Source organism: Cryptomeria japonica, chromosome 2 (genome assembly GCF_030272615.1).
Source record: "Cryptomeria japonica chromosome 2, Sugi_1.0, whole genome shotgun sequence".
Classification (NCBI taxonomy): Eukaryota; Viridiplantae; Streptophyta; class Pinopsida; order Cupressales; family Cupressaceae; genus Cryptomeria; species Cryptomeria japonica.
In genome coordinates, this window is record NC_081406.1 from 462,960,042 (window position 1) to 463,032,130 (window position 72,089).

The window sequence follows — 72,089 nt, forward strand, 5'->3', positions numbered from 1 at the left end:
AAACCATCAATTATTTCTAGTTGAACATTGTTTGACCCAAGATTGGGTTGCTCAAATGGGAATTTTTCATCTCCTTTTAGACCCATATGCTAAAGACTATAATGCAAACTATATGGAAAACCTAGGAATGATTGACACTTTGTTTTAAGGAATCTAACGAGGATTTAGAAACTTTGCTATAGTGTTTTCAGCCAATTGTCTGATGGCTTCCTTTTGAGATCCCTTTTTTTTTTTTTTTTTATAATCTCATTATCTATGATGGTCTCAATTGTTAGAGTAAAGTAATTAATTAACTTTACTCTCCTCTTAAGATTTCTCTTTATGCATACATTAGTCATTTAATAATTAATATTTAATTATTAAATGCTCTCACCTTAGGGTTAGGTTTTCCTTTCGGTGTTGATCTCCTTTATAAGGATTGATCTCTTGTATTATTTTCATATTCTAGATTCATTTTTCTCTGATAATAAATCTTTTCACTTTGTCAGAGCCAAAACCCTTGTATTCGTTCTCTCTCTTTCTCTGTGACAGGTTTCTTGCATGTAGGTTTCTTTGGGTTCTGTGGATTTGTATTTCTCAAATCCTACATGGTATCAGAGCTAGATCTGCTACAGCTTGTTCAGACTTTTGAAAGATTTTGAGATCTAGGTTTTGGTTGCATCAGAGCTGTGTTTGTCTTCTGTTTTTATTTTGGAATAGGGGGGTTTTTTTTTTCAATGCACTTTGAGCCCAAACGGACCTCACCGTTGAGCTCGCAGTGCCCAAAAACCCCTATTTTCATATAAAATTCGTCCGATTTGGACACAGTTGCTCCAGAAGGCAAAATATTTTTATGCCCCAAGGCCGTACGGCCCTAGGGCACGCAGCACGAGGCGAAAAATTTTTTAAAAAAAAAAAACATAAAAAAATGGCATATTTTTTATAATCACGGGCGCAGCCCATTTGGAGCACGCTTCGCTAGTGCGCAGCCCGACGGCCACCGCCCAGCCACCGCCGCTGGCGATAACCACCGGCCGCGGCCAAGCAGCCATCGCGCGCCGCCCACACGCTGCCCGCTCGCTGCCCGCCGTCCGTCGGATCTAGCAACGCCACCCCTACACCGCCCCCACACCGCCAGCCCCTGCGCCAGCTCTTGGTTGCCCAGCAGACTAGGGGCTTCCTTTTTTTAAGCCCTTGAGGGCTATAAGGGCCTATTTGGGCTTTTTTGGAGCTTTTTTACAAAATCGAGCATAACTCGGGCATCCGATCTTCGTTTTTCTAAAAATAATAGGCGTTGGAAATTTGACTCCGAGACCGTTCTAATGGTGTAGGAATTTTTTCCTATTTCTCCAGTTTGATTGCATTTTTTTGCAGTCAAAATCCGATGAGCCTTTTTGCACTCCGAGGGGCATAACTTGCTCATTTTTGCTTCATTTTTCGAAAGCAAATAGGCATCAGAAAGGTGGTTCTATGCTCTTTCCAGATCTATTGTCTATTTCATTAGTAAATTCTTTAGGTGCTCAATATTTTGTCTCAACCTGTTACTACTTTCTATCATTATCTGGCTTTCAATTTGTACTGGGGATTAGTTTTTTGCATTGTGGGGGGTGTTTTTTTTTTCTTGCTTTCTGTTATTTACATCAAAAAACAAAAATCTACAAACACTAAACAAAATAATCAAACCCCTTCTGCATCTTCTGTCTAGTTCTGAAAGACCACTTAATAATAACTCAAAAAAATTCAGAGTAGTTGAGGCACAGTTCATAGGATGGCAGACAGACCTATTGAATCTCTCACACCACATAATTACCACACTTGGAAGGGTTGCATGATGACTCTTCTCTAGTCCAGAGGGTTATGGTCCTATTTGGATGAGATTCAACCTCAGTTGACATGTCCCTTTGAGGTTATGCAGCATAGGAACAATATGGATTAGGCTATGGGATTGATGGTTTTACACATTTCCGACAGTCTCCAGTTTCATATTGAGGGTTGTCTCACTCCTCGAGCCATTTGGACCAAGTTTGAAGGACTGTTTGGTACTGTCAACGAGTTTAGAGCTTTGCAGCTTGAGGCAGAGTTAACTTCCTTGGTACCTGATTCGTTTCCCTCTATTGAGGACTTTCTGATGAAGTTCAAATAGCAAAGATCTATCTTGCAGGGTTGTGGTAAGACTAAGACTGATACAGAGTGCATTTTCCTGATCCTCTCCAAGCTTCGGGGTCCATTTTAGATCTTCTCTTTGACCTTCTATTCCACCATGGATGCCTTGGGTGCTCAACATGTCATGCCTTCTTTTGAGGTCTTTTGTGATCGTCTGACTCGTGAGCAAGCTAAGCTTAAGTAGTTGGATTCACTTTCAGGTTCACAGAACCAAGCATTGGTAGCCCAGTCCTCCAAAGGAAAATAGAAGCAGAAACTGAAGCCTAAGAAAGATTCAGAGGCTAGTGAGAATCCCTCCAAGCCACAACCTAATTTTGATTCAAAACCACAGTCCAATTCTAAACAGGGCAAATCTTCAAAGTCTGGTGAGTCTTCCTCCAAGACTAAGACGAAATCTGGTGATCCTTGCAGTTTTTGTGGCAAGGAAGGACATCCCATTTCCAGGTGCTGGAAATGTTTAGAGGCTTTGGAGGAAGCCATGTAGCAGCATAATATCAGTGCACCTCAGCCTCCTTCACAACCCATAGGGAAAGGTCATGCTCTTTCTGCACAAGCATTGTCCTCAGCATCCACTTGGATTCTAGATTCTGGTGCCTCTCACCATATGACACACACAGAGGATTTAGTCACCGCTCTTGCTCCTATAGGCACTAGACATATTGCAGTTGGTGACTCAGCACAACTTTCCATTTAGGGTTTCGGTACTGTTTCATTGGATGGTGGTTGTCCTAAGGATGTGCTTTTTGTTCCTGACATTTCGACAAACCTTCTATCCGTTTATCAAATTTGCCACTCTGGCTCTGGTAAGACAGTTGAGTTCTCACCTCATGATGTGGTTATTCAAGATCTTCATGATCCTGACTTGGTTGTGGCTACTGGGAGTGTGGATTCTGCATCTCACTTATATAGTTTGGATGGCTTTGAGAGTTCACACACTATTGGTTCCTCTCTTATAGCACATGCAGATTCAGTGAGCAGGCTTTGGCATGAGCATTTTGGCCATGTCAATTACAGATATCTACAGTAGATGAGTACACAGGCACTTGTGATTGGGCTTCCATAGATTTCTTGTATGGATGGTGTATGTTGTGGTTGTGTTCTTGGTAAACATCATCGAGATCCTTTTCCTAAGGGTCAAGCCTCTTGTGCTAGGGCAACCCTAGAGTTGATACATAGAGATCTTATGTCCTTTCCGAATCCTTCCTTTTCAGGGGCCTGTTATGTGCTCACTTTTATTGATGACTTCTCCAGACATACATGGGTGTACTTTCTTAAGTACAAGTCAGATGTCTTTGACTCCTTCAGGATTTTTAAGACATTTGTGGAGAAGCAATCTAGACTTTCTATCAGGAGGATACACACAAATAATGGGGGGGAGTATGTAAATCAGGCTTTCAGAGATTTTTGTACTGAGCATGGTTTATAGCATCAATTTACAGTTCCTTACACCCCTCAGCAGAATGGTGTTGCTGAGAGAAAGAACAGAACCTTACAGGAGATGGCAAATTGTATGATACAATCACGAGCTATGAGTTCTTCATTTTGGGCTGAGGCAGTCAATTGTGCCAATTATATTCAGAATCGGATGCCTCATAAGGAATTGCGACATATGACTCCTGAGGAGGCTTGGACCCATGTCATGCCTGATGTTTCTACATTTCGAGTTTTTGGTAGTGAGGCTTGGGCATTTATTCCTGATGCTCAGTGGAACGCCATGGAGACGAAGAGCCAACCACTCATATTTGTTGGCTACTATGAGGATGTTAAGGCATACAGGTTGTTTGATCCTGATTCCAGAGAGGTCCTATTTTGGCAGGATGTCTAGTTTGATGAGTGTTGTCCTCAGATGGATTCTCCATCCCCAGCTTCTCCCTCATTGCCTACTCCTTCCTCTTCATCTCTTGAGGATTACTTATCTCTTGAGGATGATGTAGATGATGATCCACCTTCTCCACCACCACCAGTTGCTCCATCTTTGCCGAAGTGGGCCCGTGATACTGTTGATGCAGCTATTTCTTTGGCAGGTGATCCTTCAGATACTCGTCGCACTCATGCTCAGACATCTGGTTCTAGTCTTTTGAGTCATGCCATTTCAGATGATCCTCAAAAGTTTTCAGAGGCGACAAGACACCTTGAGTGGGATAGGCCCATGGATGAGGAGTATTCTTCTTTGATGAAGAATCATACTTGGCATCTTTGTCCTCTTCCTAAGGGAAGAAAGTTGGTTCGGTGCAAGTGGGTGTATCGTACCAAGTATGCTGTAGATGGTTCTATTGATAAGTATAAGGCTCGTCTTGTTGTGAAGGGGTTTTCTCAAGTAGAGGGTATTGAGTACTCTGAGACCTTTGCTCCTATCGCCAAGATGAATTCTATACGCCTGGTACTTTCACTTGCAGCTTCTCAGGGATGGACAGTGTTTCAGATGGATGTGAAGAGTGCCTTCTTGCATGGAGACCTACATGAGGAGATCTATATGGAGCAGTCTCAGGGATTTGTGTAGGACACTTCTTTGGTTTGCAGACTTTGTCGTTCATTGTATGGTCTCAAACAAGCCCCTAGGGCTTGGTATGAGAAGATGGACTCTTTCCCGCTTTCCTCTCATTTCACACGCTGTCATTCCAATCACACAGTGTATATTCAGTGTCAGGAGGGTGATCTTTTGATTCTTGTGCTATATGTAGATGATCTCATTCTTACAGGTAGCTCATCCTCCATGATTCAGAGTGTTCAGAGAGCTTTGATGGAGCAGTTTGAGATGACAGATCTTGGTCTCTTGCACTTCTTTCTAGGTCTCCAGGTTATTCAGTCTTCGGATGGGATTTCCATATTTCAGGAGAAGTATGATCTTGATATGCTTCAGCGATTTGGCATGCTTGATTGCAAGTCTGCCCCCACTCCATTTCAGTCAGGTGTTGTTTTGTCTTCCACTTGCTCTACTCCTTCAGTAGACCCCACTTTATACAGGCAGTTGGTTGGCAGTTTGTTGTACTTGACACATTCTCGTCCTGATCTTTCCTTTGTGATTGGCCTTGTCTCTCAGTTCTCCCATGATCCTCATGAGAGCCATTGGCAAGCAGCCAAACATCTTTTGAGGTACATTCGGGGTACCACACATTATGGCATTCACTACACTTCAGGCTCCCCTCACATCATTGGCTTCACTGACTCTGATTGGGCTGGTGATGTCAATGATTGGAAGTCTACTTCTGGCTTCATTTTTTTCCTTGGTTCTGGTCCTATTACATGGTCTTGCAAGAAGCAGTCTGCTATTGCATTATCATCTATAGAGGCTGAGTACCGTGCAGTAGTGTTAGCAAATCAGGACGTTTTATGGCTTCGGCAGTTGATGACAGAGTTTGGGTTTCCTCCAGATTGTCCCACTCTTCTTTGGTGTGACAATCAGAGTGCCATTCACATTTCTCGCAACCCAGTGGAGCATCAGCAGACAAAGCACATTGAAATCCACATGCACTTCATCAAGCAGTTGATTCAGGATGGTTCTCTCATCTTGGAGTATATTCCTACAGAGGAGCAGGTTGCAGACATCTTCACTAAACCTTTGACATCTCCACGCTATCTTCAGTTGCGCTCCATGCTTGGGGTGAAGGAAGTTGTCCTTGGGGGGTCTCAGTGAGGCCTTCCTTCCTTCATGTTTTCTTTTTAGCATGTTTCTGTATCTCTTTTTGGAGAGGAGTTTTTTCCCACTGGATTTTCTCCTTTACTCTGCTTTATAGAGATTTTCTTGTATTAGGGTACCTGATCAGGCCTTGTTGCCAGGACCATCTTTTGCTTTGTAGTTCCTTTGCTTTCTTCTACATTATTTGTAGCTGCATTGTAGCTCATCTTAAGGGGGGGTGTTAGAGTAAAGTAATTAATTAACTTTACTCTCCTCTTAAGATTTCTCTTTATGCATACATTAGTCATTGAATAATTAATATTTAATTATTAAATGCTCTCACCTTAGGGTTAGGTTTTCCTTTCGGTGTTGATCTCCTTTATAAGGATTGATCTCATGTATTATTGTCATATTCTTGATTCATTTTTCTCTGATAATAAATCCTTTCACTTTGTCAGAGCCAAAACCCTTGTATTCGTTCTCTCTCTTTCTCTGTGATAGGTTTCTTGCATGCAGGTTTCTTTGGGTTCTGTGGATTTGTATTTCTCAAATCCTACATCAATTATATCATACTGAGCACGATCAAATTTTAGTTTCCAAGCAAGGTCGTCCAAACTATCAATTATTCCTAATTGGTCATTGTTTGGCCCAAGATCAGGCTCAAATGGAAATTCGTCATCTACTTTCATACCCATGTCTACTTTCTCAACTTCAGGGATGTAAATAAGACATCTGCAATATAAACCTCTCCAGCTTTGCAAGAATGTAGTAAATGTTTCTACTTTCTTTTTCTTTGTTGCACATAAATATATCAAGGTAACTAGAATATCTATATTGAATGCAAATTTTGATATGAATAACTCAACCAGTTCACCCCACGAAGCAATCTTAGGTGGGAGGTGTGAAAACCATTCTAATGTTGTCCCTCCAAGACTTTTGGAAAATAGCCTCATTAAGTATGTATCATCATGGGCTACCTCGATACATATCATGAAGAATTCACTAACATGATGTCAAGGATCATCTTTCCCTCTATATTTGTCGAAACTTGGAGTTTCAAAATGCATGGGAAAAGATGACATGTATAACTTTTTGTCAAAAGGATATGGACAAAGGTCCTCCATTGTATAGCTCCTTTTATCATTGATTGTTTGCATACTGGTCATCTATTTCTGAAGATTCTCCATTTGTTGAGTCAAGATCTATGTTTGCATCAATGGTGTACTGACTTGATGAGTATTTCTCACAAAAGGAACAATATTGGAGTAACTTGAGCTTTCCGAAATGTAGATTGACCATGTAGTTGTGTATCATAATTCCCACTAGGTTGTGTAAAGTATGCAAATTGTGTATTGACATTCGACTGAGTTGATCTTGTTATCCCTTGATTCACATTTTAGCCATTGTAGGTAGATCCACCTAAAACTGAAGGTTGGGTTATACTTGTTGAAGAAGGGTTTTGAGCTATTTTAGCTTGCATTGTTACACTAGACATTGTTTGAGACTTAACATTAGTACTTGCCAATGCAACTGCTGATGGTGTTGAAGTTGTAGTTGCTTGAGTATTTTGAGATACACCGTAGGTTGATGTTGCAAGTGTTGCTTGAGTCTGCGTAATAGTAGGTACTCAAGGAACAAAATTAATGCAATGTCACACCTAGCAGAAATATATCTGAAATGTTCACTCCTAGAGGTAATTTGGCCCCATTTTGGACTAATCGTGCGAGATATTTTTCTCTATCTTTATTGATGAGAGTGTTGCAAGATCTTGTTGGGTTGCTTCCAATTCTTTTTTAGTTAGATTATGTTGTATTTCATCAATGGAGGGCATCATGTTTATGTTTGTTGATAAGTTTGTGGGTCTCGAACCCAGTGTTTGTTGATTTGTGGACAAGTTCATATTCCATGTTGGGTTAACCAAAGGGTCATTATTAGGTTCCATCTGATGTTTTGTCTTTTGAGCACATGCTAATGGCATGAATGTTATTTCAACATGATCTTGACTCTTTAAGACTCTCTAAAATGCGAATGCAAGACTCAACTAAATGTAACCAGGTATGCTTCTAAGACTTTCTAAGGACTAAAATGCAGACAATGCAATCTATGAGTGAAGACTTGCTATCAAGGATTTCATAATTCAAACACAAGATCTTCAGTGTATTGCTGAAATGCTTCAAAATCTTCCTCTTCTTTGATTTGATTCTCGAGGTCTATGTCAATTTGTATTGACTTTCAAACTTCCTCATCTATGACAGCTTGGACTATGTCGTATTGGTCTTGATAAACTATCAATTTTTCAGCAAGAAAATTTAAACCATCAATTATTTGTAATTGAACGTTGTTTGACCCTAGATTGGGTTGCTCAAATAGGAATTTCTCATCTCCTTTTAGACCCATATGCTAAAGATTATAATGCAAACTATATGGAAAACATAGGAATGATTGACACTTTGTTTTAAGGAATCTAACTTGAATTTAGAAACTCTGCTATAGTCTTTTCAGCCAATTGTCTGATGGCTTCCTTTTGAGATGCCTTTTTAAAAAAAAAATCTTTTTACTCAATTTTTCATCAAGATGAACAGATTTCCAGATCTCATTATCTATGATGGTCTCAACTATATCATATTGAGCACGATCAACTTTTAGTTTCCAAGCAAGGTCGTCCAAACTATCAATTATTCCTAATTGGTCATTGTTTGGCTCAAGATCGGGTTGCTCAAATGGAAATTTGTCATCTACTTTCAGACCCATGTATTGAGGTATGTTTCTTAGACTCTATTGCAATACCTAATTCTATATGAGTGGATGCAACTTGATTGAAGACTACTCTTTTTGTGATGTGAGGACTTGTGCAAAAACTTTGTGCAGTATGATGACACTAAAGGACTTATACATTAACTAGATGTCTATGACTTAAGATCACTTGAGAAAGACATGTTTTTTATCTTTGAATTTTGCAAAAGTTTTGGTTTGATGGTGGTGTTGATGTTGACACTTGACTTTGTTGAGGGACTTGATCTTGTTGATGTTTTGACTAAACCTGGTTGAGGTTCCACTTTGTTTTTGGATTTTCTAAAATGTTTGAATTTGGTGAAATGTAGGAAAGGACACAATAGATACATCACAAAGAATAATAACATAGAAATAATACTTGTTTAAAGAACTTTTTCAAATTCTCATGAATGTTGGAGTCTTTTTCAAAACCCCATTTTGTTTTCGTTGTAATTCATCAATCGATAGAGCATCAAGAAGACTCTCCTAATAGTCAAAAGCTCACAAGTATTACCACAAACCACATCTTGATACTCCACTAGCTCAAACAACCCTATCACAACCTAGGGTGCGCCCATTTTTTTACCCTTTTTAGGAAATTAGACCAAAGAAGATTGCTCCTCCATTGGCTTGTTATCCTAGGAGATATATGGTGAGTGTCTTGGGGGGAAATTGTTCCCCACCCTTGCACTATGATAATCCAAGTGTCTAGTTAATGACATAGTTGGGCTTCTAATTTCTATTGTGTTTAGAAAGAGTTTCATTCGAGTGGTCACAATCAACATTGTTTTACACTCTGTTGAGGGAGGTCTCCCAGTTTGTAGAAGTTACACTCTACAGATTTTAACGTACCGTATAGGCACTGAGAGAGGCATAATGTTGTTGTGACAACATGTAACACTCATCGCATATGATTTTTATCACATAAACATTTATTTAGAATGGCTTGGATTACTTGGCTTTAGCTGTTGCCACTTAGGTCGTTCCCTCTCACTTGGCCTTATGGGATACTTGGGAGGCGAGCCTTCTAAAGGTGTTATCCTAATGTAGTAAATGAAATAAAGCATGAAAAAGGTGGGTATGACTTTTTGATTACCCAAAAAAGGGGAGAGAATATACCTATCACCTTGAAGATAGGAAGAACAATGATTCCTTTTAAACCTTCATTGCAATGTTTTCTAAACATTAGAGATGTTACTCCAAAAAGGCATGGGGTTCATTTTAACCATCATAGCAATGATGAAAATTGTATTGTTCTTTTTAACAACACCAAAAGAATTTTTCGACTCTAACCTTGCAGAAAAAATAATGTTAGTAGACATATGGTGGGCTATCCAGCCTAATTTTCTCAATTAAAAATCTATATATTTTCACAAATAGAGAGCAATCTTGATAAAAACTAGAACTAAATAGAGATAGAATGCAAAAAACCTATACTAGCAATTGCGAATTACTATGATAGAAATTGCAAATTGATATCTAAGCTATTGTGTAGCAATATCAGGTTAATTACTCATCAGTTAAATGCAAAAGAAATTTTTTATCTATTTTTAAATAAACAACAACAAAAGACAGAAGATAGAAATTTGATTTTGTAATGATTTTATCCAAAATCACACGAGCCATCACATTAATGTCGTCATAAAATTTGTATTTGGCAATGAATCAATGGATGCTTTTATGATATTGGGCGATCGCTTCTTTTTCTTCAATTTCTCAAAGCTCTCTATCTTCTTTTAGGAGTCTTTGGTATGCTCTTTGTTCTATCCTATCTTGTCTTTCCCTCCTTGCACTTGAGATTTCGAAGGTTACCTTTCCTACCATTGGATTAGACACATTTTATGCAAAAAATAAAAAATTCTCAGAATTGAAATATTTTTATGGGTTAGGTGTGCAAGATCAACTAATTAAGAAACAACAAATAAACAATTATTTTTCCCCTTTTTTGAGCAATTGCAGTGGATTTTGCTATCAATTGCAATGGATTTTGATGGCAATTGCGGATAAATATTTGCAATTGCAAATTTCTGTTTGATCAATTGTGGATTCTGGTTTTCTGTGCACGCACTTATTTGCAAAACCAATTAAAACAATAGAGGAAGGTTAGATCTGATTCACGTCAGGTTCACCAATTTTTCTCATGTATGAAATCATCAAATCCAAGCTAATTAGACTAAAAGGATGAATCACAAAATCCTTAACTAATTAAATCAATTTTAAACACTGTATAATGAAATAAATGATAGAAATAGAAAGATTAAACTAAATTAAAACTCCATATTCTCCACCTGTGCTTCCATTGTTCTTCTTCATAATTGTTGGTGTAGGTGGCTCTCAGGTATTGCACTGATTTCCTACATAAGATGGACAATAACTTTGAAGACTCTGATTCTAGCTTGAATTGAGAAAAAGAGCTTGAATTTATATATTTTCAACACAAAGAAGGTGATAATTTGAACTCAAGTGTTGATTGATAGACAACTAAAATTGATTGATCTGTTAACTCATTAGATTGATCTGTTAATAGAATTGATTGAGGAGTCAACTCAATTGATTAACTAGTAGACTAAATAGACTAGCTAGCTGACTGAGTTGATGAATCAGATGCCTGAATTGATTGGAGAGATAAGTAGATTAATTGATCATTCAAAAAAGGTGATTGAGAGTTAAAAAGGGTGATTGATGAGTTAGCTACGTTAACTAATTAGATAACATATTTGATCAATCAGTTCAGATTTTATCATGTGTTGTACGGATTTAAAATTGAATTTGATTTTCATTTTCAATTTGGATTTAACTTTGGACTTTCGAATGCTAAAATGCACATGAAATTAACTGAAATTCAGATTTGGTGAAAAATAAATTTGGAAGAAATGAAATTAATTGAAATGAAGTGAAATTCGAATTAGTGGAAAATGACATGAAATTAGATGGAATTAATTAGAATTATAATTTTGGGATTGGAAGAACTAATTAATTAATTAATTGAAATGAAATTATTTAATCATAGGAAATTGAATTAATTAAATCATAATGATTATTTAACTAAGGAAATTTTTGCAATTAATTAAATAATTGATATTTAATTAATAATTGAGATAGGGTTAATTGATTAAATGATGAAATGATAAGAATTCGATAATTAAAAATGTTAAATGTTCTAATTAGAATAAATATTTAACTTAATCAAATAATTAAATAATTACTTAATTAAATAGATGAATAATTAGTGTAGAATTAATGAGACATTTTTAGGTGTCTACACTAATATTATTAGATAATTGTATAAATATAATTTTTTAAATTAAATAATTAATTAAAAATATTGAAAATAAATTAAAATAAAATTTTAAAAAATGAATCTATTATTTAATAATTAAAATTTATTAAATATAAAAAAAATTATTAACAGATCTTAAGGAAAATTAATTTCTTTTAATAAAATATGTTTTTTTATATTTTATAAAATAATAGTAAATATAATAGTTTGAAATAAAATAAAATAAATTTTAATAAATGAAATAGCTTTAAAACTGATATCATTTTAGATTTTCTCAAGACTATTGAAAATACCTATAACAATTTATATAATGTATACAATAATATTATAAAAAATATATAATATTCTAAATGCGATTATTCTCAAGTAAATAAAATAATCTAAACTTGTATATGTACAGCGTGTAGAGTTCAAACTCGACGCGATGTTGCATTAATTAGATAACGAACAATGGCTATTAATAGATAACGAAAATGGCAATGAATTTATGAAATTGCCAATAAAATATTTAGTTTTCCATAAATAACAAAATATTAGCCAATAAAATTAAATAATTTTCAAATGGTAGATAAAAATCGCTAATACACTATAAGGGGCAGAAGAAGCAATAAACAGAAGAGAGAGGATAGAGCCAAAGAGAAGGGTATTATTGGTGTGCTGGATTACATAAAGAAAACCAAGGGAGGAGGAGTCTCCCTTGGAAATCAATGAAAATAACAACATGGAATGTCAGGGGTCTATCGGTCTCTAACAAAAAATGCTTGGTCAAGAGGGATTTTCAAACAATTTCAGGAGACATCATCATGTTGCAAGAGACCAAGCTCAATGAAGAAAAAGTTTTCTTTTTCAAATCTTTAAGTAGGATGTGGGATAGTGTCTTTCAAGAGGCAAAAGGCTCCATGGGTGGACTGGCGACTCTATGGAATCCAGATAAAGTGACAGTAGAATTGATTAATAAGCAAGATAATTGGATGCACTGTAAAGCAAGAAGATTGCAAGAAGATTTGGAATTCTCCCTAATCAATGTTTATGGACCGACACAGACAGAGGAAAAGAAAAGGGTTTGGAAAGAAATTACAGATCAGATCAGAATGTTCGATCCAGAGAAAACAATTGTAGCAAGATATTTTAGTGCAATCCTCAACAATGATGAAAAATGTGGAGGTTTAAGAATGAATACTCGAGTGATGGAAGATTTCAAAGATTTTGTAGAAAATAATAACCTTTTTGATGTTTTTCCTAAAACTAGAAATTTCACTTGGACCAATAGGAGGGCAAACTTTTGCAAAATTTTTGAGAGATTGGATAGAATATTTGTTGGTTCATTTTGGATAAGAGGTAGTTTTGATCTAGAATAAAAAATCTAGCCCATAACACTTTCGGACCATTACCCGATTCAGTTAACTTGCACAATACCATTGATGAAGGTGAAAGGAAACTTCAAGTTCTTAAGCATGTGGTGGAGAGATTCAAACTTTGAAGAAAACATGGAAAAATGGTGGAAAGAATGTAAAGATATTAAAGGCACTCCTAGTTTTTGTTTTGTTCAAAAGTTAAAATATCTCAAAAACAAGATCAAAATATGGAACGTGGCTTCCTTCAAGAACATCTTTGCTGAAAAAATCAGAGTGGAAGAGGAACTAAATAGGATTAATAATCTAGTGATAGAGAAGGGGATGACGAATGAAGAATTCCATGAAGAGAATTCCCTTAAAGCGGAACTAGCAGAAATACTCCTGAGAGAAGAAATGTATTGGAGGGACAAATCCAGGGAATTATGTCATAACAACAAAAAAACAAAGAAGAAGAAAGAGTCGCTGTCTGCAGATCGCTGTCTGTAGCTGCTTTGTTTTGTATGAGCTATGGATGGAAAAGCGTCAACCTCCCCTTTGCCCACAAAACACAGTGGAGAGTCAAAGAAATAGAAACAGAAGGAGAAGAAGAATTCGCAAAAGAGAGCCCTGCGCAGGAGGCAGAATCTCCACCACAGCCTGCAGATGTATCATGACAAGCATAAGTATGAGCATAGTTCCAAGCTCAAGAAAAGGTGCCTTGTATCGACGTCCTGCCTCGCCGAAATGCTGCAGCCCACACCTAATCTACGCAATGTGGCTTATTTAAGTGTAAGTCAATCTCTTAGAATGCGTCTCTGTTTTTATCACAGCTGGAAAATCCAACAAGTGGCGTGCAGAGAAATAATTGGTTGTGTTCCTAAGATGGTGTTTCACTCCTTGTGTGCAATCTTTTAGTTTGCCCTGGTTTGCCACCATATTTCTCCTCATATTTTTATTGTATGGAAAAATGCACACGGTTTAGAATGAAAAAACTTTCTTTTGCTAGAGGATGTTTCCTTGTGTCATAAGCTTTTTCCTATTTTCCTATTTGTATGGGTTCATGATTTATCATTCTTATGTATTTGCAACCTAGATTTAGATGATGTTTTAGTGTATGCGAAAACCCCTTCTATTTTTTTTTTTCCCCTCTTTCACGAGGATGTATAATTCTGGTTGTATCCAATCTTATGTATTTGCAACTTAGATTTTGTTATTGAATATAACTGAGGTCTTATTTATAAATTTGGAGTGGGTAGGGTTTTATAGTTCAAAGCAACATAAGGTAAATGGAAAAAACAAATCATCTAGTTGAATTCTTGCATGAGTGTACTCTCATACATCAAAATAGTGTCCTGTTTGGTGGTGATCTTAAAAACCCGATATCTTGTTTGGTGGTGATTTAGTATAGGATTTGTCCTCCTAATTTTCTTTTTAGATGTCTATGAAGTTATCTGATTGTCCATGAACTTGAAGTTTGGAAGATATATAACATTTTTTCAGCTTTACATAGGGTAGAATAATCCCCTACTCTAGGGGCATTTGTTGTTATATTCTTAAGTCTTAACAGCTTCAGTTGATATCATAGTTAATGAACACTCATTGTAAAAACATGTCAATAACAATGCAGTGTTTGTAGCCAAATGAAGAAATAAATCATATAAATGTAAACCAAATTCTTTGTTAATGGTGGACATTATTATAATTTCTTGGATTATATTTCATGCCTGTGTGCACTTCATGTCTTATGGTACTTATGTATACTTGCTTCATGCGTTAAGTGAATTCATGTGTATACTTCATGTGTAAACTTCATGCTTTACATGTATTCATGCCTTATGTGTATATTCTATGTTTTGCATGGATGTTTCTTGCCTTATGTAATTCATTTGTATAATTTGTACTTTACACCTTACATGTATTCATGCGTATGACTCATGCCTTATGTATTCATCCGTATGCTTCATACTTGATGTATTGGATTCATTCATAAAGTGTTTCTGTTTACCTTTCTCATGTATGCTTCCACCTCTATGTGTATTGCCACCCATGTGTTCATCCATGGATATGCTTTGTATCTTATGCAATTATTTCATGTACTTTCAGCATGCATTCTTTTTGTTTTGAACGAATTCCCCTTATCTTACATGTTTCAACGTGATTGAATATGCTTAGTTATTCCATGAGTATGCTTTATGAGTACTTATAAATGGGGTGAGTTTTTTAAATCATCTAGGCCCTTCTTTTCGCAAACATGTGTAATGCCCCTACCCTAGTCGGACTTGTAAAAATCGTTTGACCTTGGTTGACTTCCTATGTGGCATTCTTGAATGGTAGGTTAACCGTGATGCAATGTGTAGTTTAGATAATATAAATAATTGTGCATACTTATTATTGTGCTCTTGCATCGATTCTTGTGTAAATGTAATTGTTTCCTAACTCTTTTGATAAATCTCGAGCTAACGCCCTCATTGAATATGTATATGTATATGCATGCTTGCATGAATTCATGGGTGCAGGAGATTGCAGGTACAACACCGCCTAGGGCGAGGTTCATCTTCTTTGGGATTTGCAGGGTTGAGTATACCTCCTTCATCCTTAGAATTCAGATTTGGTGGTCATAAAACTCTCGTCTTGCCTTAGCCATGGTCAGGTGAGCATCATGTGTGGTTCATGGGGCTTTCGTTTCATTTGGGTTGCGTGTCGTGTGATTTGGTGGACTTCCTCGATTTGCGTTCCATGCACAGGGTAAGTGGAGTTTGTAATCCTAAGTATTTAACTCTATTTAATGAGTAGATGTACGCATTAGTAATTTAGAAATTTAAAATAGGTAGTTTTCTTTTATACGATTAATCGTTAATTTAAAGAAATTGCTTTAATTAGTATTGTAGCAAGCTTAAGGTATTTAACTTTGATTAATGTGCTCATTTATGCATTTATAGTTGAGAAATTAGAATAAATAGGACTCTTTCATTAGATTAGTTATTTATTTAAAAAGGTCGCTTTATTATGTTATAGCGAGTCAATTTAATAGTTAATTTTAATAATAACGAATTTAATGAGTTATGCGTTTTAGAAAGGAAAGAATTAAAGTCATTTGGGAAATAGAAATAAATTCATCATTTTCGCATTTTGGAATAGAAAGGATAAATTTTATTATTTAAAAGAAAATTATTATTCTTTTTACTTGCAAAATTGATATAGTATAAACGATTGATTTTTGAAATTTAAATTAATTTAAATACCTCACCCTTGTTAACAGTTCAAAATATAAATGTAGGCCTAAATTGATACTTAGAGAGATGAAAATTAGAATTAAATAAGAAATAGAAGCATGTAAATTTTAATTAGAATAAAACAAGTTAGATTTGTTGAGTAGTGGAAAATAATGATTTCCACTTTCATGTTCCTTTTATTTTCAAAAATAAAAATAAATAAATGCTTAAATTTGAAATTGAAAATTAGGGCAAAAATAGGGTTTCTCATTTTAACCTAGTTTTGGAATGTTTTTGGGGGTTCTTTCTTGAGAGCTTGTTTTGGAAAAAAAATGGAGATGGGGGGAAAATTTGGAAAATGGGAGATTGGCTTGGAGTTGCAGGTGGATCTCTTCATCAAAATTCTTGATCGGAATGCGTTATAAGGTAGGATTCGAATCTACTCCTTTATTTATTTGTTGAATACAAAAAAATGGTATTACCCACGAATGTTTTGAGGTTTAGTTTCAGCTTTCTTTTAAGCTTGGTTGTTCTAGGATCAACTCTTTGTTCTAATAGATTTTGTGGTTTTAAACTTGATGAGGAAATATTTTTCCCATAATGAAGTTTCGGGTAAAATCTGGAAAATGGATGGGTCTGTGATAAATGGTCAATGGGGATTTTATGTCATTTTAGCTATTTTATTATGTGATTTTAAAAGAAAAAAAAAATCGGCTTGAGTCGGGCTAGGCTGTTTAAAAAAAAATTTGCTTACAAAAAAGAATTAAACAAAAAAAAAAAGGGGAAAAGTTAGGGTTTCGGGGGGGGAGCCGAAGCTCAACCCATCCCCTTCCCCGCGGTGCCGCCATAGCTCGTAGTCTACCTGTGACCACATTGTGGGCCGCAGGGACCTGTGTCCACAACGTGGGCCGCAGGGAACCCGGCGTCCACACTGTGGGCCGCAGGGAGACCTGCGACCACAGTGTGGCTCGCAGGGACCTACGTCCACGCTATGGGCCGCAGGGAACCTGCGACCATAGTGTGGTTTCACAGGGATCTGCGTCCATGCTGTGGGCCGCAGGGACCCGCGTGTGGGTTCCACCCACTCCCGAGATGGGAGGTGGGGCCCACAGGTAGGGTTCCATAATAACATATGGAAATTGTTTTATGTTTTTTTTTATATACATTTTTTTTTAAAACAAAAAAAAATATATATTATAATATTATTGTTTATAAAAAAAAAAAAAAAAGGAAAATACCATGGGGTATTTGTAGAGAAAGAAAAAAAAAGGGGGAGTTTATAATGAATTTGTAGAAGATCTATGTTATATAAACTTAGATTTTAGTGGCTAAAATATATATAAATATATATATATATATAATGGAGATTGCATACTTCATTTCAAGTTGTGAATTAATTATAATTTATTGATCTTCGGTTATTAAATTTATATCAACGAACGTTTAAATTTGGTACTCATTTTAATAGGAAAGGTAATCTTTGGTAAGGAGATCCAATAATGCCTTTATTTGAAGCCTTTGAAATATAACACTATTGTTAACGCTATGAAATATAATTTAATAAGATGTTGTTTTTATTCCTTTAAAAAAAAAAAAATGTCTTTCGATTTGATTAATTAAGATCTTTCAGAAATTTTAGAAATGAAAACTAAAGTATAGGAGAGTATGAAAATATGAATCTAAATTACCTTCGTATATTTTGTTATTACTTCCTTGATATGCTAGAAGAATGGATGGGAGTTTGGTAACGTATTGAATTGGAAAGTCTGTGAGTATAAGTCCTGTATTTGCTTTGCTAAAGTAATGGCAAACCTTGATGTATTTGTCTGGAACCTGTTGTTGAAAGTGGGGCACCTGTTAAGTCTTAGGCCTCTAAATAGAGTACCATTGGGCAATGAATCCTGTATTGCCTTTTTAGTATGCTCAGTTGGTTCTGCCTCTACGTGGAAATCATTTAGGATGTGTGGGTCAAGTGGTCATTTGTATATTGGTTGTGTTTGCCTAAGTGGCAAAGATGTAAAAGACTTATAAATTATGTAATCCTAATGATATAATGCCAAAGGGGTCTTGCAGTTGAGCAGACCCGGAGATGTAGCCCTTTAGGGGTGAACTCCGAGATCATATCTGTGTTATGTGATGTTTTAGCTTCCTTTGTTTCATGCTTTAAGTTATCATGTATGGCGGATATCTTGTATAAGTGTATGGTGTGAATTTAATGAATTTAAATCAAAGTGCATAAAATTATTCATCTTGACAAATGTAGTAATCAAGTTCATAAAATATTGTAATTAAGATTATGGGAAAAGTATTTTTATAATGTGAATTAAAAGTAGTAATAGTGGAAAGAATCTTGCTGGGTTACATCATTGGATTATCTTGTTATTAAGCATGTAATGTAGTACCCCTGCCGCAATCAATTTCTAATCTTGGTTTAATCTTGGTTAGTTTATTTTAATATAATGATTATAGTCAGATGTTTGATTTAATGCATAGTTGTTGATGTGATTTTCACACTAGTTGTATGCAAGTTGTTTAGTGTTCCTATTTCGTGGTATTAATATCGGGCTAACGCTTTCATTAAGTTTATATATGTATGCATGTATGACTCTTGGTTGCAGGAGATTTTAGGTACAACGCCGCATGAGTGCGAGGTTCGTCTTCACCTCGATTTGCAGGTTTGAGTGTACCTCTTTAATCCTTAGAGTTGGATTAGGTGGTCGTAAGACCCTAGTTGACCTTAGCTGTGCTCAAGTGAGCATCATCAGTTGCCGTCGGTAATCCCTTTTTGTTCGGGTTTGTGAGTCGTGTATTTGGTTGACCTTCTCAGTTTGCGTGCTTGGTGTGTATGGTTAAATTGATTAATTAGTCCTTAAGTATTTAATTTGATTAAATATGTGTTCATGCATTAAAGATTAATGGACTAAATTAATCAGGATTTCTTTATGTGAATTATCGTTGATTTGAATTTCTCGATTTAAATTGAGAGCAAGTTCAATTAAATAGTTGATTTTGAATATTAAATGCATTTTGTTTATGCTGTTGAAAAAGAAAGTTTTGTATTTAATTGCCATAGATTTAATTGTATTCTGTTGGCTTTTGAAATTAGAAAGGGTTAATTGAATTAAATGAGAAAAATCGATTTTTAATTGGAAAGCAATTTAATTGATGTTATAGTTAGAAAAGAATTAATTTTGAGAATTATTTTTAAATAAAAATTTTAATTCCAAAAATGGAATTTTGGTCAACTCTTCCATATAACCTAAATTTTGGGAAATTTTGGGGATGGATGTTTTTGGAAAATTCTTTTGTTGGAGAAATTTTTTTGGTTGGATAAAAAAAAAAAAAAAGTTTTGGGGGTTTTGGAAGGAAGGAGTTCTTCTGGATCTTGCAGGATTGGGCTCTCCTTCAAGTTCTTCCAGGAATGCGTATGGAGGTAGGAATTACCTTCTTTGCCTCCCTTGTTGTTATGGAAATGGTCTGTTGGGTGAATAAAATTGCTTGTTGTCAAAATCCAATCTTTTTAAAATTGTTATCAGATTGAAATTTGGAATTGTGGGTTTAGAACCATGCTTTTAGCTTGTGTTCTTCAAGAAAATTACATAGTTAAATCATTGTGTTAAATGGTTCTTTTTGCCATGTCTAGTTTTTTTTAAATAAAAATAAATTTATTGGGAGCTTGATATTCCTCAATCTATCTTGGGTGTTGAAACCCATTTGTGTATGAAGAAATGAATACCCATCAAAAATGAGATAATACCAAAGCATATTTCTTTTTAACCTGAACTTGTATTAAATCAAAATTTACAACAACTCGTTTTGGCGTTTTTTTTTTTTGGAGTTTCGGACTATGCATTAAATTTAAAAAAAATATATATTTTTATTGACCTATGTGAAAAAAAATATAGAGTTTCATTGGTTGGGGTTTGGAGGGCGGGGAGCGGAGCTCCACCCGCCTCCTCCGCGCCTCCCCTGCACCTTGTTCTGCTCGCAGTGGCTGCGGCTCACTGCGATGGCCGCAGGGGCCGGCGGCCGCAAGGCACCGCGGAACCTACGTGCATCGCAGTGGCGCCGCCGCCAAGGTTCTCTGCGGCTGGGGTTTGGCTCGCCCAACCCTCGCATTGGGAGGTGGGCCCGGCCTTCGTCGCCCCCCCCATATTAAATGGTTTTTGTTAAATTAGTTTTTAAAAATGTTTTTTTTAATGTATATTTTTTTTTTATTCAAAAAAAATATATATAATATTTTTTAATATTATTTAATGGAAATTTTTAATTAAGTTTTTAATTATGAGTAATGTGGCATAAATATATATATGCTGATGATTTTTTTTGTTAGATTATTATGCAAGATTTAATTTTAATTGTGTGTATTTTGGAAGGATGAAATATTGTTATATTGGAGAACCTTTTTGAGTTAAAACATACTTTATTCACGAATATATATTGTTTGAAGATTTTAATGTTTTAAGCCATCTGGAGATGTTAGAAATGAATATTTAACCATTGGACATTAGGAATTTAAATGATATGCCTTTGGAAATTTAATTAAGTACCATTTAGGAAAATTGTTTCGTTACTGATGTTCTCGTTTGGTAAAATGAATGGTTAACTTATATTTTCCCTCTGTTTGAGAAATAGACAATGGTACGATTGCAAATTGTGATTTTGTATTCACCTTGTAATGATGTTTTCCTGCTAGTGTATTTTGGAAACATAGATCATGTAGAAAACTTGATCGACTTTAATGTTTGGATCAATTCAAAAAGATTGTATCTGTTGAATGTTACCTATGCGAGTTTAATTTCTATTTTCGCTTTTGATTATGAAACGGCAGGTCATGCTTTGTTTGTTAGGACCCTGTCGTATAGAATGATTTGGGGTACCTGTTTCAGTCCTCGGTTCCGTGTGGACTGTTGTTTTGTGGTAGTGTCGTATTTGGTCATATCCTTTGTGTGGGTGTCGAATGATGAGTCATGTTTGACCAGATGGTTGGTCCCTCCTTCTTGAACTCCATTCGTCGGACCATGTGTATTCCTTGGGTTTGAGTTCATCTGAGTGTAGTCTAGTGTCGTATGGGAAAGTGGCTTTCGATTGGGGGCCGCGCCCAAAGTGGTTGCTGGGTAACCCATCGAAAGTGAGTCTAATAAGTGATAACCTATCAGTAGATTAGAATGTAATATCTAAGTAAGATAATTGTGCCTCACACATGGGACGAGTGCTAACATAGACTTGACATGTTGTGAGAAGGCCTGAAATGGCAAACCATCATCCTTGTCTTCATGAGAGGATGTGTGGGTCCACATGAGGCTTGGATGGGCCGGAGGCTCGGATTAGGTTGCCAGGGTAACCCAATGTATGGGGCTGGGACCTATGAAGACCTACCATGGTAACCATACCAGGTTGTGTGATGACACTTGTCCCTACGTTCGCTAGTGTGTTGTCATTTTGTCCTGTTAGGAGTACCTTTGTGGGTTGTCCTTTTGTGTATGCCCTTGTGATTATCGTTTTCATGTTAGACCTTGGGTGGTGAAGACTCAGTCTTATGGATGCTCTTCTGGACCTTTGTTTTAGCTTTGATTATGTTCAGCTGGATCCTTTCCTTTTCAAGGATCGTTTATGTATTATTTGACCGATGTGGTCATTTGTATATTGTTTATAATTCGCCTTGATGGCCAGATTGTAAAGGTGTAACCTCATGTATTCTTAACTTTATTATTTATTCGAGGGGTCTTGCAGTTCAGCAGACCCGGAGATGTAGCCCTTTAGGGGTGAACTCCGAGATCATTATGGTGTTATGTGATGTTATTCTCTTATGTTCCTTTATTCAGCTTTATCATGTATGATTTGCTTACGTTAGAATGCATAAGTGGATAAGATGGAATTAACTTTAAATGGTTATATGCGGTTCTTTCTTGAATGCCATTTTGATCGAATGCATAAGTGGTTTAGATGAGATTTATCGTAGATGCATGTATGCAATCATCTTTTAAAATGCAATATATTGGAATATGAAAGAATATAACTTAGAGTAATGGAATATATTCAGTTGTTGTTAAGGAAATTAAGTATGCTTTAAAAGATCTCATATGTTTATGATGAAATTCTAGTGTGTTAGAATATTAGATGTATGGCTGGTAATTTTAAATGAAAAGCTTGAATGAAGATTATGAATAGATCTTAATGGACGAATCTTTGCTTGTGAATTATTTTTCCATCTTCTGAAAGAAATTATCCTGATTAAGAATTATCTCGTTATTACGATAATTAGCTTATTGGACTAATTGTGTGAGTTAAGTGAATTGTGGAAGTTAAGTAATCTCGTTGGGAAACTCTTTAGGTGTTAGTTGATGTCTTCCGCTATGTAATTCTAAATCTTTGATATCTTGTTGTATCTTATGTGGAGTATCTTTAAAAAAAATAAAATTATTGCCCTCTATTCTTGTGTTTTGGCTTATCCCTTTGGGGTTTCTTGGCAGGGCATTACATGTAAAATGAACGAATGTGAATGGTAAACAAAGTTAGAATTGATGTTAGAATTCTTAGATTGAAATTTAAAAAGGATGAACCTCATATGGGTATTTACCTTCTTACCTTAGTAAATGAGTATCGCCATGTTAATTATATTTCGCTTTATCAGATGAATTTACCTAGTTGTTTATGTTTTAATCTTAACAAATAATCTTTATCAGATTAATTTTATACAAAGGATGTACTCAACTAGCCTTCCATAATTATAACCCAAATAAATGAAATTCTTTATGATTGCTAAAAAAAAAGAACTAAAAAGGGAAGGATTCAATTAGTTGTTTATACATTAAATCTTAGTAAAAGTATCTCTCTCATATTAAATTCATTTAACTAAAAGGAGTGACATGCAATAAGATGGTTATATTCTAACCCTAAAGAAAGAATGCCACTATGAACTTGTATTTTAATCCTATAATGTTGAATATCATCTTGCTAACTATATTTTAATTTAAAGGAATAACTCATGTGTTCTTAATACATTTTCATCTTAATGAATTTAGTCCATCTATTAGCATTATTAAAACTCCAATGAATGAACCCTATGACTAATTACATTTTACCCTCCTTAAAAGAACTACGACTTTCTAGTTGGTGATGCTTAAACTTTAATGAGGGAACCTCATTCTATTAATGGAAGTTTAATCCTGAATGAACGAATCTCATCTTATTGGCCATACTTTTAATTATAAAGAAAGATATCAGTTGTGGGTGATTATCTTAAAAACCAAAGAATGAACTTCGTTATATTAATTGCATTGAACCTTAAGGAAGGCCTCTTAAATTAATTAGGTGTTATTGTGCATTGAGTAAATAACCTCACGATGGCCTCCTAACCACCCAAAGTAAATGAACACTTCCTAAAATTATAAGATATCAAATCATTGAACATATATATAATCATGTCTTATGCATTACCTCACAATTAGGATATCCAGATTAATGGATCATTTGACGCAAGTTGACTTAGGTGTAAGGTTCTGTAATCACGTTGGGAAACTCCTTAGGATCATTTAGTCTTCTGCTATGTTATCTAAGTTTTCAGATAACTCCAAATTATCTTAATGTTGTAACTTTTCATTAACGCTCTTAATTATTATTATTTTTTTTAAAAATATTTACACTCTATTCAAGTGTTTTTAACTTAAACCCTTAGGGGTTTCCTGGCGGGGCATTACAACATGGGTTTCATACTCCCAATAACATGGGAAGGACAACATAGGGATTACTGAAACAGGACGATACTATGAATATCTATAGGATGGAAGAATGTGTAAGAGTAATATAGGAAGGAAGAATGTGTAAGAGTACAATTGCTCAAACCATGAGGTGATAGTATAAGAACTTGATGAGTATAGAGATTTTGCCCATAAATCATCATAACAGGAGAAAGGAAACATGTTGAGAATGTAGTCAGACAAAGATAATATTAGCCATGTTCAATTTATTCATGATATATTTAATACTAATCTACCACCTAAGTTACCAATACGTCAATATCCAATCATAACAATCTATATGGTTACGGACTATACGACACGAAGGAGTGATACCAGACTTAATTAATTGAGATCTTATTCATTACCCACCTCTATTTGGTAACTATGATGTTAGTGAAATTCACGCTGCCCACTAAGATTTCTCATTGACTAAACATTTTCCAATATTAATACATACTCTTTATGGATGTTAAGATTAAGCCAAGTTATTATTATTAACTTTTCATATTGTCATCTAGATCAAACATCTTGCACATTCTCTAATTAATACAACCTCTACATTTTGGGAAATTTATCCCTCTAATTGGGGATTCAGACATATTCATCCAACAAATTATAAATCAATAAATTTAGACATATCTCATATGTGTATTCCTCTCATGAACAGTATGTAATGATAGAGTAAAATCATCATTTGTGGTTTCCTTACAATAACTCCTGCAATCAGAAGTGATACTCAAAAATAGTATTTATCATTTCGCAAACTTCTTATCACAAATTGTTATGTTCAAAATTTGTACCTCGCATGACTGAACATAATCATCTTCCATGATATCAAACCCCTTTACAAATGTTATTGCATTTTATCATCTCTCGAGCAATGGTGTTAGGCTACAACTACCATACAAAACAACAATATTCAGTGAACAAATTTCTAAGGGCCCCATTCTATAAGGCATAGGTAGCATGATAATCTCACAATTAAGGTCATTTTTCAAATCGTCATATTGCCAACCTAACCAGTTTTTGCAAACACAATGGGATGGCCTTGATCCTTTCCTCTAGAAGAGAGCAGGTTTGTCTTTAGTTAAATCATGCAAATTTCCCACTATTGGTTATAACTCACACTCAAGGTAAAAGCATATATGCCTTAATTCAAACCTACAACATGTAGTAATATCAGAGTAGAGTCATCTTGAGCACTACCATTGTGATCACCCTAATTTGAAATTGCTTGAGGAAAAGCAATCTGGGGAAGGGAAGACTGTCATGTCCCCACATTTATAGTAGAAATAATTAATATAGTTTTTGCCATAGAAAATTATATGTTAAAAACATATCAAAATTATATTATATCACAATAACATTAAAATAATATTATATATTATCAATTTACATTTTATATTGAAAGATGTTATTATATTAACAATAAATAATATTATATTATCAATTTACATTTTTTATTGAATGATTTTATTATATTAGCAATACACATTATATTATAATGGTGATTTGTATTAAAACTTATATTATTTCTGTTAACCAATTAACCTCTATATTTACCAAGGCCTGATAACCATTCTTTAAAGGGTGGTTTGAATAGTACCAAATTGGGTTTTATATGAAGCGATGCTCTTCTTGAAAAGAGCCGTTAGAAATAGAGGGACATCAACTATTCAAAAAGGGGGGTGCTGCCTATTAGGAGACCATTGTGGCTCTTCACCACATGGGGAGGTAGGCTAAATACCCCCTTGTGCAAATGGGAATAGGGAGAATACAGGAGGGGAACAAGAAAGTCAGATCTACTAGCAAGGATAGAGAAATGTACAGAAACTGCCAGCAAGGATAATAAAAGAGAAGAGGGCCTATAATGGAATATAATAGCTGATATTATATATATAAAATTTTATATGGTCTTAATTAAATTAATGGAATTAATATGATATAAAGTTCAGAAGCAAATAATGTATAATTATTAAAATAGCATTAAAATGATTATACATGAGAACACTATTAGACATAAGACACACACATATATATCTGTTAATGAATTCAGAACGAATAAGGTAATCAAATTTAGTTTGTATAAGTTGCTATAATATTGTACCATGCTAATAACATAAAATACAACAATAACAATTAATGAATAATTCTGATTTAAAGTAATACTAACAAAAATAACTGTTAACAATTTGATATAAGACACTAAGGCAATATAATATGATGAAATATAATAACTATGTCAAGTACAAATTAATTATCATAATTAGTTCAACTAAATGACAAATATGACTTCATTGGAATATCACAAAAGGTTCATTGTAAATGAGGGACTCTCTTAAGTATGCCACTCCATAGTGGATGCCTAACACCTGCCACATGGAGCCAAGATGGGTAAAGCATCTTCTCTTGGGCTTAAGAGAGAAGGCAGTTGTGATGAGGGGGAACAGTGATAGAACACCTTGCTGGGTACGCCACTCCATGATGGATGCCTAACACCTACCATATGGAGCCAAGGGGGATATGGTATTCTACCCTTGGGCCTAGGACGGATGGTTTCTAGGACACCCTATCCAACTAATGGACTAAAGGAATTGATTAGTAACTGACTTACAAACTAACTTTATATAATAATCTGATCTCATTTAGGAAATATAATAATATGATTATATCCTGAGTTACCGAGTTCGGCCCCCTAGACCCTTGGTACTGGTCCAGTACGGTCCTGGTTCGGGGTTTGGGTCTTGTTCACCTGTGGTTCAGACAAGATTTGTGGTTCATAGGCCTGGTTCGAACTAGGGAGAACCCAAGACAACCCAAGGTTGAACCCAAGAGGACCCAAGATGAACCCAGGGGTCTGACAATCCAAAAATGGACTTTTTTTTTTGCCAAATTTTTTTTTTGAAATCCACCACATAAAAAATTAAAATGACCCTATGTCTCAAGCCACACACCTATACATCTTACAACCAAGAGAGAAGTACAAGTCTTTACGAAAGAACAAGTCAGAAATCACAATTCCCGTTTGGGAGAATGCCCCTTGATCAGAATTTTGACTTCTTTGGCCTTGTTCTTGACATCTTAAAAAAGCAGAAAATTGATGCACGCCATGGAGTTCTATGTGGATTTGAAGGTTGTAATTTGGTGTTGGCAGTGGGGGAACAACCCCTCGACCCCGCCCTCTACATCGACAGGGAGCATGCCTTGGGTGCTGCCCCGGGACCCTGCGAGGGGCACTGCATATATATATATATAATTTACATGTTTTTGTACTAACGAACCCAAACCCCTTTTCAAAATTTTGCCGTACCGGCATACTAGGTTCTTCAAACCCGAACCAATAACTTAGATTATATCCCACAATTATAATTCTAACAACCATTAATATAGCAAATTTGATATCATTTAATATAGTTCATTTTTCAGTTTAAGTATTATTTCATATATGTTCTCTAATTTTGTTGTAGGAAAACAGTATACAAAGGTACACCTATAAAACACAATTACCTATTTATAGATTTGGCCAAATTTAGATTAACTTAAAGTGTAACTAATTAGGGGACATTACAGTGGTATCAGAGCATGATTCTGCCAGCCTGTTGGACAAAACAACTACTCAGTTAGGACTAATTCTTCCAGTCTCTTCTCAAATAAATAAAAAATTGAATTGGTTAGGCCAACATTGCATTCTTATGAGTGTGCCTTTAACTGCTTCGTGTCTTACGTGTTTCTTATGTGTTTTGAGCAAGCCTACTCCATGGGTGTTTTATATGTACACTTTCCTCATGTATACCTTGTGCTTGCACCATGTCTATCATGTGTCTAGCATATATGTTTTATATCTTATGTGTATTGGTGTTACTTCATGAATGAGATGTTTTCAGATGTCTATTCCATGAATACCTCTCTCTTGTATGCTTCATGATCAATGTGTCTTCAACATGTCCACTCCACAAGTACCTTTCTCATATATGCTTGTACCTTTTGTGTATTTATGTATTACTTCATGGTTTACATGTGTGATTCATGTCTTGCATGTATTCATATGTATGGTTCATGCTTTACATAGCTCGTTCATGCCTTGCGTGCATTACTTCATGCCTTGCATATAGTCATGTATGTTGCTTCTTGGCTTACATGTATCCATTATTTCATGCTTGTGTGCACTTCATGTCTTATGGTACTTATGTATACTTTCTTCATGCCTTAAGTGAATTCATGTGTATAATTCATGCATACACTTCATGCTTTACATGTATTCGTGCCTTATGTGTATATTCTATGTTTTGCATGGATGCTTCTTGCCTTATGTAATTCATTTGTATACTTTGTACTTTACACCTTACGTGTATTCGTGTGTATGACTCATGCCTTATGTATTCATCCGTATGCTTCATACTTGATGTATTGGATTCATTCATAAAGTGTTTTTGTATACCTTTCTCATGTATGCTTCCGCCTCTATGTGTATTGCCTCCCATGTGTTCATCCATGGACGTGCTTTGTATCTTATGCAATTGTTTCATGTACTTTCAGCAAGAATTCTTTTTGTTTTGAATGATTTCCCCTTATCTTACATGTTTCAACGTGATTGAATATGCTTAGTTATTCCATGAGTATGCTTTATAAGTACTTATAAATGGGGTGATTGTTTTAAATCACCTGGGCCCTTCTTTTCGCAAACATGGGTTTCATACTCCTAATAACATGGGAAGGACAACATAGGGATTACTGAAACATGACGATACTATGAAAATCTATAGGATGGAAGAATGTGTAAGTGGAATATAGGAAGGAAGAATGTGTAAGAGTACAATTTCTCAAACCATGAGGTGATAATATAAGAACTTGATGAGTATAGAGATTTTGCCAATAAATCGTCATAAGAGGAGAAAGGAAACATGTTGAGAATGCAGTCAGATAAAGATAATATTAGCCATGTTCAATTTATTCGTGATATATTTAATACCAATCTACCACCTAAGTTTACCAATACGTCAATATCCAATCATAACAATCTATATGGTTACAGACTATACGACACGAAGGAGTGATACCAAACTTAATTAATTGAGATCTTATTCATTACCCACCTCTATTTGGTAACGATGATGTCAGTGACGTTCACGTTGCCCACTGAAATTTCTCATTGACTAGACATTTTCCAATATTAATACATACTCTTTATGGATGTTAAGATTAAGCCAAGTTATTATTATTGACTTCTCATGTTGTCATCTAGATCAAACATCTTGCACATTCTCGAATTAATACAACCTCTACATTTTGAGAAATTTATCCCTGTAATTGGGGATTCAGACATATTCATCCAACAAATTATAAATCAATAAATTTAGACATATCTCATATATGTATTCCTCTCATGAATAGTATGTAATGATAGAGTAAAATCATCATTTGTGGTTTCCTTACAATAACTCCTGCAATCAGAAGTGATACTCAAAAACAGTATTTATCATTTCACAAACTGCTTATCACAAATTGTTATGTTCAAAATTTGTACCAAGCGTGACTGAACATAATCATCTACCACGATATCAAACCCCTTTACAAATGTTATAGCATTTTATCATCTCTCGAGCAATGGTGTTAGGCTACAACTACCATACAAAACAACAATATTCAGTGAACAAATTTCTAAGGGCCCCATTCTATAAGGCATAGGTAGCATGATAATCTCACAATTAAGGTCATTTTTCAAATCGTCATATTGCCAACCTAACCAGTTTTTGCAAACACAATTGGATGGCCTTGATCCTTTCCTCTAGAAGAGAGCAGGTTTGTCTTTAGTTAAATCATGCAAATTTCCCACTATTGGTTATAACTCACACTCAAGGTAAAAGCATATATGCCTTAATTCAAACCTACAATATGTAGTAATATCAGAGTAGAGTCATCTTGAGCACTACCATTGTGATCACCCTAATTTGAAATTGCTTGAGGAAAAGCAATCTAGGGAAGGGAAGACTGTCATGTCCCCACATTTATAGTAGAAATAATTAATATAGTTTTTGCCATATAAAATTATATGTTAAAAACATATCAAAATTATATTATATCACAATAACATTAAAATAATATTATATATTATCAATTTACATTTTCTTCTTTGTTTCAGTATGCTAGTGTTCTTCAGCATTTCACTTGGCAGAGATGAATATTTATGCTGATTTAAATAATAAATCATTTTTACTTTGAAAATTTTCTTCTCTTCTCATTGATCTGTGCTTTTTGAGTCATGGATACTTGAGACTTTTGTTTATTACATTACATCCGTCATTCTATGCTTTTTTATGTAGATCATTGTGGATTTCTCATTTCTCTTGTAAAAGCCTCTAAATTATTTTGATTTCTTTTCTCAAGTGCATAAAACTGCTGGTCCTTCGAATCAAACAAAGAGCATGAACGTGCAGGTAACCGATAGAGTTCTCAGCTACTCTTTCCAAGAAATTTGTACTTGTTATGTTGTCAAATATGTAGGCATCTTTCATGATTAAATTTGTATGCTGAAGTTGCTTATACTGGCAGTCACATACGTCCACTCCACCTTGTTCTACAAGAAACAGGACAAATTCTGTCAATTTAGAGGATTATGAAACAGATAACATAGACACAGAGGATGCAGATCTGATGGTAGGATTTTCTCCAATCTCCATTGTTTTTGGTTTTTGTGAAGATATAACTTCTCTTGCCCAATACTTTGTTGCATAATATTATAAGTTTGGGTATCAATGGTTGCAGAGACAAACTTATTGGCCAGCTACTATTAAAGTTGAGAATAACCCTAGCAAGGATGAGCAGTCCAGTCCAATGCAAGAGAAGAGGACAAGAGATACTATATCTTTGCCACGGCGAGAAGGACTTCGGCCTCGAAAGTCAACCATCTGACATTCTTCTCAAGATTCTGAAGACCAGGAATGCACAGAGGAGGAACATGATAGAAATAAAGGGGAGGCAGGGGCTAAAGGAGAGGAAGATGAAGTTGAGGAAGAGGGTGAGGAGGGTAAAGAACAAGAAGGAAGGAGACGGCATGCTCTCTGAAATCTCACTGAGGCGAGGAGGTTTTCTCTTGAAAAAGAAGAAAAGTAACGACTGTAGTTTCCACCATGTAAAGTACTGCATAAAGGAATGGGAATAAAAAATGCACGTGATGCAAGACGAGGTGGCTCTAGGGTGGAAAAACATTGTTGTGCACAAAGAGTTGATGATTCAGATGATTCTCTTCTTGTGGATGAGATGGATCAGGGTCCTGTTGGTTCATCATCATGGATGCATGTGGGAAATACAAACTTTGGTCAGCAATGGGTTTGTGGAGGACTTGACATGCATAACACAACTGCATGGGGTTTGAAAGTTGCAGCATTTGGATGGGGACACCAAGGTGATACGTTTGGTTATGGAGGTGTAGGTGCACAACCTGCTGAGCCTAGTTCAAAAGGTGGAGCTGACATTCAACCCTTGCAGGTTGATGAAATAGTGAGTTTTGATGATATTGGAGGTCTTTCTAACCACATTGATGCATTGAAAGAAATGGTTTTTTTCCCTCTTCTCTATCTTGATTTCTTTGCAAATTATCACATCTGTCCTCCAAGGGGAGTCTTATTGTGTGGTCCTACAGGAACTAGAAAAACATTGATTGCAAGGGCTTTAGCATGTGCAGCTTCCAAGGCAGGACAGAAAGTAAACTTTTACATGTGAAAGGGAGCTAATGTGCTCAGCAAGTGGGTTGGGGAAGCTAAGCGGCAGCTGAAATTACTATTTGAAGAAGCACAAAGGAACCAACCATCCATAATATTTTTTGATGAAATAGATGGTCTTGCCCCAGTGAGGTCTAGTAAACAAGAACAAATTCACAATTCTATTGTATCTATGCTTCTTGCTCTAATGGATGGTCTAGACTCTAGAGGTCAAGTAGTGCTTATTGGAGCAATAAATAGGATTGATGCTATTGATGGAGCTCTTCGCCAGCCTGGTCGGTTTGATCATGAATTTGTATTTTCCTTACCTGATTGTAAAGCACGAGCTGAGATATTAAAGATCCACACAAGAAAGTGGAAGAATCCTTTATCAGAGGAATTAAGAATGGAATTAGCAGTAGCTTGTATGGGGTATTGTGGTGTTGATTTACAATCTTTGTGCATAGAATCTGCAATTAATGCTTTCCGTGAGAAATATCCTCAAATATACACTAGTGATGATAAGTTTGCCATAGATTTGGATTCTATGAAAGTAGAGAAGCATGATTTGTTAGAAGCCATGTCTACTATTACTCCTGTTGCCCATAGAGGTGCAACAGTACAGTCAAGGCCATTGTCCCCAGTAATAGCTCCATGCTTACGAGGACATCTAAAAATAATCAGTGATTATATTTCTGACATCTTCTATGTAGTGGCCAACGGTGATAAAAAAGATTCGTTGAATGACAGTTCTTGCCATCTTGCCAAGTTACTTGGATTTCCTATGGTTTTTCCATTCCATTTGTTTACAGACCAAGACTTCTACTTTGTGGGAAGGAGGGTGTTGGCTTGGTATGGTTTGAAATTGCTTTCATAGATGTTTACACATCTATAACATGATTCTATTTTTTAAAACTTTTGAATTGGTTGGCTTCTAATCTAGCTACATTTCTGAATGATGCTATATTTCTACTTTTCTTGCTAGGATCACATTGGCCCTACAGTTTTACACGAATTAGAGAGGTTCCCTGTGCATTGTTTTGGGCTTCCATCACTTTTGTCTGACCCAAGTGCACGGACGCCTGAGGAAGCACTAGTACACATTGTGGGAGAAGCAAGGAGGACTACTCCTTCTATCTTGTATCTGCCTCAACTTCAACTTTGGTGGGAGACGGTGTGTATATCACTACATTAGTACACTTATACTTTTAAAGCTCTACGCCTTTGGGATTTCTTGTGATATATTTGAAATCTCTTTGTTTTTATTGCTAGAGCTTCCTAAAATGACTATATATCTGATTTTGTTTGTTTCACTGAGCTTCATAGGCCCATGATCAGCTAAGAGTTGTTCTACTATCTATACTAGAAGAATTGCCATCAGACCTTCCTTTATTACTTCTTGCAACCTCCTCTATACCCTCTGATGAATTGGATGGAGAAGCTGCATCCTTGTTTGGTCGTCGCTATATGTATGTATCAAGGACATCATTGTCTTAGTTTTTGTATTTTTTCTACTTAGTTTGTTCAAGATTATGCTAAGGCATGTGAATCCTTTTCTGTATAGCATTGAGTACCAGGTACGTCATTAGCTTCTGACTCTGTATAGATTGAATTTGTCATTGAATTGAGTGTACATGAATTCGATGGTATCTGGTACACCTTGAATGCATTGCAAATTTTATTTTGGTTTAGTATAATAGAAGGTAAAATCCTGAATGGATTACATTCTTTTGCTTTATGTGCAGTTACCAAGTAGAAAAACCAAGTTCAGATGACAGGTGTAGATTCATCTCGCAACTGGTTGATGTTGTTCTTACTATCCCTGATCAACAAGTAGTAATTACTCCTAAAAAGAATGTTTCTAATCCTGAACTTCCAAAGGTACCAAAAGCAGCAAGAGGACCAAGTGAAACTGAGCTACGTGCCAAGGTAGAAGTTGAAGAGCATGCTATTCGACGACTCTGAATGTGTTTTCGGGATGTCTGCAGCAGGTTTTGTAGTGATGCATCAATCATTATTTGATTCATTTGTTGAGGATGTGTTTACCAAGTGAAAATTAATATTGAGTGCTTATATGTATCCACATACAATGTGCAGACTTCTATATGAAAAACGGTTCAGTGTCTTCCATTACCCTGTCATGGATGAAGACGCTCCTGACTATTATGCAATAGTTCAAAATCCAATGGATATCAGTACTTTACTACAGCGAGTAGATAATTGATGTTACTTGACATGCTCAACATTCCTGCAAGATGTGGAACTAATTCCAGCCAATGCAAAAGTAAGCATGATTGGACATGCCTATGATCCTATCAGCTTTATGGGGTTGAATAAAAATTTGTTTTCCATTCATTCCTGATAATAACTATCATTAGTTTTGCATAACAGGCATATAATGGTGATGACTACAATAGAGCTCGAATTGTCAGCAGAGCATATGCACTAAGGGATGCGGTATGGTTAAATATGCTAATAATAGAGACATACAGTAATCGAAGTTCAAATGTTTTATGTCAAGTAGTAAGCATTTATTGTTCACTTTGCTAATCCTTGTCTTACGCATAATCAGATTCTTGGAATGCTTTCCCAAATGGATCCTGCACTAGTTGCCTTTTGTGATAAAATTGCTGCTCAGGGTGGGCCAACTCGTTTGTCAGATGATTCAACTACAAATTTTCCTTCGAATCCTGTTGCTCAACCAGTTCATATTACAAGAGCAAGTGAATGCTTATGCAACGTTCAGCCTGATATGAATGTATCTCAAAGTTATGAGGTCTTGAAGCGCTCAAAGCAGAATAGTGATCCTGATCAAGGTGGAATTATGCTTTGCACCATGCCACTTGTAATCCTTTTTTATTTTTGATATTTAGAATTAGAAGCACAATTGTATTGAAATTCTCAGAATGTGTTTTTTCTACAGGTAAAGTTGTGGCTAGGGATTCTGATCCATTTGCTGAGGACAGATCACAACCCATGAAGATTGATACTCCTAGGCAGAATACTCTAAAAACAAAATGCCTTCATGGTAGTGTGACACATGAGGCATTTAAAGGTGTGCAGCAATGTGAGGCAAATAATCAAGAAGAAATAATGAATCAACCGGAACGCAAATCCTCTTCCAAAGTGCCAATAAGCAATCACTTGGCAGAACTTGAAAGACTTTATGCTCTAATTTGTCGAAGGGTGATATCCTTAGCAGATGCTCTAATTTATGATTAAATTCTTGAAGGACTTCTCATTGATGAAAGAAATTTTCATAGATAGTTTTGTAACCGAATGTCCTATGAAGTGTTTTTGGGGCTCTAATTTGTCGAGGGGTGATATCATTGAAAGATGTGGACAAAACTATGATTTTTTAATTTTTGAAGGACTTCTCATCCGATGAAAGAAATTTTTTAAGAGAGTTTTGTAACGGAATGTCCTATGAACTGCTATGTTACCAGAAACGCGACGGGAGAACTTCGTTTCGTGTTTTCCCCGTCGCGAACGACGGTTTCCAGACTGCTATCTCACAGTCAGAGAAATTTAAAGGAGTGAATTTTGCAGTGAAGACCTTAATCCTGCTACAGGGGAAATAAGAGAAGATATCATTAATACTGTGATATATGCACAGGAAATCTTGGTAATACACAGGTTTCAGTGAGAATATGCTCACTTTGTAAACATATTTCTTCATGATATTGTTCTCTTTCAGGTCGAATAAATTGATTTTTTGTTGCTTTCAAATTGATATGTCAAGGACATTGATATTGGTCTTCTTAGTCTTTCTGAGTTGCATTTTCCATTTACTGTCTTCATTCAAGGAATGGATTAATCTGGTCTAAATGGAATATGGAGTAATGTATGTTCATCTTTGGATTTCTCGGAAGAATTGCAGAAAGTGTCTATTGGTGGGAGTGTTTCTATAATGTAATAATACAAAGGCGCCCCTTGGATGTGAATTTGTAGTGTCATGATGAGTCTCTGCATGGTTTGGTATTTGACTTTGTTGTCCGGATGACGCACTGATCTGAGTAGTTATTTGTTCAAAGGTCTAAGCATTCATTGGAATTCAAAGATGAATCATTTGAACACTTTATTTTCAGTTATGTTCTTTGCTTTGTTAGCTTAGGATTCTTCATGTTCTTTGATTTAAGAAGTGAGATAGTCAAGAACACTGTCAGTTTGAGAAAATCTTGCATATTATTTTATATCTGCTTGTTGTTGCTAAATAATATATCATTTTTGATAAGGGATACTTTTAGGTCTAGCAGAGCTTAAAGAGCAAAAGGTGTCAACCTTTGGATTGAGTTTTGTTCATTGGCCAAACTAACATTTAAAATCAAGAATAAGTAATCGCAAAGCTTTAGGTTTTAATGGGTGCAATTTTGGAAAAAAACGTCAGCACACTCGACTTGTGACTACACAAGACTAATGGTTGTGTAAGCAACTAGGCATTCTACTACTATTGGAATTAGTATGACCAAAAATGTTCCAAACAAATTACAATGCAATATTGAAAGAATTTTATTAAGATGTGAGTAATAATATTAAAAATCACAGCTGTGAAAAATTTAAGATCTTTTTGAAATGCTGCATGTTTGATGTTTGTGGTTTGTGATTTGAACTTCTTGATTAAAAAAACTCTGTTTAATGCCTTCAGTACATCTTTAATTAGTGAACATTGACCAGCCAAAAAAAATAGATTGGTTCAATGGTGGATAAATGAATCGCACCATTTAGATATACTTCATCAACCTAATATGGTCCTAACCACCTTGTTTGCATCTTGATCTTATGATCCTTATATTGTGAGTCATAAAGGAGAGTCCATTCACCCTTTTGCAACATTTTTGTCTTGATAAAGAGGTCTTTCCACTTAATTTAATATTTTTTCACTATCTCAATATGATGGAAGGTTTCTCTTAAGATAAAATCAAGAGCATTAAGTTGCATCATTCTCTTTTTTTGGGCTGCTAATAAGTCCATAATGAATTAAAGTTTTTACCTTACTGTATTGTGTTCAAACTCAATTGGAAGGAAATATTTTATCCCATAAACTATTTCATATGGTGTAAACAAGTTGTAGTCTTAGTAACAATCTATCAAAGAAATTGGCCTATGCCATATTTAAGTACCTTAGTAACAAACTATCAAAGCCTCTTTGATATAAAATATCACCAAGGATAGTGAAGTAGGGTGTACATTGGAGGAAAGTTTTGTGTTATTTATGTGAAAGGTTAGGTGATGAAGTTTGACCATGGTAGTAAGCGTAAATATCATGATACTAGGGTGAATAAGGACCAATAAATTGTCATATAAGTTCAAAATTAGGGACATTGTGTGGGTATTAATAATTTCTCAACAAGAACTTAGAATGTCGACTATTCTATGGCATATCCAAGACACATTCAATTATGGCTATAGTATCATCAACTAGATTGTTTTTCCAACTAGATCTGCAAGAAATTATTCTTGAAACTATTTTCCATGTATTTGTAGGTGATCAATTCACCATATTTTGTTTGATATTCATCATTAACCTTTTTTACTACTAGTTTAGAATAACCATAAACAAGGATGTGTTGGATATTCCATTGAATTGTTATATTAAGACCAACAAGAAAAGCTTCATATTCAACAAGATGGTTTGCACACAGAAAGCTAAATCTAAATGCTTTCAACATGGAATTTCCTTGAGTATAAACAAGATTCAAATGCTTGCTCCATGACTAGTACAAGAACAATCGAGACATAACTTCTATATAGAGGTCTCTTCAATAGTAAAGATAGATTCATCAAGATTATCTATAACGAATGGATGATTATCTATAAGAGGTGCCTTAAATAATTGATCCATAGAAACCTATGCTTTAATTTCTTTTTTATTTTAAAACTTACTGTCAAATTCACCTAATAATCTTACCCTCTTAGCCATATTAATTGTAAGAGAATTTTTTAATAAGAGGCATTTGAATGGATCCAATTAATAAATGAGATTTGCTTGGTGACTAAGCATGTAATGTCACAATTTTTGTGTACAAAAAGGACTACTAAACATTACCGTTCCATAGAAATATAGGAAAGCTCATTTTTCATGAGTGTTTGATTGATAATAGATTGTTTTCTCACAATCTTGTTTATCATTTTGTGCTAAGAGTGCGCCCAAGGAGACTAATATAGTTGATATGTAGAAGTATGTGATTATTTTAATAGGAGACATAAGAACCATTGGTGATGCAATATAGTCTTTGATATGATCAAAATATTCTCAGTAGGATTCATTCCATTGAAACCCGCCATTTTTCTTGAGAAGGTGGGGAAATGGTTGACATTTGTAAAAAGTTGTGCTATTAATCTTCATATGGCTAGTAGCTTTCCTTGAAGTCAATTATATTATTTTAAAATTTTAAAGGGGTGGCATATCCATGATAGTTGCAAACTTAGAAATATAAAAATCTATATATCATTGAGATATAATAAAGATCAAGAGTTTTTTTTATGTTATACCAAAAATACATTTCTTGGAATTAAGTCATATACCTATATATATATATATATATAAGGATTCAAATATAAATTCAAGGACATGAGTGGTATTCTCTTATTTTCTATTTTCCCATTTGAAATATCGTCTAAATAAACTTCCACAATTTCTATGGAGCATGTCATGAAATGTAACTATCATTGCCCTCTGATAAGTAGCTCCCACATTTATTCATCTAAAGGTGTCACTTGATAGAAAAAGATACATCAAGGGAATTATGAAAGAAATTTTGTGTTGGTCTATAATAACAATTCAAATATGATTACAACTCAAAAAACTATCCACAAGTGATAGCATTTTATAACTAGCTACGCGATCAATAATTATGCCAATGTTGGAAGGATGAAAATCATCTTTTGGGCAAGATGCAATAACATATTTGAAGGTTATACATATGCATATTCCTTTTATCTTTTTTGACATGAATTATAATGGATATCCATTCAAGATAGTCAATTGGGAGTATGAAGTTAACATTTAAAAGTTTTTGTAGTTCTACTTTGACTAGTAGGGCAATTTTTGGATGCATCTAATGTAGTTTTCCTTAATTGAAACTTAGCATTAAAAAAACCATGCATGGAGGTGAACCAAAATAGAAGGGTCCAATCCAAACATGTTAGCATAGGACCAATAAAAATATATGAAATGTGCTTTACAAAGTTGATGACACTTTGTGTTCTTTTGGAGGATTTTAAGATGTAAATATATAGATTATTTTTTATCCCCAAACTTTTAACAAAACTCTTAAGCAATTTTACTGCAGACCAACATATTAGTTTAAACAATAAACTGATTAAAACACAAACAAGCCAAATAGAAAATAGAGAATTCACCCACATAAGCACAATCACCAAAACACAAGATATTTTGACGTGGAAACTTAAATGGGAAAAACCACGATGAGTAAAACTCACAAGTCAACTATCTGCAGAATAGTAACTAGACCGGTTAAGGTTAGATCGGTTAAGGTCAGATCGGTTAAGGTCAGACCGGTTAAGGCCTTACAATTTTCTTCATCAAAATAGATCTTGTTAGGAATCCAGATCTCTGTTAGGAGATAAGTCTTGTTAAAGACTACCTTGTTAAAGGATTTCAGATTCACAACTGTGAACCACCTTGTTAGAGGATTTACAAAAGGCTTGACTGGGCCTACCTGGTTAAGGATTTCAGACTTGTCGAAGAGATTAGTAATCCACAAATGAATGATCTAGACAATAGCATATAATTCTTTATTAGATCCTTGACATCTCTTTGTTAATCCATTGGAACATTACTTCAGTCTTCTATCCTTTTCATGTTCAATCTCTATCGCACGATGCTTCTATAACAACTCCACTTCTTCAACATACATACACACATACATTCATTCCTATAAAAACCCTAGACATGATGTCCTTAAATAGGAAGCTGATTTCATGTCAGTCCAATGAGATTGGATTACAATTTCCTAGGTTCAAAGCATCTAGACACATTTGGTAACACGACATAGAAGCATCGCCAAAGTGTCAGTGGATGATAACTCATCACACTCTACCATTTTACTTCTTAAGCACAATATACCAATAAACAAAGACTGGTAAACTGGAACATAGTGTTTTGATAAAAAGTATTGACTGCCGCTAGGGGTCCTTGTTCCGCTTGAGGTCTTCATACCACTTGAGGTCTTCAGTCATGCTTTGACCGGAAATCATTTTCAGCAAAACAACGATAGTCTTCTACAAACAAATACTATTCATTCAATGACATATAATACCGGTGTGAACAATACAACACATATTACCGGTGGAGATTAACTCATACATAAAATAAGTGTGTGTCCATCAATGACAATCACAACTAAACATCATCAAAATACCAACAAATTTATGTCATTTTTATTTTCAATCAAGATTGCTAAGTGATATTTCCATTGTGGAAGTGTGAGGGGAAGATTGGATTCCTCATGTAATAAGGCCTCTAAGAATTTTTCATCACTAAACAAATCTTTATTTTCATCTTTTCTATGTTTGATAGCACATTAGAAAGGGTTTCTCTAGGGGATTTTTTAAAAAAAAGTATGACTAAGGAACTCTTCCTCTTCCCCAAAATAGATAGTGGTATCAAGATTGATTTCAAATTATTTTATATGATCTCTCATTTTAATACCATTGCAGAGTTCCAAGAATTTGATAATTATCTCATTATCTTGAAATGTTTTTAAAGGCATGAGGTTTTGCTAGTCTCAATTAATAAATGATGCATATATAAGTTTTGTGGAAGAGATTGGTGATATATAAAAAATTGAAAGAGGCAAGATGGTCCATCCCATGGTATTTTCAATATTGTCAAAGGTTTCCTTTGTATTCATAGAAGCTACACGGTGTACATTATTTTTATAATTAAGTAGCATGTATCCTAATCAATGATGGTGGACATTATATTGTACTTGAATCAATTCAAGAATATCTTACTCATGTCAGCCTAATTTTTACAATTCATGTTTTCACATATATGTGTAGACATCTAGAATTGCCTTAACGCCCGTGAATGCCACTTTTACTAATTTTTCCTCTTAACTAATTAAATAATTTTAAAAATATATAATTCATCCAGCTTTATTTTCCTATTCTAAATTTAAAAATTAAAATTCCCTCTCTTCTCATAATTAAATAATTTTTAATTATTTAATCATCTTATTTTATTGTAATATTAATTGGATATTTTTATTATTTAATTAACCCCCTCATCCCATTTAATTAAATAATCTATAATTAAATATCTCTTCCTATCAATTTCTCACAATCAAACAATTATTCCAAATTATTTAATTTACCGATTTATTTAATTGTCCATCCCATTTCAAAAATCAATTTCTTCCAAAATAGATAAAATATTTATTTTAATTATTTCTCCTACAACATATGTTTAAAATGGCTAATTATTCCCTCCCATTAACTACCACTGACTTCCACTTCAACTCATAATCACCTTTTCTTGATCGAGCCAATTAATCTACCTCACTCCCAATCAATTTAGATAATAGCCTAGTCATCTATCCCAATACATCAATCAAGCCAATTGGCTAATCAGTCAGTCTGACTCACATGAGAAATCAACTCTCAATCAAATTGTCTCAACAATCCTCAACCATTGATAATTCCATTGCTATTTTAATGTGAATTGTTGATCAATATCATGAAATCTATAAAAGAAAACCTAATTATCATTCATCAATAATCATAGTCTTCAAATTGTTTTGTTATCATGTTGTAGGAAAAGTTTGACGATTTTGAGAGCCATCACATACAACACAAAAAGAAGGAGAGCAATGGAAGTCTCTTTCATGAATTTCACATTGGGTTTACTTTGTTATTGATTTTTATATTTTACTCTTACATTGATCGTGATTGAGAATTTAGTAGTTGATTTGAGTTTGTGGTTTCTCATTTGATCTATTACATGTTTCACATTTTACATTCGTTACATTTGATGAACCTGATGTGAAATCATGCATTAATTAAATCTATTATGTGGGTTTTTAAATCTTTCAAGTTGCAAGTTTTATGTGTTGCATTCATGGAATCTTCACTAAATTTGCTTTAATTGGTAATGCAATTGCAGGTTGCTATGCCACATTCACATAAAATAGTGACGTGTACACAAAGGAAATTATCACACAGACATAAATTCACAATGTGGTGACCCCACAATACTTGGTTACACTTTTTCATACATCTTGATTTTTGTTGAAATCATACATTTTTTAAGAAAATATAGTGATTTAAGCTAGAAGAGGTCCCATTTGAAGTAATTAATTGAGGAGAGTTAGATCGAAGGCTCTTAGATCAAAATTTCTTGGATAGAGTCTCTCTACTTCTAAATCATACCCGCAATGGAGTCTTCTTCGCAACTATCAAAATGTTGATTAAAACCCACCTTTACATTAGGTTTTGGGGGTCAAATGAATTCATTTAAAAGTATTTAGTCCTTATTATAAGCTTTCCAAATAGTATAATTTTTAATATATTTAATTTCATTAATATATTTATTTTTTATTTCTTATGAATTTAGGTTTTTCATCGAAAGTTAAGGATGTGTTTCACACATGTGGAGAATTTGAAAAATAGAAAATTAAAATTGTACAAAAATATATTTTCCCTAGGTATTGATATCCTCATTTCAACAAAAAAAGAAGAAGCTAATTCAAATGCATAAAAAAAGAGTTATGCATTACAAAATATGCATCTGTCCAAATTACAATTACTCTATCTTCAAAAATTAACTAAAAAAAATTATTTAACAAAAAATTATAAAAAAATGTCCATTCACTAGATATCAGTGTGACAATTCCATATTTCAAAAGGCAAGTGGGAGCATTGGAGAAAGGTATTAACATCCATCACAAGACAAACTACATAGGATTAATTGTCACGAACCCTATTTTTCCATAATTATTTAATTAAGAAAATAATGTTTATTTTTCAAATGAAATTGAAATGAAATAGAACTGTTAATGAAATAAGAAAGGATATCGAATGTACTGATATGATTTAAATACAATTGAATGATCAGTAATAATTTTTATTGTAAATTGGGATCGTCATTGCTAATGAGCGATTGAGTGCAAAGTGAATGCAGGAACAGGTGAACAATGATGAAGGCGAGAATAGGGTTCAGGTAGAGTTGCCTTAGCTCTTGTATTTTGTTAGGATAGATGGAATCTCTCTCACACCACATTAGGATTTATATTTGCATCTTGAAAATATGGATGATTTAAATGACCTTATTTGAGTGTTTGTTCAAATTGAAATGATGAATTTGGAATGAGAAGTAGATTGATTTAAATGTTTATACATACAGTGCATTAATTGCATGATGTGAGTAGTGTTTGAATTAAATCTAAGTTGTGTGAGTGATTGTGAAATATTATGCTTTATTGTTAAAAGAGATAAAATGTGTAGATGATTCGAAAAGGAATATCGACCCTAGGTTTTATGTTCTCTTTAGATATGTATAAATGTATGAAAAAAATTTACTTATGAGTTTACTTTTGTAAATTGGACAATAGTATAAAATATATATGTATATGAGAATTTAATTTAACCATATACATGTATATCTATATAGTTATAAATATCCAATTATATACGTATTCATTCGAGATTCAAAATATATATACATTATATGTGTATATGAATTCTAATAATAATGCGATCACGAACTTGTAGATATGTATGTAACTATTGTATATGTAAATAGATTAATGAAATTAAATTATTTAATGAAAATCCGATATATATATTTAATTATAGAAAAAGGGTTTATTAATGAACATGCTATCAAATTTAATATTACATATATATATATATATATATATAATATAAAAAGAACTAAAAGTAAAAGTAAAACAAATTATAAAAAAATAATAGCAAACAACAGTGGTGGCAGGTTAGTTGTTTAAAAAAATAATAATAAACAATAACAAGGGTGGTCGATATTACTATCGACCACCCCCCTTAATTAAAGGGAAGGGTCGGTATTACCACCGACCAGCCCTCCTCCCATTTAAATTAAAACTCCACCACGTTGCAAGAAACCTCTCCCAAATACTAAGACCTACTCCACGTTGCAACAAACACCGACTATGTAGAAAGTGACACCAAGATGTAGGATAAATGCAAGGCATGCGTATTATAGAAGGAGTTAACATGGCAAAAAGGGACTTAGACAACAGTTTGCAGATTTTAAACAATATTAACACCAACCACTCCTTTTTAATTAAATAAAAGATTATCCATGTTGCAATCTGCCAAAACATGTGGCATGCATTAATTTAGCTAAACCTTGCATGTCGATACTAGTCCACTTGGCAGGAAGTAAAAGCCACAAAGACTTGGAAATTACTTACAAAAGGATCAGTATTAATGGCGACTCAGATAAAACAGCGAGTTAAGAGAAGGTAGTTGTTGGGTTGGTAACGACTATGCATGGAAACAAACACGTAGAGTTTAAGATGATCGGACCTTGCAAACATGATGTATTTGAAGAGATGTCAAACTCATTGAATTTGAATGAGAAGAGTTGGTTGCTGCAATTACTACTAAGTCATAGTCGACTTGGCATCATGAGTACTTAGAAACATTTTACAACGACATGTGCAGTTGGTGTAAAGAAGGAGATAATGGATAACTTTACATGGTGAACAGATAGGTGTTCAAATACGCTTAGGATTGTTATGATACAATTAGATCATGAGTGGTGTCACTTAGAATCAATCCACCTCTAGGAGAGATAGCCCAAAAGTAGGAAAGGAAGGTAGACAACAACACTATATATAGACAATTGAGTTGGAAGAGAGGGGGAGGGAGATGGAAGAGGAAAAAGGAAGAGATGCAACTAAGGATTAGAGAATGGAAGGAAGAAGAGAAAAGTAGTAGAGGTTTAGATGTGTTTTACGATCAAGTCGTAATCATCTGAGATTTAGAGTCGAATTTTAGAGTAAAGTTTAGAAATAAAAGAGATAGAAAAGAATGATAGGAAGGATGGAGTTAGTAGAAGAATCAATAGATGGAGAGCGACAAAGAGTTTGTGAACCATCTTGAAAGAGAGTAGGCAAATGTGAAGAGGGAAGCAAGTTCATCACCTCAAGCTAGTAACAAGAACATAAGGAGGTAGGATCTACCTTAATTCTTTGGTCATTATGCAAGGATAGTGAGTGAGTCATGAAGTTATATATAATTATTTATTAGAATAAAGTTTGATTGAGACAAGCCATGATTAGAACAAAATTGTGTGAACTCTCTTTTGAATAGCCTTATAGAGAAATGTATTATGAGGTACATATGATTAAATAACTATGAAGATGCATGGAAAATGCTAAAGAGTGATAGGAATTGTATCATAGGTTGCTTTAGATATTCTTTAAAGGATGATCTAGTTTTTGACTTATGCAATATTCTAATGGAAGAGATAGAATCATGAAAGGAATCATTGTTAATTGTTCAAAAATTAAGTTTATGTAAATATAGATACAATAGTGAATTACTTTCTTAAGTTTGTTGATAAACTTAGTGAAACTCTCATAGATCACCCAATCCTCTAGAAATTAAGTAAGAGGATAGAGAGAGAAACTTTGAGATTGAACCATGAAGAAGATGAAATAATAGGATAACGACTTATTAAATAATGAAGTTATTTTGATATCACAAGGAAAGACTTACACTTGGAATTTTGCATGAAAAGTAAAGATGGTTATCGAGTGTCTCATTTAAAAAGCCTTATAGATAGGCATTTATGAATTTGTATCATATTAGATTGTCGATATGGTAAATTAGTGAAGTCGGTGTGTTAAGTTTTAAATCATGAAAAGTCACATATTAGTATTAAACTAAATATGATGTTTTGAGAAAAGTGGTAAATAAACCACGACACTTGGAAAGATAGAGAGAGTTTAGATGAGATAAACTTAGAATTCTAAACCATAAGAAATGGAATGCATGTTAATGATTATGCTATGTTTTGATAATTGAATAAAAGAATGTGTACTCATTTTATTCAATTTATATGTAAGATACATACATGTGATACACCTTCTTAATATTTTTTATCTTGTCTTTAAAATTGCTTGAAAGATAGAAGGAAAAGAATGTTTTCTTTTAAATGTATATTTGATTATCCATAAAATATTGTTTCCTGTCAGATAGGATTGATTGTAATAAAAGATTTCCTCTATCAATTTCTATTCAAATGAAAGATTGTCTTCTTAGCATAGTATTTTATCTTGCAAGAAATAGGAAGCTAGAATTGAAAGGTGAAAGATTGTCTTTTGTATGAATTTATTCTAGATTATGTGAACAAAGCTAGATAGGCTTGTGTTTGTGGAAAGTTACCTTCCAGGACGGGTGCCGAATGTGGATTATAGAGAGAATAGTTGCTTTTCCAACTATCTATTTTTGCTGTGCATGGCATTATACTCGGTCGAGTAATCAAATTGAATTAACCATTGAAATAATGGAATTCTTTTATTTTATCCTCTCTACCATATCCTAGATTGATAATGAATGCTTGTTTCTTAAAAGAGTTAGAAAAATGAAAATGCTTGTATCATCTAGGCATGCACCAGATTCCATCTTTCCTTTCAAATTTCTTTTGCTAAGCAATTCGTGTAGGATCGGGTATTCTTGATTGACCAAGAATTTTGGGGAAGCGTAAGCTTCAAGGTTGGGTAGAAAAAGTGCCTAAATCTTGTTCTCGTCTTCATGCTAAGGATTGCATTGGCAATAGCTTGGGTTGTAGATCAACGGACGCATCTCACCCTTTACTTTGTATTATTTCATTATTGAACTTGCGACAACTTGAAATGCGTAAGTATTGTATGATCGAAATACTACTTTTATCAATTTTTTTGAATAAAGAATATTTATCTTTTATAGAAATTTCGTGTTTATTACGATCTAAATAGAATGATCAAATGAAGCTATGGATGGAAAAATGGAATGAAATAGATTTATTAATTGATTTATGAGTTTATTTAAGAATAAATAGTATTTCGGCTATTATTTGAAGTTAGCTCGATTTACGTCTTTACATTAATTTTGTTACATGTAGTTGAAAATGCCCTTCCGGGTCCGTGTATACAAAAAAGTGTAAGCGTAGAAAAGGAATGTGAATTATTTGATAGATTGCCTCAAAGAAATAATTTCTCAACCCCTTGATTGTAGGGGATTAACAAAATGGATTTGTTGAAAAGGCTTTAGAAACATGCAACCCAAATTAAATGGCAGGTGTGAAGTCAGAGTCTATAATATAAAAAAAATAGATAAAATGTCATTATAGGGGCATAACATCTTCAAACATGAGGCCAATGGGGATAAATATTAAAACGGTCTAATATATTCTTAAAAATAAGCTTATGATGAAGGTCTTTAAACCTAAACATGAATTAAGCTTTGTCTCTTAATAATAAAGTTTTGATGTGTTCCTTAAAATTTTAATTTCTATGCATCAGTGATTAATATCTTACCTTAGTCCTAAATTATGAAACAATATGTTCATATCCAAGTCTTGATTGTTTTACTTTGATGTATTAATGTTCATAAGTGAATATTAAAATACTAGGAATTTCTTTGAAGATAAAATATAACTTAATTACATGTGAGCACTATAGATCCAAACTCAACAAAAGGTCCATATTATCTAGCTATTAAACATAACATTGATAGCTTGTAAACCAAATAATATGAAATTTTATACAAGATTATAAAGATCACACATTTTTAAATTCTCTACCAAATGACCACGTAACAATCTCTAGGGCCTATTAGTATTAGTCTCAAATCTTAATACCATTTTTGCATAGATGTGGCCAACAAATCTACTCTAGATCAAATTCTTATCAACTATTGAATTCGTTTTATGCCTTGTATTTTTCATACATTATAGAGAGTTGGCTATTATAAATAGTATGTTCTATACATGCTAATCAAATTCCTTCTACATGACCTTATCTATTGAATTAATTAGACTTTTGTTTAAGTATATAGAGACCTACAACATCTCTAATGGGGCCAAGCATAAGTTGATAGTTGAAACACCTAAAAAGTCAATAGCTATCATTCTCCACTCGTATAATAGCCATTATTTGGTATTTATAAATCTACTATGATATCAATAGTGACCACAAGAGTGACAATGTATGTCCAGTCTCCATTAATGAGTGGCTTTAAAACATAATGAGGCATCATGGTTAATTATTTGTTAGTTCTTCTTTCTACCATGAAATACCTAGGGTACTAATAAAAATATACCCTTTTTATTGTCTAATGTGCTTTAGCACAACACACAAAGTATAAAAACTACTAAAATCAAAATTATAACCAACTAATGATTACAACTATTGGATTTGACCATATAACTTCTTGATTATGGGGTACTACCCAAGAAGATACCTTAATAGTGCCATCACTTGATCATGTATTCTCTCTTTATCATAGATAAATATTCAAGGTGATCAACACCCTTGGTGTAAAAATAGGGATATTATTAAACATGCATTCGTAAAAGTAAACCCAAAAATTTAAATGAAAAAAAAAAATTGAACCCAAATTAGATCATACTTTCATTATTCAGATAAGAAATTTTCGTAGACAATAACTTTTATCATGCAGGTAAGATATTTCAATAGAAAATTACTTGTTTTGTCAAAGTAGGAATATTGTTGACCTTTACAATAAATGTGTGGTTTTGTATTCACAATTATTCTAAGTTCATTCAACATTATAATTGTGGGATATTACTATACAGGTTATGTTGTTCTATATATGTGTAGAGTGATATTTATATGGGTAGAGTGACATTTATATAGTTTTATAGTATTTTATTTCAATGCTTTGTTTGTATCATTTTAGCATATGATTTGATTACTTTTATGTATTTATTAATTTAAAATTTAGTTGATTAAAATAGTATATTTTATTTTCTTGTTTAGAATCATGTTATTTCTTACTTGAATAGGTTATTCATCATCAATAAAATTATACAGAGGATTTCTACAGACAATCTTCATTATTTTGGACAAGTTCCCTTTGTGATCTTGTATCTCCATTTTGTATCGCATTCTTAATTTTTTCTGATCCTTGAGGGATCTGGGCTAGATCGGAGGTTTTCTTCCCTCCATTCTTTCCTACCAATGCCCACACCGAATGGAGGTGTAAATGTAATTCTATCTATTTTTTAAAAATTAATAAAATTCTTTGGCCTCGACCTTTTAACGATCAAAAAAAAAAAATACAAATTTTCATATTTCAAATCTAATAATTCTCAGATCCAACCATTACTCACTTATATGAATGCCAAATTTTAATTTCATATATCGAGTGTGAACATATTTTAAAATTTCATCCTAAGACATTTTCACATTATTCAAGAATGTTTTGATAGAACATTGAAAAAAAATTTCTCTTTATTTGCATATGCATGTCATTCAATCACATCATAAATCAATCTAAAGTTAACTTTCTTATATCAATTATCATCCATTATCAAGCTAACACTTAAAGGTACATTCTAGTACAAAACTTCAATTGGCTTACATTTGCAATATTAGGCACTTGATATAGTGATGTTCATTTTCCTATTGGTGTAAGGGCATGCTTTTGGAAAGTAAAATTCTACAATTTATGAAGTTTTGTAAGTAAGCTTTAGATTGTGTGTGGAAGAGGTAAGATCATGCAATGGGATAAATAGTGCCACGAGTTCTTCATGATTGATAAAACCACATTGTGTGCACATAATAGCAAAAAGATAGAGCACAAATGATTATAGTCAATGTAATGTCCACATGATAGTTGTGCATGAGTGATAGATGACAATCAAACAAGATCAATAATTAATTTTGGATGTCATTAGATGATCTAACCAATATTAACTATAACATTTTTAAGATTAGCAATGAATGTTGTGTCTTTAGGGCATTAGATAAAGTTTATAACTTTTAATGTTGGAGCTTACTACATTGGTAATAAAATTCGGGTTTTAGCCACTAAATTATTTTATAATACCTTTTTGAGCCTAAGAAACTATTCAATATCTCATTATAAAATTTAATAAGTATTAATTTTGTGTATATATTCAAGGTCTTGCATTGTCCTTACAATAGGAGTTGAAGCTAAATATTCATATAGTCAAGATTGGATATGTATATATTTTATCTATAAATGTCTATTCATTGTTATTTGAGTTATTGAAAAGCATTGTTCTCATACCATATCCTTGTTGAACACACCACAGGAATGAGAGGGGAGGGGGGGAAGGGTAGAAGTGGGGGGGGGGGATTAGTCTGGACCTAAAATTTTAGATAATTTCTAATCTTAAATTAAAGTTCAAGTGACAACTATATAAAATTACTGCAATAATAAATCATGAAAGAACAAAACACAACAAACACATGAGCACAAGATTTAAAACAATCCTTGGAGTAATTTTTTGGCACATCACTTGGAGGGAAATTTCAAACAATCCTTATAGGTTGCAAGTTAATGCAATTTGGTAATTTTATGTAATAATGGCTACCATAAGAATAATTGGGAGAATAAAAATGGGGGTCATCCAATGGTGCTTGAGGGCCTTGATACATTTCATGGGCTTGATTAGGAGTTGCATGAACTATATCATCAAGTGAAGATTAGATGACTAATTCACGTGATTTGATAATGATTACAAATATGCAAGCCATTAGATCAAAGCAAGATCAATGGCCACCATTCTCTTTGCTAAATTTATATTATAAAATTATAGAAAATAATAAAAAGGAACTTTTATAAGATAAATATCATCATAGGGGCATAGCATCCTAAGAAGAGTGCATGTTCTAGGGGGATAGAGGCAAAATAATAATGAAAATATTGAATTGACAAATGTTACCCCAAATATGAAACCCTTGGCATGAAATATCACACAACATGTTAGTGCATGATTTCATCAAGGAGAAACACAATGTAGTCGAACATGATTTTTGTAACAAAGTTGTATGCTTGAATGCTTTTCTCCTTGAATGCATACTTGAACTTGAATTGCTTGATTATGCTTGGTTGAACTTGGTTTTAGAGACTTAGAGTTTGAAATGAGAGAGCGAGCGAGAGAGAGAGAGAGAGAGAGAGAGAGAGAGAGAGAGAGAGAGAGAGAGAGAGAGAGAGAGAGAGAGAGAGAGAGAGAGAGAGAGAGAGAGAGAGAGAGAGACAGACAGACAGACAGAGAGAGAGAGAGAGAGAGAGAGAGAGACAGACAGACAGAGAGAGCTGTGTTTATATGTAGCTTTTAAACCTTTTCAATTTTAATTTTCAAGTAATGTTAATAAAGGTAAGTAAATTCCCACAATTTGCAAAGTCAGCATTCGTCTTTTGAATTTTGAGTCTAATTTGTTTGGACAAGGGCACCCCACTCTATTCCTAGAAAAATGAGCCATGAAAAAGGTTGTGAATAGGGTAATGCATCAGTTTTAAAGAAACAATCGTAAAACTAAGTTGAATTAGGCATAAATTACTTGAAAAAATACCAAAGTGGCTCCAAACCTAGTGTCAAATTGTAAAGGTATACAATTTACGACAGTACAATAACTTGTTCAATTTTTTATATGAAATTGTTGAACTTTTTTTTTTTTTATTGTCACTTAGAGGCCTAGTTTGTCCCATCATGATCCTTACAGAAATGTATTTTATGGTTTTTGAAAAAACATGACCACTTTTTGTGGCCCCCCTTTTTCTCACCATTTTTTTTTAAATTGTAGTTTAGAAAATAAATTTGGCACATTATAACTCTTATTTTCATACATTTTCAATTTTATAAGTCTTTCTTTTTTTAAAAGAAAAAAGTGGCCACTTAAGAGCCCCATTTGGCCCCCCATTTTCATACACTTACTCCTAATGAAATCTTATATATAGATAGTCCCCTATGGAACATATAAGATTCTTTTTATATCTCCCTCAACCACAGTTTTTAATGCTTCTATTTTCTAATGACTCTAGTGTGACTTGCTTTCTCAATCATTTTATCTTTTTGTTTTGTTTTTGTTTTTATCTTTTTATCTTGGGTTTTCTCACTACCTTGTCCTACATCCTTTTTGGTTATAGAAAATATGTATTGTCTCAATCATGCCTATAATCAATGTGATATTTTATTTAAATTCTATCTAATTATTAATAGAGTAAGAGAAGGCCCTTATCCGTATCTTTAATTACCAAAGAAAGGAGCATAAAAGCTTCAAATCTCAACTAATAATGTTAGATGGGTCATCATATTTTAGATTATTCTCATCTTGTACTTTTACAAACATTTTTAATATTTTCAATTTAATCATGATATATTGTTGTTTAATGTGCTTGATGTATGCAAAATAGTAGATTGACCGTTTTTTATGTTAATATTTTACTTGTGGACTAGGCTCCACTTATTCTTTCTTAATATTTTGATATTTCTTTGGAACCCATTTGAAATTAGCATCTTCAAATAAGGTGGCATCGAGATTGGTGAAATTTGCTTCCTTATTTTTCTTTGGAGCATAAATATGGAATCTTCCATGTTTTCATATATGGAGGAATGAATTATTATTGTCTACTACTATTTTTTCGCTTTTTACCCTTTTTTTTGGTTCTTTTGATATATTCCTTTGGTATAATTAATAAATTCTATATTTGTGTTCATAAGAAAATTCTATTTAATGTTCCTTACTCTTATAATCATAACAAATGTCACTAAGCGTGTCCAACATAATTTTCAAGTGTGAAGTGACTTGACTCTAAATTGTAATCATGATCATTTTAATCATTTAGAATATCTTAAAAATATTGTAATTATCACAAAAAAGATTTAACTAATGAATTTTTTCTTTGGTTTCATACAAATTTTCTATTTGATGTTTGTTTCCTTTGCAATCTTATAAATTTCTTTGTTCGAGTGACAACATAATTTTCAAGTTTAAAGTAGTATATATGTAGCTCTCATCACTACTATAATATTCTATTGGAAAACATAATCTAGACATTGATGTATCAGAGAGGCTATCACAATTACTATTGTAACAAAGGTCTTCCAAGTAAACTACAAAATCTAGCCAATGGAACACGATATGGAAAACTTCACCTATCTCCTTAAACCCCATCTCAAGAGGAAATACAAAACTCTCTAAAGTGTCCACAAGAACCCCGTTGGCTATGTTTAGACAAACACATAAATAGTTTTATATTTGTTTGATATTAATTTTTTAATTATATCAAATTATTCTATGCATATGCTATATTAATTGCCTGGATTAATGTGAATACCTTCACATTGTTGACTGATGGTATGATGAACGAACAAGGATTCGGTCAACTACTGAGAGTGGGGGGGGGAGTGAATCACTAGATAGAAAAACTGATAGAACTTCACCAATCTCAAAATCAATCTCTCAAAGTAAACTTAGAACTATCAATGCAATATCTCTATCAAGATAAAAACTGTCAAAATAAACCGGTTGACTGTTACAACAGATAACAGTAATCAACTTGAAACTTATAACCATTCAAATACTTTTATTGACATAAGTAAAACTTCATTTCATATTGCTGTCGGTTATCACGACTTATCAAAGTGGAATAAGTAGTTAAGAAAATCAACCATAGAAACATAACCCAAAAAAAATTCACCACTTGACACAATATTTTTGACGTGGAAACCCAAATGGAAAAAAACATGGTGAGATGGAACTCACAAGAAATTTTGAACTCTTCTGAAGTTCGCCCTGTTAGGATCCAAGCCTATTAAAGCTCTACAAAAACTCTTGCTAAGAATTGATCCTGTTAGGAACCACCCGGTCAAGAGATTGACCATAATGCCTTGTTAGAAGCAATACCCTGTGAGGAGTAACATTTGTAAAGGTATTAGAATCCAAACTAATAAAGCACCTTGTTAGAGGATTTGAATAACACCAAGCTTGTTAGAGCTTACCCGGTTAGGGGATTTAACTGTTGTAATTGTTAGAAAACAACAAGAGTTTATTGATATGTTTGAATAGCACTTCATTTACTTGTTCAGATCCTTTTCATGCTCCTATCTGCCTTTACTCAAACTGCAGATACATCATCTAGTTTGGCAACCACACATTCAATCCAACTTTTCCAACATGCTCAAACTAAACAACTCATCAACCTTATAAACAAATCAACTAGGTTGGTAACATAGCAAAAACTTAATTCTCATAGAGATTACAAAAAATTCGATTCAAGTATGACCATTGGATTACATAACAATCTCTACACATCATTCAAGAAAGCCTCAATCGCTCCTTGATCACTGCTTCATCGAACTTAGTAACTCATCATGCACTTTGCATTATATGCAATATACTTGCTCATTCCCAAGACAAAAAAATGTTACCTCAATGCACCAAAATCACTTTGAAACTCTCTTCATACAATATGCATACGTGTTATAATCATTAACGCTCGTCATCAAATCATAAACCAATATAACCAATTCACCAAACTTAATTGGTTAGGGTTTATCAAAACAACAGGTATGGTTTACCGATTCAACCCTCCAATACTTAGCAATATCGGCTCACTCCAAAAACTTTCCTACCAATTACAGTTCCTTCACTTAGCTCTTCCTACCTATTACAAAACATCATTACAATAATAACATTACCACTTAATTGACATCAATAACATACTATTAATGTAATCTTCATGCAAATTCCAACAATCTCCCCCTTTGGCATTGATGGCAATACAAATATCAATACCATTGATTGTTGTGATTGTGAATAGGAATCCTGGTTTAGAATTTACCATTGTACTCTCTTTGTCTTCATCTTGTCTTCATTTTGTCTTCAGCTACTAGCTGGTTGTACATCATACAATTCTGCTCACAATAATCACATAGTTCTTCTCCTCCTTTGACAACAATGCCAAATAAAATGTAAAACAGGCAATGTAAAACTTCATTGTACAGCATCAACAACCTACAAATTGATTCTCCTCCCATGGAATAACTCCACTTCTACACCAATCTTGCTATAAAATTCTGCAAGTAGCTCTAGGACTGATGTAATCTACATCATGCTCAATTTAACTCATGAAGGGGTACAACCCCTAACTAACTTCTAAGATACTCAAAAGTAGTCTTAGGAAGATGTTTAGTAAAGATATCTGGAAGTTTCTCCTTGGTAGAAACATTCTCTAAGATCACATCTTTACTTTGCACTTTTTCCCTCAAGAAATGATACTTCAATTCAGTGTGCTTGGTTCGTGCATGCAAGATAGGGTTCTTTGAAATATTTATGACACTAGTATTGTCACATAAGATCTTTATAGGTTTTCTAAACTTCATCTTGAAACCTTCCAAAATGTATTTCATCTAGATAGCCTGGGTACAATTCATATAAGCTGCAACATACTCAGTTTCAACAATAGATTGTGAGATACAACTCTTCTTTTTACTACTCCATGAAACAAGTCTTCCTCCAAGAAAGAATGCTCCACCGATTGTTCTTTTCCAGTCATCAACTTTACCTGCCCAATCTGCATTTGTGTACACCTTCAAATCAAAGTTTCCTCCATATCGATAGCATAATCCATAGTCAACAATACCTTTCAAATATCTAAAAATTTTGTTAGTTTCTATCAAATGTGTTTCCTTCGGATTCTTCTAAAATCTTGCAACTAGACCAACTACATGAGCTATATCTGCTCTCCTGTGAACAACATAGTGCAATTTTCCAATCATTTACCTGTGCTCTTTCTCATCAATAGATGTGGCCTCATCTTCCTTAGACAATTTACAACCTGTAACCATTGGTGTCCCAATTGGTTTATAGACACTCATACAAAATGTCTTTAATACCTCTTTCACATACTTATACTGTGTGATGAAAATACCACTCTTCATTTGTTGTATTTGCAAACCTATGAATTTTTTTTATCTCCCACTAGAGATATTTCAAACTCAGTTTTCATTTCATTTTGCAAAGTTATTGCTCATGTCATCATTTCGTCCAAATATGATATCATCTATAAACACTTCACTAACCAATATTTTATCTCCTTCAGATTTAAGATATATTTTGCTATCTTCATTGATTCTATGAAATCCTATCTTCATTAGGTGTGAATGAAGCCTTTCATACCATGTTCTTGGTGCTATTTTCAATCCATATAGTGCCTTGTGCAAATTAAATACCATGTCCTTCTTGTTTGTTAAAGCATAACCATCTGGCTGCTCAATGTATACTTCCTCTTCTAATATTCCATTCAAAAATGTTAACTTTACATCCATCTAGTATACTTTGAATCCTTTATGAGCTGCAAAAGCTAGTAAAGTTTTGACACCTTCCAGTTTGGCCACTAGTACAAAAGTCTCACCATAATCTTCTCCTTCTTCTTGTGCATAACCTTTGCAAAACAATCTAGCTTTGTCGCGAACTACAACGCCATCTTCATTGAACATGTTCATGAAAACCCACTTAGTACCTATTAAATTTTTATTTACTGACTGAGGTACTAGAGTCCATGTGTTGTTCTTCTCAATTTGTTCAAGCTCCTTCTCCATAGCTTTAACCCAATAATCATCACCAAATGCTTCCTTAGCAATTTAGGCTCAATAGTGGAGATCATGCAGGAATTTTCTACGATTCTTCTTCTGGTTTGCACTCCAGCATCCTTATCTCCAATAATTTGTTTAGGATTGTTATTGAGTCTCACATACCTCGGAATAAGATGATCATTATCTTCGAGTTCATCTTCATTATCATCATCTTCTTCTGAGTCTACCTGTTTTGGTTGAACTGGTACATCAAAATTTGCTTTACCAATTTAAGGTTTCACAGTTTCTGGTTCCAAAAACAAAATGAAAGGGTCTTCATCCTTTTTCTCTACATTGGTTTCTCCTGAGACTTCAGGATACTCATCCACTCAAACGTCAACACTCTCAATGATTCTTTCTGTCCAGTTGTTAAAACACTTGTAGGCCTTACTCTTGGTGGAATAAACAAGAAATATACCTTCATTACTTTTAGCCTCAAACTTGCTAATATAGTCACCTCTCTTAATAAAAAATTTGCTACCAAATATCTAAAAATAATCAACATTAGGTGATCTACCATACCAATATTCATAAGGAGTCTTGTCCTTACCTCTTTTTACCAAAATCTTGTTCATAGTGTAGACAGTTGTGCTGATAGCTTCTCTCTAAAAAATTTTCACTACACCTCCTTGTATCAACATCGTCCTAGCAGCTTGAACAACTGACTGGTTGTTTCTCTCTACAATAACATTCTATCGTGGTGTCCTCGGTATAGAAAGTTGTCATTTGATACCATTCTCTTCACAATATCTAGTGAATTCCTAAGAAGTGAATTCTCCGCCTTGAGTTGTCCTCAGACACTTTATCTTCTTTCCACTCTCCTTTTTAGCTAAGGCCTTGAATGCCTTGAATTTACCGAATGCCTCTATTTTATCCTTCAAGAATGTGACCCACATCATCCTTGAGCAATCACCAGTGAAGATCATAAAATATCTATCACCTTGAATACTTTTAGTCCTTATTGGTCCACATAGGTCTGTATGAACCAAATCTAACAGTTGCTCTACTGAAAAAGACTTGCTCTTGAAAGTTGAGGATGTCATCTTTCCTAATTAACATTCCTTAGATACAACATTAACCGGTTTGTCCAATTGAGGCAAACCTCTCATTGAATTTGACTTACTCACTTTAACAATGTTACCAAAATTCAAATGACAAAATCTCCTATGCCAGAGCCAACTTTCATCTATTTTAGCAATTAAATAGTTGCTAACTTTAGGATTTGGGTGAAACAGGTTACCTTTAGTTTTCTTTTCAGTTGCAATTAGTTAACCTTTGCTATCATAGATTTTGCACATACCATATTTAAACTCCAATGGATATCCTCTGCCATTGAGTTGGGAAACATTGAACAGATTGTGCTTTAGACCTTCAACCTAATAGACATCATCTGCACTGCTCTTTCCATTAATAGAAATAGTTCCCTTACCTTTAATCATGCAGGGTGAGTTATTACCAAATCTTACAACTCCACCATCAAATTCCTTCAAAGAAAGAAATTTTCTCTGATCACCGATCATATGATGTGAACAACCACTATCAATGATCCAATCATCAGAATTATCCATGCGTGAAACTAAAGATTTTTGATCAAATAATTCTTTAATGGCTACAAACACAATGTCTTCATTGGCATCACCATCAGATTCCTCATCAGTGATACCACCATCAACTACAATAAGACAATCTCTTTTTCCTTTTCCCTTGTACTTCTTGAAGTTGTCTCGCTTGTGCTCATTATCACCATTGGGACAATCAGCATCTATGTCTCCAATCTTGTTGCATGCAAAACATTTCAAAGGTAATTTACCTCTATATTTACCGGTTCCTCTAGGCAACCGCTTGGCCAACAAAGATTCAATATAAAATAGATTATCTTCATCATTGGCTTCTTTGCTGGATCTAGATTCATAACTGTGACTGACATCTCTACTTTTTCTCATAGATGGGTTAGAAACAAAAGCTTTAAATGGTGATTCAGATTTTTGAACACTACCATCATAACCATTTAATTCAAAAGCAGTAAGTTTACCAATGATGGAATCAAGGGCTACCTTGGGTTTGTCAATAGATTTCAACTCCTAAATGGCTGCAACTTAGATAGCATAGACTGGTAGCAGGGTTCTCAATACCTTACTACCTACTGTGGCATCATCCATTTTACCACCAACACCCTTGATCTCACCAACTATCTCTTTTATCCTCTGACCATACTATTGGATATTCTCACCTTCCACCATCCGTATGTCATCAAAATTCCCTCTTAGGCTCCTTCCTTGGCAATCTTCACATGTTCATTATCGCTATAAATCTCTTCAAGTTTCTTCCATACCTCACGTATAGTCTACAGACCATGAACTATTAGGACCCAGAGGCAACTGAGAGGGGGGGGGTGAATCAGTTGTCTATTAATTTCAACCCAAATATAACTTAACCAAACTTAATGTTGGTAGATAGTTTAGCAGTTAATAATAGTACCGGTAAAGTTTAATTCATGAAACAGAAAGACAAATAACATACATAACACATAAAACAATTATTTGTACATGGAAACCCTGTAAGGGGAAAAACCACGGTGGGAAACCTTACCCACAATCAGATGATACTACTACAGATAGTATGTGTGTACAAATGGGGTCTGCACATGCAGAAAGGCCAACTGTCTAGACCTCATTGCTCAATCACAAAATGGGAGTCACACTGACTACAATTAGATGGTTAAATCCAATCATAATGTACTGCTCAAAATAACATCTTCATATGCTAGATTCAGTACCAGTTAAGCTTTGTTTGTCTTCCTCATACCTTCCTTAAATCTTCAAATGATGTCTGCGTGTATAGCTCTTCTTATATTCACATATATCTTATTACAATCCTTTTCCTTACTCCTCTCCATAATCTCATGACTGAGATCTTACATATATACCAAAACCTAAGACTAGATGTGTAGGTTGACTCACTAAGATATTACAATAAAATCAATTACAAATGAATCAATATGTGATGCATCATGTCAGTTCAATACATTTACAATAGTAACAAATCATCTCCATAATGTGTCGTGTTGATCTGGAATAGATAATGGTTGTCGGTCCATAACCTAGACCTATTTGCCAGTAACAACAAATATGCAAACTCAATTGTACCAATAATCAAATCACCAAAACCAAGTGTCCAAACAATGTCTTTGACATAACCAAGTAATCTCCAGATGATAATAGATCATCCTTAGTGCTAGTGAACAATATAACTTGTAGGTTAACCAGATACCGGTGACTGTATATGAGTCACTCAACATGTCGGTGAACATAACCAAAGATCTCCACAAGGATAAGTGTTGACAAGTGTTGACATCAATGACAAAACCAATGCAACACATCCATAATACCAACACGAACATCAACATATTCAGTATCAGATAAAGAACTTATAATATCCTCTAGTGCTTGATTGTTTTCTTGTTGCTCTTCCTTCTGATCATCAGTCATAATTCCAGTAGGTGCAACATATTGAGTATTAATATGCTCCCAGTATTGATTTCCAAGACACTTGATATAAATTTTCATTCTATCACTCCATATCTTGTACTTCTCTCTATTAAACTTTAGACCTTCCTTCTTCATCATGATTTACAAGATCTTTACCTCAAGTTGTTAGGATTAGACCTTAGAGGACCTAAGAACCTGGCTCTGATACCAATTGATGGTATTATGAAAGAACAAGGATCTGGTCAACTAATGAGGGGGGGGGGTGAATCAGTAGATAGAAAAACTGATAAAACTTCACCAATCTCAAAATCAATCTCTCAAAGTAAACTTAGAACTATCAATGCAATATCTCTGTCAAGATAAAAACTGTCAAACTAAACTGGTTGACTGTTACAACAGATAACAATAATCAACTTGAAACTTATAACCATTCAAATACTTTTACTGACATAAGTAAAACTTCATTTCATATTGTTGTCGGTTATCATGACTTATCAAAGTGGAATAAGTAGTTAAGAAAATCAACCATAGAAACATAACCACAAAAACATTCACCACTTGACACAATATTTTTGACGTGGAAACCCAAATGGGAAAAACCATGGTGAGATGGAACTCACAAGAAATTTTGAACTCTTCTGAAGTTTGCCTTGTTAGGAGCCAAGCCTGTTAAAGCTTTACAAAAGGTCCTGTTAAGAACTGATCCTGTTAGGAACCACTCGGTTAAGGGATTGACTATAATGCTTTGTTAGAAGAAATACCTTTTAAGGAGTAACCTTTGTAAAGGATTTAGAATCCAAGATAATGGATCACCTTGTTATAGGATTTGAATAACACCAAGCTTGTTAAAGCTTACCCGGTTAGGGGATTTAACTGCTATAATTTTTAGAAAATAATAGGAGTTTTCTGATCTATTTGAATAACACTTCACTTGCTTGTTCAAATCCTTTTCATGCTACTATCTTCCTTTACTCAAACTGTAGATACATCATCTAGTTCGGCAACCACACATTCAATTCAACTTTGCCAACACACTCAAACTAAATAAATCATCGACCTTATAAACAAATCAACTAGGTTGGTAACACAACAAAAACTTAATTCTCATAGAGATTACAAACAAGTAGGTTTAAGTATGACTATTGGATTACATAACAATCTCTACACATCATTCAAGAAAGCCTCGACTAGTCCTTGATCACCGCTTCATCGAACTCTGTAACTCATCACCCACTTTGCATTATATGCAATATACTTGCTCATTCCCAATAAAAAAAAAATGTTACCTCAACATGCCAAAATCACTTTGAAACTCTCTTCATACAATATGCATATGTGTCATAATCATCACCGCTCGTCATCAAGTCATAAACCAATATAACCAATTCACCAAACTTAATTGGTTAGGGTTTATCAAAATAATAGGTAGGGTTTACCGGTTCAACCCTTCAATACTTAGCAATACCAATTCACTCCACAAACTTTCCTACCAGTTATAGTTCCTTCACTTAGCTCTTCCTACCTGTTACAAAACATCATTACAATAATAACATTACCGGTTAATTGATATCAATGACAACATAACATATCATTAATGCAATCTTCATGCAAATGCCAACATTGACTATGGAGAAAATAATAACCATAGTAATTGTGGTTTAGGATCTCCTTGTAAAATGAAATAAATAAAGGTACATGAGGAGGTGAAATTTTATGAATAATAGTCATCAATGTTTTTTTGTAGAAGTATGGGAAAAAGGAACAAACATGCAAGTTGTATCCATAGGATCTATATCCATAAGTGTATACATCACATAATTAGTTGTATGTTTGAATACATATTAGTGTTCAATATTTTTAGATTGTGCATGCAATGAAATACTGTTAGCATATCTTTTTCAATTTCATTCTAGTGGTGCAACCTAACAATTTCCCTCATGATTCATACAATTCATATGAATTATATTATTTTATCAATGAGACTTACAATTTTATGCTTCAAAACCACACAAGTGTATGTATGGTGTAAATTAACTCTATGAAATTTGTAGAGGGATTATTCATTATAACAATCAAATAATCCTTAAGAGGAATCCACTACATTAATAGTGTAGACACTTAAAATTGTCCTATTTAATTAAATAATTTTTTATTTATTTAACGAATTCATTAATCCTCTTCTAAGCCTTTCCTCATTTATATAAATACTTTTATTTATTTAAATTTTCCTTTTCCTAAATTAAATAAATACTTATTTATTTAATTGATCCCATTTCCTCTACTAATTAAATAAATCTTTATTTATTTAATTAATTCATTAGCCTTTTCTATCCATGACACATGTCACTCATCTCTTAATTACTACACTACCTACCCCCTTTATCATTTTATTATTTCCTCTACCTACCCTCTAATCCTAGCTAACCATTTATCTTTACACCTCTTAATCGTATCCCTCCATTTCTTACAGTGTCTTCTATATAAGAGGATGCTTCTTTCATTATGAACCCTAATCATTCAAATCAGCTAATGAGCATTCTAATCAATCTTATGCAATCAAGCCTTTTTGCAATCAAACTATCAACCACATTTTCATTTTTTGTTGAGCTCTTGTGCATACATAAAATCTGAGAGCAAATATATCAAGAAAGATCAATGGAGATAAGAAGAATGAAGATTCAAACCGTAGTTGACATGTGATGGTATAATCTTTTTTATTTTGTTGATTTTCATTGTCTTAAGTAATCTTCATATGTTATGGTGGATCTTTGTTGTTGTTAGTCTAGGGTTTTGTGGTTGGATTCATTTAGTCTTTCAATATTGTTGTTCCATAATCCAGTTTTCACCATACACATTTTGGCATGCCCAGTGGGACTCTTGTCCCTTTTGCATTTAACATCTTTTGTTGCAGATTTTGTGTTTTTGAACTTTCAGATCTGACATTTTCTGATGACATTTAAACTTTTTGCATTTGCACCCTCTAAAATCATGTTTTTTGTTTTTTTGTCACGTCTGCACATTCCAAAATCCCATCTGTGTTCCCGACAACATTTTTATTTATAGATCGCAGGTTTTCATTTCAGTCATGTCTATGCAGTCTTTAGGGGCGTCTGTGAGTTTAAATCATGTCCACACATTCCAAAATCGTGTTTGTATTCTTGACAACATTTTTATTTTCTAGATTGCAGTTTTTCATTTCAATCACGTTTATGCAGTATTCAGGGGCGTCTATGAGTTTAAATCAAGTTTGTGATTGGTTTAATAGTGCTTGCATTCTCTGCATTTTTTAGTTCCTCACTTAGGGTTTCTATTTTGTCATTTTGTCTTGCATTTAGGGTTTTAGATTTGGTTCATTTAAGCTAATATCTTGTGATCCAACTAATGAAGTGGTGCAATTTGTTTTTGGAAGCAAATCATGAATCAAAGGCCCCTATTTTCACAAAGTGTTTTGGGATTTTGTTAAAATAAACCTAACTTGTTTGCTTGCAAGAAGGGGTAATTATTTGAAACAACCCAAATTACTAACAAATATTTGTTGTAGGGCCTTGGCATGGGTTTGATTTTGATTTGCATTGTGTGCTTTGTTTTCATAGATTAGCAAACACTTCAATTGGTGCACTAAAATTGAACCAATGTCTTTTGTGTCTTGAGCAATAGGCTCTTTGTGTTTAATCTTTAGAGGGTTTGCCTCCCCACGTGGTCACTAGGACTACTAGTGAGGAGGAAATGACACAAGTGGTAGTGACACAATACCCCATCTTTTGAACCACTATATAGAACTGTATCCATGGTGAAATCCATGGGTAACATGTGTTGATTAGTCCACACTGATACTATGTCTCCCCATAAACCCATTTGATCAAATTTATTTGATCAATATTAGGGCATAACCCCTACAGGCTGGGAGCCTTCTGTAATTATAAAGTTGAAAGTGTCACATGTATGGCCACACAAGAAGATGCCCTTACTGACACCGTTTTGTTTTAGAAAGCCAAAATCCTTCTAGTTGCTGGGATAGGAGGTCGGACCTCTGGAGTGGCCCACACACATACGGTTCTTAGTAGAGGTACAAAGTTCGCCATGAGGAGTTTTCATGGGGACTAGTGCTTGGCTGCCTCAGAGAAGTGAGTGTCGAGGGTGGAGCTACTGGGGTCAAGAACCTAAGTATCCTTGAGGGAAACCCCATGTGGGATCAACAACTATTGTCCTGGCCAACCATAAGAATTATGCTTGTCTTCTTTTAAACATTCAAACATTCAAGGCCAACCATCAAAATATTGTGTCTTTTGTCTCTTCAAGTGTATGCAAAACATTTTTACATCAAACAACACACTTTCTTTTGAGTCATATTGAGTCTAAACACTTGTAAACATAGAGTCCTCATCAACATTGTGTCCTCTTGTCATGAAAAAATGGTCAAATATTCAGATTTGGTCACAACAACAACTTCAAAAATTGGAAAATTTGCAATCGGGCTTTATAAACGCATCTGTGTCTGATAGAAATACATATGTGTACTTTAACCACACCTGTGTAGGACAGCAACACATTCGTGTCATCGTGCAAACTGTATATTCACAAGATTCTCAGAATTGCACTTATACAATATCCACTCAAGTTTGTCTTTAATAACCGTGTGTGTGAAGGATGCATGCACACCTGTGTTCAATATTGGGAAAAATTACAATCCAATTAACAAGAGCAATCAGTTTCAAAATTCTTGAGATTCCTAGGTTATTTCTCCAAGTTTTCATCTACCATTCAACCTATTTTTGGGCTCATAGAGTTCATCATTGCTTTACACCTTGAATTGCATTCACATTTTTCTAAACTTGAGTCAAAAGGTCACTTGCTTGTCCCCATCTTACTTTTTCATTACAGTACATACAACAACATTTTGCTAAGTGGTCCCTCATCAAGGTTTATCACCTTTGGGTCTCATTTGGTCTTACTTGGAGTCAAGGTCAACTTACTTCATCAAGAGATCTATCATCTCTTTGGAATTCACACCTACTCTACTACATACATACTTGGTCTTACACTTTGACATAGCAAATACACCTTAGATTCATTTACATTCCATCCAACTCTTGGTCTTCCATACTATTTCAATTTTCATCTAGTCTCACACATCTTGGTCAAGACCTAGTTCATGGTTGAAACCCGTTCCCAAAAATCTAGAATGGAAGCTAAACAGGCTCAAGACTCTACAAATATGAGTGGCTATGAGTATGACAATCATATCTTTTTCAGTTCTAACCATACCACATTACCTAACATGGACATCTTTAAAAACATTTAGAATATTGAGAACACGGATAATACAAACAATCATGATGCACAAGATGACAATATGGATAACACTTTAGTACACTCAGCAGAGGTGGAAGATACAATCATGGATCCTCATTTCAACAAGATGATACAAGAAATCATGAGAAGAGAGATAATATTTCCTACAAGTGATGGCACAAAGTGGAGCTAAGATACCTCACGATTTTGGCATGTCCCAAATAATAGAAAATTGACCTACTCAAGAAAATTAAGTCAACATGGATCAAAGGAGACCTAATAGTCGAGGTAGTAGAATATCATGTCTCGTGCCTGAGTCACCATCATCCTTATTTTAAAAATCCGAGATTTCAAATACACATGATCAAGCTTATGATACTCAAGAAAGAACATCTCATGAACAATTTCGTCTACGCAGACCCTTATGGAAATCTTATGTGGATAAATAAATCCAACCACACACCAATACTAAGGACAAAACACAAAGACCTTGGATACCCAGAGGAATACTCAAAATTTGGATACAAGAAAACCCCATGTCAAATTTGGGGGCAATACACAAGAGAAAAATCATGATATGCCTTATGACCCTATATCAGGTGGTCCCTACATTCATTATCATTATAGACCCCCTCCATATGAACATGTTTACAATCAATACCATCCATACATGCATTATCCTCCTCCTCCACCTAGTGGATCAGGCATGGGATATGGTCCAAGAATTTAGACTCCACCCAAAAACAATTTGGAACAATAGATCAAGGACTTACAAAAGAAGATGGAGAACATCAATACACCAAAACCAGCTTACACAATGAGAGATATATGTCCCTATCCATTTGATAGAAAAATTCCAATGCTTACATTTCCTACACACTTTGTAACACCAAACTTTGAAAATTACAGACGCAAAGGGGACCCTAGGCACATATAAGACAAATTTTCACAGCTTGCATTGAGGTAGTAGCAGAAGAAACATACTTGATGAGATTGTTTCCACAAAGCTTAGGTGAACAATCTATGGAATGGTTCTCCTAACTTCCACCTAGAATTAAGTCATGGGGTGACTTAGCAGAGGCATTTATCCAACATTGCTCATATAACATAGAGATAGATATATCAGTTGCCACTTTTTGTAATACCAAACACAAAGTTGGGGAGTCCTTTTCATCATTCTTACAAAGATGGAGGAATTTAGCCAGAAAATGCTCTTGTGAAATTCCACAAAAACAATTGGTAGAGATGTTTACACAAAATGTCAACAGAGAAAGTGGTTATGACTTGAGGAAAGCTTGTTTGTCCACTTTTAAGGAAGTCGTTGAGAGAGGCTTAGCAACTAAGAAGGTCTTAATTGAGAAAGGTATCATCAAGATATTTTTAAAAAATAAAGAAGATTTTAAAGGAAAATACAAGCCACGATTTTGGAACAAGAAAAAGAACACAATAAATGATGGCGTTGTTGATGCTAACATGGTGAGACCAAAAACCACTCTTTTAGGACCAAGTTCTTCTACAAACAACCAAGTAAATACATAAGGAACTTCAAAACCATGAAGGAAATACACCCCATTGGGTGAACCACTTGAGTCAGCTTTTAGGAATCTAGTAGCAAACAAGCTAACAAAAATTCCAGACAATCCTCTATATGAACCAAAATTCAAACCAAATTGGTGGAATGACAATGAGTACTGTGAATATCACAAGAGAAAGGGACATAAAACAGGAAATTGCCATCGCTTGAAGAACATTATAAAGGATCTTATTCATAGAGGTGACATTGAGATTAATGGACATATATCTAATCAAGAACATGAAATGTTTAAGGAACCATTCCCTAAACATGACAAGGGAAAAGCCAAAGCCACATATAATCAAGCCAACTATACCAAACTATCCTATGACTATGATTCAATTGTTAACTACATTTCAATGGACAACCATGTTTCTACTATTATCGTAAAGGACAAAATGCCTAGAAGTTCTACCCAAAGAACCAAAGTTGTCCTAAAAGTAATTGTACCTTCTTCCGAATCCACCTCTGAATGTAATGTAGCAACTCATCGAGGTAAGGTCACCCTGCAAGGTGCTCCAGCTAAAACCACCACTTTGTCTTCGGCCAAACCTGAGTACAACCTAGTAGAATAGTTTGGGAAGACACCCACGCTTATCTCAATCCTTGAACTGTTACGTATCTCTCCTTCACATAAAGCCATACTTGACAAAGTCCTAGGAGAAACTTATGTACCCACTGATCTGAACATGGACCAATTTCAAGCCATGGTGGGATACCTTTTCGTTCTACATACCCTCACATTTACAGAATCTGATGAGGCATCCATAACCTAGCCTTATAATGCACCTCTACATATTGAAGCCTTTATCTATAAAACATGCATCAAACAAGTTCTGATAGATGGGGGATCTGGTCTCAATATATATACTTTGAACACAATAACACAATCGGAATACTCAGATAAAGTTGTGAATGCTACAAACAAAATTACCATCAAGGCATAAGATGATGAAAAGCGTTCATCTAAAGGCATAGTCACTTTATCTCTCAGAGTTGGGCTAGTAACTAAGGATGTGGTTTGTCAAGTCATTGATCTAGATCTCACATACAATACAATCTTGGGATGCCCATGGATTCACAAAATGAGAGTCGTTCCCTCAACATATTATTAATGTATCAAATTCCCATACAATGGAGTTGAAGTGATCGTCAAAGCCGACTTGAATATGTTCATATATTGCAACAACTTGCAAAACTTGTGACATAGATCAGAAATAACAATACCAGTCAATCGAGAGGCTATTCCTTCATCAACATATGTGGATCCAGAATCCTTGATAGCTTCAACATCCAAACAAACAGAGCTCAAAGAAACGTTCAAGATTAAAGATATGGGATGTGGTGAGTATATCTTTCATGTTGATCAACTCTCATTGTTTCCTAGGGTATTTGGTCGACATGAAAAACCTACAAACAATTTGCAATGCCAAGGAATTGGGTGTGAGCCATCTAGCATTGTGACTACTAAGTCTGAATGCAAATCTCCTCTAGTGGTGCAAGAAGCTCTTGATATCAATAGTCCTAAGAGTGGTTCCAACAAGGAGTCTATTGAGTGTACTGTCATCCCTCTTGATAACTCACATAGCTTTACCATTTCATTTATTCATTCCATTTCCACTTATCTCCCAGTGTTGGATCAACAACAATCACAAAAGCCCTTACTCATTGGGGATCAAAACTGAAGTTATGAAAAGAAAAATCTAAAATTCAAAAATAAAGGAAAGTCCTCTAGTCCAAATCAAAATCAAAAGCCATTGGACTCTACAAAAATCAAGGTCAAGGATAAAAATCCTATGAAAGAAAAAGAGGAAGAGATGATCTCCTCTAATATCAAAATAACTGGGGGCGAAATTTCTACAATTTCAAGTCAAAAAGAATACTTGTTGATCCTAAGTCTCCATCATGCCATCCTACTTTCACTTCTTTTCGCAATCATAAGACTTCATAACTCATCCACTTTCTCCACACATCCATTCCCTTTCAGCAATACATCATGTCAATAGACCTTAAATGGAACTTCCTCGAAGGAATTTGTTGTCAGGGATGCCCAAAATTCTTTAGGTGACACACATATGGGCGTGTGTAGTCCACATGCTAGTAATTCTCTCAGTTACTTTATAAAAGAAGATAGTCACTCGAGCTACACATCATTCAGTTAAGGAACAATGCAGTTACAATCATAAGGTAAAGCATCACACATTTGAGGTAGGTGACTTAGTTCTCAAGTAGAATCCAAGAAATGAATAGTACCGAGAGAAGAAAGGAAAATTTGAACCCAATTGTCTTGGTCATTATGTCATCACAATAGTCTACGGATTAGGTGCATATCAACAACATGCATCTTCATAGGTTTTACACATAGCTCTTCAGAGTATCCCAATTCAAAGATACAAAAAAAACCAAAAACATCAACAATACAAAAAAAATTAAAAAAATATCAACAATACAAAAAAAATAAAAAAATATCAAAAATACAAAAAAAATTAAAAAATGATAAAAAATACAAAAAAATCATAAAAACTAAAAAATCGTTACTTCGTGAAAACCTAGCAAACAGGTGCCTTGTGACACAAAAAAAAATCCAAACAAAATAAAGAAATAAATTCGTCCAACGGTGAAAACCACTTCGGTGGCGCCCTGGGCAAGTACCATGGTGAAAACCGGGTTATTGATACCATGTGTAGAGACATTGCTCCTCCCTCCTTTAGGATTGAATCACATCCCTTCACTTTGCATACACTCACAACCTATCCATCCATAATAAACTTACCCATTCCCATCATGACTTGTTATTGATCTACCTAAGATTGGTTAGCCATTCATAATAATCCATTCTTTTCACCCCTATCCATACATAATAAACTTACCCATTCCCATCATGGCTTGTTATTGATCTACCTTAGATTGGTTAGCCATTCATAATAATAATTCATTTTCACCCCTTTTCATCCATAATAAATCAGCTACTATTTGTGGCTAGGGCAAATCCTAAGTCTAGTGATGGGTGTGGAACTAAGAGCATCACACATTCTGAGGAGTGGAGTTTCTTCCAGTTTTCTTTAGTCTATCTATGCCCAATCCACAATAAATAAACACTTACATCATGGATCTGCAATAAAGTTTTGTCTTCTCCATTTTGATTAGTTTCAGATGAGATGTAAATAGTAGCAATAGTCTTCAACAAATCAAATCTTTTAACAGACTCAAACAACATTATGGTTTAGTACTATTTATCCTTTTAATGAAAGTAAACATTGTGACCAAAATAAAATAGACTTATACAAGTGATAAGAGACACTAAACTTGAGGACTGCAGTGGATGTTGGTGTCAAGTCTTGGTTTTCTTTTGACTTTATCTTTTGGTCACATGTCTTTTAGCTTTTTTGGGATGTCTCTGACTAGAGGCTCTATCTCCAGGATGTCTTTGACTAGAAAGGTGAGGATGGGATATGTTCACCTATTGTTTTGTTGTCTGTGGATTGTCTCTTAGTAATGTATGACTTGTCCAAGGATATGAGGACACTATGAGTCTAGTATGAACTGGGGCATTCCTTGTTTGTGACTATTTGATCTCCATGCAAATGGGTACAATGAATTTCTGGGTCGAACCTATACCTCGATTGTCATAACCTATTTGCCATAATAAAGATCAATGATGATAAAGCACAAGAATATTTTTCACTTCCATATCTTCTATCTTCCATCCCCCTTTCGTGATTGACCTCCATCATCCTTCCAGATTTCATGTAGCCCGTTATCACATGATTGGGAAAAATGACATGCCAAAACTATTTGCATTTCATGTAGATTGCACCTGCATTACCACATATTAGTGTTTCATACATACATATAGATATCACAATCGCACTGTGTTTTGCATATATCATTAGTTAGTATATGCATTCTCATATAAAACATAAAATGCCAAAATAATAACACAACACATGTTAGCACATTTTATATTCTCATCATGTAAATAATTATTCGCATTATCATATTCATCTGCATTTCATACATTCATATTTGTATAACATATAAAACATAAAAGAACAAAAAATATTGCATTTCATAATGTATATATATCTGCATTCCTATCATAATTAAACATCATAGATACATGTATCTTATACGCATTCATACATCATAGAATCATAAATTTTATTAACACATACAAACATGCATCACATAGAAGCAACATCACATAGGTACATATGCATATAGCTATCGAAAGGATGAATCATCTCATATATATATCTAAAAAATCATAAGTGTCATGATTCAATGATGTCAAAATCATATGGCTACAATCACTCGAAGGTATTTACATCATCATACAAAAATGGTACAAAAACTAATACTTAGGGATCCATTTAAGACTATGATAAACTCCCTCCCTCAGAGCCAACTGACCTCGACGGAGTCTGAGCCTTGGAAATCACCGCACTAGAATCATCTCTCATGCCCCGTCTATCTAGTGGTGGTGGAGGACCCATGAACCCACCACTCGATGCCTATCTCCTATCTCTCCCTCCAATGGTCGTGCAAAATAGGTATGGTGAAAAGTGGATAATGGAAACAATAATATTGAAATAATAAATGAATTCAACCACAAAACCCTAGCCTAACAACAAAAAACATCCACCATAACATATGAAGATTATCTAAGACAATGCAAACCAATAAAATAAAAAAGATTATACCATCACATGTCCACTAGGGTTTGAATCTCCATTCTTCCTATCTCCATTAATCTTGCTTGATATATTTTCTCTTAGATTTTATGTGTGCACAAGAGCTCAACAAAGAACGGAAATGTGGTTGATAGCTTGATCGCATAAGATTGATCAGAATGCTCCCTAGATGAATATAATGATTAGGGTTGATAATGGAGGGGAGTATCCTCCTATATAGATGACACTATAGGAATTGGAGGGATAAGATTAAGAGGTGTAAAGATAAATGGTCGGCTAGGATTAAAGGGCAGGTAGAAGAAATAATTAAATAATAAAGGGGGTAGTTAGTGTAGGAATTAAGAGATGAATGCCATGTGTCATGGGTAGAAAAGTCTAATGAATTAATTAAATATTTATTTATTTAATAGAGGAAGTGGGATCAATTAAATAAATAAAATATTTATTTAATTTAGGAAAAAGATAATTTAAAAAAATAAAATTATTTATTTAAATGTGGAAAAAGGCTTAGAAGAGGATTAATGAATTAATTAATTAAATAAATATTTATTTAATTAATATAAGACTTAGGATAAAATAATTAAATAAATAAAAATATTTATTTAATAAGACATGACAATTTTAG

At 34.1% G+C, this 72,089-nt stretch overlaps 1 pseudogene; it reads left to right on the forward strand.

Annotated features, from left to right (window-relative positions):
- The first annotated feature begins 12,673 nt into the window (after nt 1-12,673).
- On the forward strand, nt 12,674-35,376 carry LOC131057540 (ATPase family AAA domain-containing protein At1g05910-like; annotated as a pseudogene).
- Nucleotides 35,377-72,089: the final 36,713 nt, after the last annotated feature.